The sequence below is a fragment of the Botryllus schlosseri genome, unplaced genomic scaffold (genome assembly GCF_051294905.1).
Source record: "Botryllus schlosseri isolate E-star unplaced genomic scaffold, Bs_hap1 Bs17a, whole genome shotgun sequence".
NCBI classification, from domain to species: domain Eukaryota; kingdom Metazoa; phylum Chordata; class Ascidiacea; order Stolidobranchia; family Styelidae; genus Botryllus; species Botryllus schlosseri.
In genome coordinates, this window is record NW_027648626.1 from 2378933 (window position 1) to 2451021 (window position 72089).

Here is a 72089-nt window from a genome sequence, read left to right on the forward strand (position 1 = left end):
CATTTTCATATCAGTACTATAATTTGCATCCCATGATGCGAAACAATACTTATTATGTTGAAAATTGATACCTCCTGGGATGCATCAATACGAATCAAGCTCCCTGCACGTGCTCAATTCGCAGCTTTTGACAGTCCATGCGAACGAATTAAGGCTGTTTTCAAAACTACTTACTTACTCGAGTAGATGTAAAGTCAGTTAATTCTACTTCTACTTCAAGTAGTTTTAGGTGGCTTATTGAAGAAGTACTTCTACTTGTATTTGAGTAGATTTTTCCGTCGCTACTTCTACTTGAGTAGCTTTCTTGACTACTTTGACCACCTCTGCTGATATCATCCACAAGTCAGTTTTTCTTTTCTTTAGCAATTGTCATACAATTCGGACCCTCTCTGTCTTTCAGCGTTCCCTTTCTTTGAATTCAAATCGACTAGCACTTTTTATACAGTTGCACTGTGTTCCAGAATAGCTATAACCATAAACTCTTGTGACCTCAGAACAGTGTGGAGATCAAACCACTACCTTCGAGTCACGAGTCACCTTGAGACATTACACATTTCGACCCGAGCCCAGCCAAGTACCTTCATCATTCAAGCCAAATTGAATTTTCGAAGTATGCATGATGATGCAAAGTCACTACACTTTGCCAACTGGGTGTAGGACAAATTAATTGGTCATTTATCTTGAATCAAATACTGAATAAACTTAAATATACATACGCTCTGATCTTCGATTACGTAACCTCGGTGCAACAATGCCAGCCTCGTCCGTACGTAGATGCGGCCTTTCTAAGCTTCAATTCCTCCGCTTCGTGTTGGAGTCCGAATTGGACTGGATAGATGGTGATTCGAGGCTGCTTATATGCATTTCTGTTTCAAAAACAAACAAAGACTTCCCTGCCAAGAGCTGGCTATAAGTTTCGGGCCCAGTTCGTGATGAGTTATTTTCTTTTTAATCTTTTTATGAATCACAGTTCGTGCTCCATCCGCGGCCATTAACTAATTGTTTTCGGCTCTACCAGCTACCAAAATGGCACAGCTTCGTGTGCGAGTTAATCTCCCTCATCATTATAAATGACCCATTATAACGACTTCGTGCACGAGCAGAAATGACTAAGTGTCACGATTCGGCCTCGGCTCCTTATTTGGATAGAAACATCGGTCGCCCTTTTTGATTTTGTGCCAAACCAATACATTGCAGTACCTCGCTCGCTGCAATCACCTTTCCCCCACTCAGAGAAATACATTACCTTTGGGTTGTCAGTCCTTTTACAAGCTTACTCAGCAACCCACACACAACAACGTCTAACAACAAGAATTCTTCAATTCGGGTTTTCATGCGAAGCCTAGCTTGAACTCCGGGATCCTAGTATTTTTAGGCGTCAGAGGCATACCCTGTACGACCTTAGCTTGGCTGGCCCATAATTGGTCGAAGCGACGACCTAGCGCATCACAAATAGCCCCCCTTTTTTAATAAAAGGGCGACTTTTGTTCATATATTTCTTTAGGTCGCCAGCGGGCGCTGTTGTTTCATTATGCGCACACGAAATTCATTCGAGGTTCTCCTAAACTGGATTATAGCATAGAGAGTACCGCACGAATAATTTGTATCTTCTTTGTACGGGCGAAACCAGAATACATATATTCTTGCGCGCTGTGTCAAATACATGCGACATCATATGCCAACGATTGTTAACACACGGCGTTGATCACCCGAATTTAGTGCGAGTTTAGAATCCCGGACTATTGTTGATTTTCCTGAGGTGAATTTATTGAAATTCAACGTCGAGTTAACTTTATGTTTTCTTTCACCGAATAGTTGCAAAATTGCGGAGTTTTAAAAGGGTCAAAATACAACTACAGGTCACATTACTTTGGTATAGATACAGTATCACGTCAGATATATCTTCGCTTGTATATTTATATCGGCCGCACGAGATACGTAGCTGGGTGTTTACCTTAGATGGATTGTTCTCGAGTTTCATGATCAAAAAGTGGTAGGTTCACGCGGGTTTTCACTACGCGGCCATCCATATGGTAATCTCGTTATCATGTTGTATCACCAACCAGCAAGCCAGTGTCGAAAACGTCCGTTCAGCAAAACTACTTGAACTAATTCAGAACTCGCACCGCCGCGAATCTCGCGCCTCATCAGCACCTGACAGCACAACCCAACGCCAAGCACCGCATAATGCACTTCTGCACAGTATTAATTACAGAGCAAACGCTTACCATACTGACCAAGCGATCAATTGTACAAAGCAGATGAGAATTAACATCCATCATGCGGTATATACGGGAGAGCACAGATAATAACGCGCGAATGATCAGGCTATTATTGTATCTCCCCTATAAAGGTGAGATCATAATTCACATTTTCCTACGTGCTATGTCAAATACCCGTGACAACGCATCCCCACGATCGCTAACACACGGCGCTTTTCACCCGCGTGAATGGAGATTCAAATTGAGTGTGAATTTAGGATCACATACAATTGTCGTTTTTCTGACGTGAGCTTACCGAACTAATTTCAACAATAATTCCAAAGGTCATGTATTCCCGTATGTATATAAAAAAAACGCAACTACAGGTCGCATTAATTTGGTAAATTAAAAGTCCGCTGCTCGCCGTCATATTAACTTTGCCGCAACGATAGGTCTTCGCATCTCATTCGAGTTATACCATATGGCATCGATTATGAAATTTGACCCTTTATAACTTCCTGAATTCGCATCGCCCATTAAGCGATAACAGTTATTCACTCTACCAAGCTAGACTTAAATATGTGGTTGCCGCGATTCACTGACTATACAGCCGGCGAGTTCACATTTCGCCTCAATTAAAATGGCCGACAGATTATACCTCTGATCGTTAATGTTCGTTCCTTGTATTTATCCTCGGTACACGAATACTACATTAATGCCTTCAAGTTCAGATTACTCTACACTACATTTCTACCCTTTTCTTTACGCTTACACGTCAATTTTTGGTGGGGTTAAGTTCATCTGTTCCATATGAGTTCAAATAAACTTCAATAAAATATATGCTTCGTCATATTACACTTCTTTTACAACCATTCTCTCGAATTTCAAACAGTGTTCTCCGTGTAACAGAGGGTACTAGGTATATGAGAACCTGTGTTTTCATACTACTCACCAAACAAAAACATCACAACTTGTTTTTTTCCGGGGATATCTAGATCTCCTGAGTTTTGAAGGTTTTTGAAAATAGCACGCACATATTCAATGGCCATTTTGCGGCAGTCACTAAGCTTAACCCTGCAATTTCAAAAGTGACTATTTCCAACTGACTCCGAGCGAACAACCAAATCTACTTTTAGAACTTTTTAAAAGTACTATACACATTTATATTTTCGCTACTTCTATTTGAACCTGAGTAAATCATTGTAGCAATACTTCAACTACTTCAGTAGCAACGCTGCATACATCACCCACCTCTGAAAAAAAGTCACCTATCCATGATCATTCCACAAAATCTCGATGCCTTACAATACAGAATTGAATTTTCAGGATTCCATCATGTTATGTAAAGAAATGAGGAAGATACATACACTTCACAGATAGAACATTTACGAATACATAATTTAATCCTCAAATCCCTACTTCATGTGTATATGACCGAAATAATGATGCAGGCATTTGAAAAAAGTAACAGTAATTTGCAACTGTACAGAACTAGACCAATGCAAAAATTACCATGTGGACAACAAAAACAGTTTATGCGTGATTTGTTAAGCAATAACAGTGCTAGATATCAATTTTTGTCATCTTCAACTTGGGAAAAGTATTTGGATGATGTCCTTAATAATGCAGCAGTACACTCGCTTTCGTTGGCTCAAGAATGGCCAAATACGACCCGAACGATGCCGTATCTACTCTTGATGAAATCTGCCTTGTTTAGCTGTTTGTCCATCTTTGCTTGCTCTTGCCCGAATCATTGGTAGGATGGGGAACATTCTTTTTCCGTAATTTTATATGATATCAAGGTGTCACCAAATTCATTAATATCTGTAGTGCAGGATAAGGATTCGGCTATTTGACCGTACCTGTCCATGGTTATGCATAAATGGTTATCGAGACTCAAGAATTTTTTGGTTTTCTAAGTTGCTGTTCCTTCAGCACAAGAATCTATCCATTTTCGCATTTTAGGCAAGAAATCAATTTCCAGCCAGTCTAAGCGTGAATCGTCTGGACTGCAATATGGCTTCAACTCGGCGTTGTAGCTGAACTTGGTTGATGTATTCATAATATCGAACCACTTGTAAATACCTGCAAACCATGCAGAAGCTTCTTTACCGTCACCTCTCCTGCTCGCATAATATGCGCAACACTATTAGACAGAAGCTGAGCTGCAAAAATCTCCCGCATCTTTGCCAAGCTTTGCATACGAAAATGTGCATACGTCAATTTGCCGCATCTCAATTCCGTCAGTTCAAACAACCGTAAAATGCCGCCATCGAATATATTTACCATCCTTGTTGAGAAGTTTCGTACCACCAGTGCGACTGGCGTAGAGGTTGTTGCGTACGCTCTTGGAACATCTTGGGATTTGCACTGAGTCCATCAGCAACAAACGCAGCTACCCGAAATCCACAATCCACCAAGATGCCGACACATTTCCAGAATATAGGCCTACTCGAAAGTCGAAATGAAGCCACCGACTTTGTTGCGCAGTATGCCAAGGGTTTGGAAACAGACGTTACCAGGCCACTGGCATAAACTTGAAGAGCGTGTGTAGCTGGTTCATCATCATCTACATTCTACAGGTCTCGACTCCCCAAGATCAACGAATCCTACCATTCCGTCTTTCGTTGTACTGAATACAATATTCTCTTTCACTGAAAATGCAAAAAATCAGAAGTCGTTAGTAGTTATATAGATCGGTCGCACGCGGCTATGGGGTTCTTATGGGCCCGCTGGTGACTCGCCGCGAAACTCGTGTTGGTGATTCGCCCTTTTCGACCCCCCTATCGCTGGTGAGTCGCCATGTGTTCTTATGGGTGCGGTCGTGATTCGCCCTTTCAGGTATAGGCTGCGTCGGTGACTCGCCGCGAAAACTCGTGTTGGTGACTCGCCTTTTTTACTATAGGCGGTGGCGGTGATTCGCCTGTCATGTATTCTTACGCGGTCTCTGGTGACTCGCCATGTGTTCTTATGGGTGCGGCCGTGAATCGCCCTTTCGGGTATAGTCAACTCTCGCGCTGTGTTGAAGAAGTATCAGGAATAGTAAATAGGCACGTGATTGATTCTTAGTTAATGTGTATATTACAAATTATTAAATATGACCGATTCGAGTTAATCCCAACGTTTGCGGTTAATGCGACTTCGATATATCGTTATTCATATGGGTGCGGCGATGATTCGTACTTTCGTTGATAGAATGCTAGCGGTATGTCGTACTTTCACCAAAAAGGGTGTGAAATAGTTTGCTAAATCTAGGAATCAGTCGCTTGGTAATTAGTTTACCACGGAGCCGGCGTAGACGGCGATTCCAATACCAACAATAGCCGCGTTCACATATTAACACTCCAAATAGGTGTGAAATAGTTTGCAAACCCTGCGATCGCTGACAAGATAATGTCTCAGACATACGCGACTTGATGTTACAGGCATATCGATCACTCACGCGGTGAAATTTTCGTAAGCAGTTTGGGACAGAGCTTGATTTCAGTCGTAAGATTTAATAAGTAACGAATAACAGACCGCCAGTGTCGGTAACTTGAATATCGACAAATTGCCACTTATTTCCGCTCTAACCCCAATCCTTTGTGAAGTGAACGCTTATTCAAAAAGGTGTGAAATATTGGTAAAATCCCGCGACCGCTCACAAGATAATACCTAAGACATAACCATCGCTCGCGACTCGCTGTTACATACATGCCGATCGTTGACAACGTAATATTTCGGTAATTAGTTTACCACAGAGCCGGCGTAGACGGTGATTCGAATATCAGCAATAACCACGCTCACAAACTAACAGTTCGAAAAGGTGTGGAATAGTTTGCTAAATCTGGCACATGGTAATGTTTTGGTAATTAGTTTGTCCCAGAGCCGGCGTAGACGGTGATTCGAATATCAACAATAACCGCGTTCACAAACCAACACTTCAAAAAGGTGTGAAATAGGTTACAAATCCCCCGATCGCTCACAAGATAACACCAAAGACATAGCCATTTCTCGCGTCTTGCCATTACATACATCCCAATCGCTACAGTGTAATATGTCGATGGTTGTTGCTATCAAGTAATAAGTAATGAATACCAGTACCAGCACAGACCGTGATTCGAAAACCAACAATTTGTCACTTGCACGCGATCGCTATATGTTTTGACACTTCGCACCGTTTTCACATCTATAGAATCAATACCAACTATAATTCTACAAGAATCAGGACTCACAAGTATGTGCATTATACAGTTATTGTCTTTATTAACTTGAAATCAACCTCTTAACAAAAACACGCATCTTATCACTCGTCAACTCTATCATGAAAATCCTCGAGTCCTTATCAGCAAAAATGTTATAGCGCGGCGTCGGAATCCATTCGAGGGGTGTTCTAAAGTTAAATCCAGATAATCCAAAATGAAATATTTGGACTTTGACATAGTCTGAATCGAAATATATTGACAAACATGACTACCAACTTTGATCCAGTCACATTTCAAGATCATACTTTGAAACAATCCTTGAAACTTACAACTCTATTCACGACTGAGTTTTCCGTTTACCAAATGGAGTTTCAGTAAATACTATCGCGATATTTTAATGTGTTACTACACACAATAGAATCAATCAATGAAATAGCACCTGTTGTAAATATTTCTAACTTGACAACCACTTGTGCATACCGCGATCGACTTGTAACGCGATGAGTTAAATCGGAATATTTCAATCTATTTGTCGAAACCTTGAACAAGCTATCTGGTTATTTTTTGTTGCAATCGAGTGAACGGAAATAGTATTACATCTCAACATTTTAACATCTTCCCATACACAAAAGAGTAAAATACAAAAAAGCCTTGTCAAGTCAATCCGTTACCCGACCAAAGCAAAAAGTATCATTATGAAAAGTAGACAAGACTATACGCGAGTAATCACCACAATCCAAAATCCTTAACAAGCTTGGTTGTATTCATATCCCTACGACACATCTTTTTTATTCAACTTTAAAAGTCGTTACTATTCTGTAAGATAAAGTAATTACTACTCGGTATATTTTATAAACCAAAGTAAATACTACTCGGTGTGCGGTTTGGGATTAACATAATATGTTTGAGTATGCAAGATTTGAAAGTCTACCCAACATGTTGAGAATTCATTTCTTACAATCGAACACAGGTGTTATATCAAAAATTATCATGATGTAAACATAAGGATTGACACATTGATTTGACATATGAGATTTTGTAATAGTTGATCATGACTTTATTATTAAATTATTTGAGTTAATTAGATCTACACTGTGGTAAATGTTATGGCAGCAACAAACTTTTCAGTACCAATGTTATTAACATATTAAGCTGTAAAACTATGTGTGTCTGAAATGTTCTTGATAGGAAAATTACTCCACCTTGGTAAAAATCACTCTGCGTATCGCAGATATCAGAAAATATTTCCAGTAACCAAGACTAAAGATGAAACGACAATATCGGTATTAACACATTCAACAGCCAGTACAATTATTAAAAACTATCGTTTGCGATAAACAGCACTAAAGATGTAATAATTCCAGTATTCATACATTGAACATCCGATACAAAATGTTTTATTATCCCGATTCCCAACGGGTAATTGAAACGACTAAGTGTATAATCAGTATATCACAATATCGTTACTATTGAATCCAACGATTTATTGTCGGAATTTGTGACAGAGAATTGAAACATATGCACTTTACAGAGTATGAAAATATCACTTTGAGTATCGAGTACCGTTCGAAGCTAGCGATCAATTCTTAATCATTTCAGTAACTCCTCATTGTGCGTGCTAAATGTAAAATATCGCGAGGTTATACACTCTAAGACTTTGATTATTGTGAAAGTAAATTGTGATATGTTTGTTAGATGCATCCAATTCAACTAGAAGTGTCTAGTGCCCAACACTCGTAATATCAAAAAAGTACTTGCTACACTGTTATTTGCTAAACGTGTTTTGTATTGTTGTTCATTTCTAGCATTGATTGAAATCATTCTTGAATCCTCAAATAATAATTCCCGACATGAAACCAAGCCGCTGAAAGTCGTTACCATCACGAAGATACAATGTGTACGATGTTTGTCAAATGTGTCCTACCTGGCCAACAGAAAACAATTTTCACTAGCTTGGTAATGAAACCGAAGTCTCCATTCGATATTTTGTTTGTGTCAAATACTTTACAATGAACACATTTGCGTGGTTGAGCTTTACATCATCAAGCTGTTATTTGTAAATCAAGATTTCGGTAAACTTGTAAATGTATCGTTTAACTACCTGACATTTATTGACTGCTGAACATACCAAACGATGCACATTCACTTACGAAATACTGTGTTGATCGTAATTTCCACCTTCGTGATAATCGAAGTACATTTGTTTCGAGTTCATAACAACCGACTACTTCTCTATGACATGGCGAATTTTTTGAAAAGTTATGCTTAGAAGATTGGTGCATCTCGCGAAAAATAATATACCACTCATATTGATACTGTTACTTCATTGACCGGTATTTTCAAACGAGTCGATTTTCAACCGAGCAAAATTTATTACTTGAGTTGTCCCGCTTACTATATTTAAATGTAAACTCACCCGTCTTTCAACAACAAACAATGATAAAAAAAGTACACAAGCAAACACAACAAGTTTTACACTAATTATTATTCCACGCATCTCATTTCATACTAAGTGTATATGAAAGATATTCATGGTACACGAATATATTCGCTCATGCTACGAACATACGCAATGATTGGTGACGCTTTCACACTATTTCGATTTAGTGTAACAAAAACAACAACAACAATTTTCACTCTCTTGACTTATGAAAACAACAGACGAACCTTCATTCAATATTTTGTTTTTGTCAACTATAGTTACTTTTTCATGAGACCCCCACTACTCTTACAAAAGTACGAAAGATATTTACACAAAGTAATCAACTTTACTCGATATTCTCATATTACGAAACTACGAATGGTTGGTTTGACTCTACAAACTGTTTCGTTACCTCAAGACCTTTATTGTCTGAATGGTTGTTCATGTGTCTTAAGAACCGAATAGTTCAACACAGCACTAGTACCAACAGAAACATCAGAGTTGTTTACACAAAAGTTTGTATGTGTGCAGTATGCGAATACCATGTGTAAGTCCAGCACAATTGCGGTATCCATCCGAGTTTAGTTAACACAAATTTATTACAACGGAGCCACGTAAACTTTCGTGAAAGAAAAGCATACTCACTTCCAGAGGGTTATGTCAACGCCATAGCAGTACTCCAACAACAAAGTACATATGTTTTCTAGTCACAGTCCTTACATCTTTCACATAGATCAATCTACTTTGCTAACGAAACGTGCTGAGTCACCACATGATTACCCTCACAACAAAAACAGCTAGAAGATATTATCATACAAAAATATTCCTAACCCTTTGCGCACCAGTGACAAATCATACAACAAACATTTTTTGTGAGGTGAATTGTTGTTCAGTGTCAAGTCTACCTGTTGAAACGTACATTAAAACAACACAGTCACAACTCAATTAAAACCACGAATCTATTTTCATTTCGTCACATACAGAAAAATAAATTTTAATTTCCCAAAACATACTTGTAGTCAAGAAATATTTTTATTAATCAAAATCATCGACTTCTGTTTACGGTGTTAGTGTGTGCATGTCATACACGTGGGGACCGTATTAAAATGGACACGACACGACTGAATGTAAGGAGATAGAAGTCTATCGCATAGATTTGCATGTGGTCTTCGCTACGGTTTCAAAAAACGAATCATCTCTTTTGCGTTGATCTAGACCGAGCAAGTTAGTTAATGGCCATGATTGTGTTTGTCATATGCGAATGATAGGGTTACTGTCAAATCTACATACAACAACCTTCTGGTACTCAAAATAACAATTTCATTCTCTCCCTTCGTAGTCATATACCGCCAACTCGTCTTTTTTGTTCATCGACAGCCGCGTTTAACAAGACCAACGACACTGAACCCACGACGTTTACCTATGTAAAATTACCACTTTCACTTGTCAGTCAATCGTTTACCTGACTAAACATATTATTTTCCTTTGGAGATCTGACGTTTACCCAGAGTAAGAAACCATTTTCACTTGTAAATATATTTTTTCCTTGGCTAACAAACCTTTTTTCACTTGGAAATATATTTTTTCCTTGGCTAACAAACCTTTTTTCACTTGGAAATATATTTTTTCTCCGGTTAACAAACCTTTTTCACTTGGAAATATATTTTTCCCTTTTCTCCCTGAGCAACAAACCATTCTCACTTGGTGGTCCGTCGTTTAGCCGAGTAAAAATATCATTTTCCTTTGGAGATCCGGCGTTTACCCAGTGTAACAATACATTTTCACTTGGAAAAATACTTTTACCTAGAGTAACTAATCATTTTCTCCTGGGTAACAATCCCTTTTCGTCTGGAAACTATCATTTAACTGAGTACCAATACCGTTTTCACTTGGAAATACATTTTTTCCCTGGGTAACAATACCATTTTCGTTTTGAAAACTGACAACCACACCGGTCAATTTGATATTTTTGTATATTGTTACAACAAACAGTGACGGAAATATACACAGACAACCGGTTTCAGAGTATACCCCATCGGTCTTATCACATCAATATCATCGGTTAACCACATACAATATGCTCTTGTACACCGAAATGCATGTTTTGGAAAATTGGACAATAGGCCTCGATAGTTCTGTGATGTCCGGGTTCGTGCTTTGGATTTTCCAGAGTCAAAATGTCTGAATAAAACACCTCCTCGAAGACGGTTGGTATGTGGATAACGGTGTTCGGAAAACGGTTGGATTTATGTCACTCATCGCGATAACAATTCCTGGTCGAGTTTTCCTCCGGCATGTTTGCTATATTGTGTCTTTATTGGTCAATGTATGTCTCGACATTCAGTTTGAAATCGGCAATGATAAAGTATGTAACCGGATCCGGATATCAACTCTGAATCGATAAACCAATGAACAATATTCAAAGTAAACATGTCACACCCTGTGTTTCCACGAAAAAATACCATCCAGACATACGTCGCGCTTGTTTGCCCACACCAGTATACGCGCAAATGGAGGTGTGTGACATTGCATGCAATGTGTTGGTATACAAACATCGATCCACTGACATTATCATAGCTGGTAGTTTTGATGTAGATCGAATGTCACCCGATAACAATACCAATAAGCCACATTGCAATGACTCTGAGTCAATCTGAAGCATGACATACAGACACACAAACATGGAACCGTAACATGGGTTATTCGCACGGCGGTGAAAGTGAACTGTACAGCAATAGAGCGCTCACAGTCAAATATGCAAACCGTGTACAATCATATAACCAGGTTTTTGTCGGATATGTACAAATCCAATAAATCGATACATTTCTTTTGCCTGGACATCAATAATACAATCACCATTCAAATACATCGCTCGAATGTGAGGTTCGTCTGGTGTAAACCCCATGTCAAATAACACCAAAGTGTGCCTTCCGTGTTTTATTATTTCCACCGACGCTTCTTGTCTGTGTCGTAACACTATGGTGCTGGGACTTGAAAAACGACAGATTGTGAAACGGATTGACATGACCAACTGAATCGATGTCAATAGCCTTGTGGTGATGAAAATTTCAAAATGCTACCGATACAGCTAACTGAGAGCGACGTCAATAGCCTTGTGGTGACGCCGTTTCAAAATATCACCGATATGACCAACTGAATCGACGTCAATAACTTTGCGTGATACCGTTTCAAAATGTTACCGATATGACAAACTGAAACCCCGATCTCTTGTGGTGATGGTCGTTTCGAAATGTCCCCGGACGAACTGGACCCTTACGAAAGTGTGTTTTATGATTGCGTGTGAAATCACGAGGCAGTGTTCTATTGCGGTGTACGATTGCAGTCTTCACAGAAACACACCTTATTGGATCACAGTATCAGTCCCAGATTTGCAGAATCACTGTTCACGATATTTATCTGGAGTCGTTATGTGGGAGTAGCGACATCCATGCATCGTGACTGAAAGACTGATCGCAATCATTTCGAGCACCGTACTTCGATAGTTCACATTGGTCGAACGCTGCAGTCTCAGCAGAAAACTTCGGTGTCGATAACACGCTGGATATTGACCGATGTATCAAATTGGTCTGGGTGGTCTGTCTGGAGATAGGGTCATGACTATCTTGTAATGTTACAACGCAATAAAACCATCGACTAAATCAGTGAACGGTGTCGAAATATCGATGTAATAGCGCGGACTCAGAGTCATTGCAATGTGGCTTATTGGTATTGTTATCGGGTGACATTCGATCTACATCAAAACTACCAGCTATGATAATGTCAGTGGATCGATGTTTGTATACCAACACATTGCATGCAATGTCACACACCTCCATTTGCGCGTATACTGGTGTGGGCAAACAAGCGCGACGTATGTCTGGATGGTATTTTTTCGTGGAAACACAGGGTGTGACATGTTTACTTTGAATATTGTTCATTGGTTTATCGATTCAGAGTTGATATCCGGATCCGGTTACATACTTTATCATTGCCGATTTCAAACTGAATGTCGAGACATACATTGACCAATAAAGACACAATATAGCAAACATGCCGGAGGAAAACTCGACCAGGAATTGTTATCGCGATGAGTGACATAAATCCAACCGTTTTCCGAACACCGTTATCCACATACCAACCGTCTTCGAGGAGGTGTTTTATTCAGACATTTTGACTCTGGAAAATCCAAAGCACGAACCCGGACATCACAGAACTATCGAGGCCTATTGTCCAATTTTCCAAAACATGCATTTCGGTGTACAAGAGCATATTGTATGTGGTTAACCGATGATATTGATGTGATAAGACCGATGGGGTATACTCTGAAACCGGTTGTCTGTGTATATTTCCGTCACTGTTTGTTGTAACAATATACAAAAATATCAAATTGACCGGTGTGGTTGTCAGTTTTCAAAACGAAAATGGTATTGTTACCCAGGGAAAAAATGTATTTCCAAGTGAAAACGGTATTGGTACTCAGTTAAATGATAGTTTCCAGACGAAAAGGGATTGTTACCCAGGAGAAAATGATTAGTTACTCTAGGTAAAAGTATTTTTCCAAGTGAAAATGTATTGTTACACTGGGTAAACGCCGGATCTCCAAAGGAAAATGATATTTTTACTCGGCTAAACGACGGACCACCAAGTGAGAATGGTTTGTTGCTCAGGGAGAAAAGGGAAAAATATATTTCCAAGTGAAAAAGGTTTGTTAACCGGAGAAAAAATATATTTCCAAGTGAAAAAAGGTTTGTTAGCCAAGGAAAAAATATATTTCCAAGTGAAAAAAGGTTTGTTAGCCAAGGAAAAAATATATTTACAAGTGAAAATGGTTTCTTACTCTGGGTAAACGTCAGATCTCCAAAGGAAAATAATATGTTTAGTCAGGTAAACGATTGACTGACAAGTGAAAGTGGTAATTTTACATAGGTAAACGTCGTGGGTTCAGTGTCGTTGGTCTTGTTAAACGCGGCTGTCGATGAACAAAAAAGACGAGTTGGCGGTATATGACTACGAAGGGAGAGAATGAAATTGTTATTTTGAGTACCAGAAGGTTGTTGTATGTAGATTTGACAGTAACCCTATCATTCGCATATGACAAACACAATCATGGCCATTAACTAACTTGCTCGGTCTAGATCAACGCAAAAGAGATGATTCGTTTTTTGAAACCGTAGCGAAGACCACATGCAAATCTATGCGATAGACTTCTATCTCCTTACATTCAGTCGTGTCGTGTCCATTTTAATACGGTCCCCACGTGTATGACATGCACACACTAACACCGTAAACAGAAGTCGATGATTTTGATTAATAAAAATATTTCTTGACTACAAGTATGTTTTGGGAAATTAAAATTTATTTTTCTGTATGTGACGAAATGAAAATAGATTCGTGGTTTTAATTGAGTTGTGACTGTGTTGTTTTAATGTACGTTTCAACAGGTAGACTTGACACTGAACAACAATTCACCTCACAAAAAATGTTTGTTGTATGATTTGTCACTGGTGCGCAAAGGGTTAGGAATATTTTTGTATGATAATATCTTCTAGCTGTTTTTGTTGTGAGGGTAATCATGTGGTGACTCAGCACGTTTCGTTAGCAAAGTAGATTGATCTATGTGAAAGATGTAAGGACTGTGACTAGAAAACATATGTACTTTGTTGTTGGAGTACTGCTATGGCGTTGACATAACCCTCTGGAAGTGAGTATGCTTTTCTTTCACGAAAGTTTACGTGGCTCCGTTGTAATAAATTTGTGTTAACTAAACTCGGATGGATACCGCAATTGTGCTGGACTTACACATGGTATTCGCATACTGCACACATACAAACTTTTGTGTAAACAACTCTGATGTTTCTGTTGGTACTAGTGCTGTGTTGAACTATTCGGTTCTTAAGACACATGAACAACCATTCAGACAATAAAGGTCTTGAGGTAACGAAACAGTTTGTAGAGTCAAACCAACCATTCGTAGTTTCGTAATATGAGAATATCGAGTAAAGTTGATTACTTTGTGTAAATATCTTTCGTACTTTTGTAAGAGTAGTGGGGGTCTCATGAAAAAGTAACTATAGTTGACAAAAACAAAATATTGAATGAAGGTTCGTCTGTTGTTTTCATAAGTCAAGAGAGTGAAAATTGTTGTTGTTGTTTTTGTTACACTAAATCGAAATAGTGTGAAAGCGTCACCAATCATTGCGTATGTTCGTAGCATGAGCGAATATATTCGTGTACCATGAATATCTTTCATATACACTTAGTATGAAATGAGATGCGTGGAATAATAATTAGTGTAAAACTTGTTGTGTTTGCTTGTGTACTTTTTTTATCATTGTTTGTTGTTGAAAGACGGGTGAGTTTACATTTAAATATAGTAAGCGGGACAACTCAAGTAATAAATTTTGCTCGGTTGAAAATCGACTCGTTTGAAAATACCGGTCAATGAAGTAACAGTATCAATATGAGTGGTATATTATTTTTCGCGAGATGCACCAATCTTCTAAGCATAACTTTTCAAAAAATTCGCCATGTCATAGAGAAGTAGTCGGTTGTTATGAACTCGAAACAAATGTACTTCGATTATCACGAAGGTGGAAATTACGATCAACACAGTATTTCGTAAGTGAATGTGCATCGTTTGGTATGTTCAGCAGTCAATAAATGTCAGGTAGTTAAACGATACATTTACAAGTTTACCGAAATCTTGATTTACAAATAACAGCTTGATGATGTAAAGCTCAACCACGCAAATGTGTTCATTGTAAAGTATTTGACACAAACAAAATATCGAATGGAGACTTCGGTTTCATTACCAAGCTAGTGAAAATTGTTTTCTGTTGGCCAGGTAGGACACATTTGACAAACATCGTACACATTGTATCTTCGTGATGGTAACGACTTTCAGCGGCTTGGTTTCATGTCGGGAATTATTATTTGAGGATTCAAGAATGATTTCAATCAATGCTAGAAATGAACAACAATACAAAACACGTTTAGCAAATAACAGTGTAGCAAGTACTTTTTTGATATTACGAGTGTTGGGCACTAGACACTTCTAGTTGAATTGGATGCATCTAACAAACATATCACAATTTACTTTCACAATAATCAAAGTCTTAGAGTGTATAACCTCGCGATATTTTACATTTAGCACGCACAATGAGGAGTTACTGAAATGATTAAGAATTGATCGCTAGCTTCGAACGGTACTCGATACTCAAAGTGATATTTTCATACTCTGTAAAGTGCATATGTTTCAATTCTCTGTCACAAATTCCGACAATAAATCGTTGGATTCAATAGTAACGATATTGTGATATACTGATTATACACTTAGTCGTTTCAATTACCCGTTGGGAATCGGGATAATAAAACATTTTGTATCGGATGTTCAATGTATGAATACTGGAATTATTACATCTTTAGTGCTGTTTATCGCAAACGATAGTTTTTAATAATTGTACTGGCTGTTGAATGTGTTAATACCGATATTGTCGTTTCATCTTTAGTCTTGGTTACTGGAAATATTTTCTGATATCTGCGATACGCAGAGTGATTTTTACCAAGGTGGAGTAATTTTCCTATCAAGAACATTTCAGACACACATAGTTTTACAGCTTAATATGTTAATAACATTGGTACTGAAAAGTTTGTTGCTGCCATAACATTTACCACAGTGTAGATCTAATTAACTCAAATAATTTAATAATAAAGTCATGATCAACTATTACAAAATCTCATATGTCAAATCAATGTGTCAATCCTTATGTTTACATCATGATAATTTTTGATATAACACCTGTGTTCGATTGTAAGAAATGAATTCTCAACATGTTGGGTAGACTTTCAAATCTTGCATACTCAAACATATTATGTTAATCCCAAACCGCACACCGAGTAGTATTTACTTTGGTTTATAAAATATACCGAGTAGTAATTACTTTATCTTACAGAATAGTAACGACTTTTAAAGTTGAATAAAAAAGATGTGTCGTAGGGATATGAATACAACCAAGCTTGTTAAGGATTTTGGATTGTGGTGATTACTCGCGTATAGTCTTGTCTACTTTTCATAATGATACTTTTTGCTTTGGTCGGGTAACGGATTGACTTGACAAGGCTTTTTTGTATTTTACTCTTTTGTGTATGGGAAGATGTTAAAATGTTGAGATGTAATACTATTTCCGTTCACTCGATTGCAACAAAAAATAACCAGATAGCTTGTTCAAGGTTTCGACAAATAGATTGAAATATTCCGATTTAACTCATCGCGTTACAAGTCGATCGCGGTATGCACAAGTGGTTGTCAAGTTAGAAATATTTACAACAGGTGCTATTTCATTGATTGATTCTATTGTGTGTAGTAACACATTAAAATATCGCGATAGTATTTACTGAAACTCCATTTGGTAAACGGAAAACTCAGTCGTGAATAGAGTTGTAAGTTTCAAGGATTGTTTCAAAGTATGATCTTGAAATGTGACTGGATCAAAGTTGGTAGTCATGTTTGTCAATATATTTCGATTCAGACTATGTCAAAGTCCAAATATTTCATTTTGGATTATCTGGATTTAACTTTAGAACACCCCTCGAATGGATTCCGACGCCGCGCTATAACATTTTTGCTGATAAGGACTCGAGGATTTTCATGATAGAGTTGACGAGTGATAAGATGCGTGTTTTTGTTAAGAGGTTGATTTCAAGTTAATAAAGACAATAACTGTATAATGCACATACTTGTGAGTCCTGATTCTTGTAGAATTATAGTTGGTATTGATTCTATAGATGTGAAAACGGTGCGAAGTGTCAAAACATATAGCGATCGCGTGCAAGTGACAAATTGTTGGTTTTCGAATCACGGTCTGTGCTGGTACTGGTATTCATTACTTATTACTTGATAGCAACAACCATCGACATATTACACTGTAGCGATTGGGATGTATGTAATGGCAAGACGCGAGAAATGGCTATGTCTTTGGTGTTATCTTGTGAGCGATCGGGGGATTTGTAACCTATTTCACACCTTTTTGAAGTGTTGGTTTGTGAACGCGGTTATTGTTGATATTCGAATCACCGTCTACGCCGGCTCTGGGACAAACTAATTACCAAAACATTACCATGTGCCAGATTTAGCAAACTATTCCACACCTTTTCGAACTGTTAGTTTGTGAGCGTGGTTATTGCTGATATTCGAATCACCGTCTACGCCGGCTCTGTGGTAAACTAATTACCGAAATATTACGTTGTCAACGATCGGCATGTATGTAACAGCGAGTCGCGAGCGATGGTTATGTCTTAGGTATTATCTTGTGAGCGGTCGCGGGATTTTACCAATATTTCACACCTTTTTGAATAAGCGTTCACTTCACAAAGGATTGGGGTTAGAGCGGAAATAAGTGGCAATTTGTCGATATTCAAGTTACCGACACTGGCGGTCTGTTATTCGTTACTTATTAAATCTTACGACTGAAATCAAGCTCTGTCCCAAACTGCTTACGAAAATTTCACCGCGTGAGTGATCGATATGCCTGTAACATCAAGTCGCGTATGTCTGAGACATTATCTTGTCAGCGATCGCAGGGTTTGCAAACTATTTCACACCTATTTGGAGTGTTAATATGTGAACGCGGCTATTGTTGGTATTGGAATCGCCGTCTACGCCGGCTCCGTGGTAAACTAATTACCAAGCGACTGATTCCTAGATTTAGCAAACTATTTCACACCCTTTTTGGTGAAAGTACGACATACCGCTAGCATTCTATCAACGAAAGTACGAATCATCGCCGCACCCATATGAATAACGATATATCGAAGTCGCATTAACCGCAAACGTTGGGATTAACTCGAATCGGTCATATTTAATAATTTGTAATATACACATTAACTAAGAATCAATCACGTGCCTATTTACTATTCCTGATACTTCTTCAACACAGCGCGAGAGTTGACTATACCCGAAAGGGCGATTCACGGCCGCACCCATAAGAACACATGGCGAGTCACCAGAGACCGCGTAAGAATACATGACAGGCGAATCACCGCCACCGCCTATAGTAAAAAAGGCGAGTCACCAACACGAGTTTTCGCGGCGAGTCACCGACGCAGCCTATACCTGAAAGGGCGAATCACGACCGCACCCATAAGAACACATGGCGACTCACCAGCGATAGGGGGGTCGAAAAGGGCGAATCACCAACACGAGTTTCGCGGCGAGTCACCAGCGGGCCCATAAGAACCCCATAGCCGCGTGCGACCGATCTATATAACTACTGTCGTTAGACACATGAAACATCACCGTGAACAGCATTGCTGAAATATTCGCGATGAAGTTTTCGACACAGCTATAAAGTCATGAGAACACAATCTAGCCAATTTACAGGCAAATTCAAGGTTGGAATTGCTCCAATTTGCAAATTGATCGATTTGTGTCCTATACGCAAGAGCAAATGCATTAGACATTAAAAGGAAACTCGTTTCATCAGCTTACCAGTCAACTACCATGGGAATCAAAATATATAGTCAAGGTAGCCCACCACTCTGTAGTGCTTATGCAATGATGAAGAGTAGGCTACAGTATAGAATCATTTCCTCACCTTTCAACAAATCAGATAACGCGAATGAAGTTCGCAAATCTTTAAATCGTCTTTTTTTGTACAATTGATCCAGCCACGATCTTGACGCATGCTCCTTATAAATTTCTCAAGGCATTCCGCCGATTCATATTTGGCGCCAGTGCAAAAACGTTTTGCTGGAACTTTAAACAAATGCGCATTGGCAGAGGTTTAGCACACCCTGGTATGCGACACTATCTCACATCTGACGCAACCAACTATTCATCAATCACCTATTAGTGAGAAAAAAAGTTATAAATATTATAGTAGCCTTCAATAAAATTGCTTTCTGTTAAATGGGTCTCATTGAACTTTCAGGTTGGCCACCCACCAGCAATAAGATTAATCACAAAAGCATCTTAATCAGTTTCACTTTCAAGATATCAGATGGCGTAATTGATGCTTACAAATGTTCGAATCTCAATCTGTCCTAATTTTCCAAGCTTTTTTACGCTCATCCACAGGTGCAGAAACCTAAGCAGCTAGTCATTACCTGCATATTGCGCATTGGCGGAAGTTTGATTAGACCTCAGTATGCAGTACTGTCTCACTATGCTCGCAAAACCTGTTAACAATCAACCACCAAACGAAAAAACAGTGGAATAACTGCCAGCAAAGGTGATAGCAGTACTCCACCACGGTCAACATTACTCAATGAAGTGTATGCAGTCAACCTTATCCGCGCACACGCTGATTTCGGCGGGAGTAAACCTTACAGCGTAAGGGGGCGTGGCAGTTTCCAATCATTGTATGGGTAAATCTGATTACGTGAGCAGAGAGAGGATCAAAATTGATAGCAATATATATGTAACTCCCCATCATATTGCCCGATTAAAACGTGATTTACTGAAATTTTTCGCACTTCGCGCGTCTAGGCGGGAAAGCTGTCTCACCAAACGAACACCCAATGGAGATGTCAATAGCGTAAAAAAGGCGACAACCAAAGGGGGGGCTGGGGGGCGAAGCCCCCCAGAAGTTAGGTTTGCCACCCTATGGGGGGCCCAAGGCCAACGTTTTGGGGGGGGGCTGACGAAGTGCTGTTACGGCCCTGGCTCGATGTCACAGTCTTCTTCTATATCATTCCTTCGTTGTCGGTTCCTTTTATAAATTATGTATTCGTAAATGTTCTATCTGTGAAGTGTATGTATCTTCCTCATTTCTTTACATAACATGATGGAATCCTGAAAATTCAATTCTGTATTGTAAGGCATCGAGATTTTGTGGAATGATCATGGATAGGTGACTTTTTTTCAGAGGTGGGTGATGTATGCAGCGTTGCTACTGAAGTAGTTGAAGTATTGCTACAATGATTTACTCAGGTTCAAATAGAAGTAGCGAAAATATAAATGTGTATAGTACTTTTAAAAAGTTCTAAAAGTAGATTTGGTTGTTCGCTCGGAGTCAGTTGGAAATAGTCACTTTTGAAATTGCAGGGTTAAGCTTAGTGACTGCCGCAAAATGGCCATTGAATATGTGCGTGCTATTTTCAAAAACCTTCAAAACTCAGGAGATCTAGATATCCCCGGAAAAAAACAAGTTGTGATGTTTTTGTTTGGTGAGTAGTATGAAAACACAATCACCCGCGGAAGTAGGCAAACCTACTCGAGTACTCAAAATAACTAGAATTACTTCTTTAAAAACGACATCTGCTTGATATTTAATTATATATGATGTTATTGATGTAGGAACATGATGGAAAAGCGACACCTCAAGTTGGAATGAAGGTTGTGTCACTTGCAACAAAGGTTGAACGTCCGCGACTGTGTGAACATAAGCCTCGTTGGTCGTCACAAGGCTACATCACGGGGATTGCGTATAATTGCGAGTCGTCAATGTGTGAATTGGATTTAAGATACGCGCATGACGCGCGAAATTTATCTTGTGAACTAGGTGTAAGAATGTACGAAGTACGTGTACGTGAATCAACGTTTATATGGCAGCGGTCCGCTAGCATAATCAGAAGAAAAATGCCAGACGCGAGAAAGAAATGTGATTTTAAAGCTATTCAACAAGTCAACGCTTATTGCCACTGATAAATATACCCAACGAATTATATATCATCGCTAGTTCCTTAAAGAAGTATTGCTGAGGAAGCCTTTGTTTACAGCACAACTGTGTATGTGATGAAGCGTGACCAGGAACACGCTGAAACGCAGAGCTCACGGTAGTTTCCAATCATTGTATATATATATCATTGGTGGCCCGCGACTACATTCACTAGCGAGCCAACCAACGTTTTCGACCATGAACATTAGCCTAACAAGACCAAGCCTTGTTCCAATTAACCTTATGTTTACGTGCAGTCTTAACCGAGGGTTTGTACGTCCAACATGCAGCCAGAGAGTTCAAATAACTTCTGTCGACCACGGATTGACCTTAACTATTGAAGTAGGTTACATAACGTTACTAAATTGATTACCTACTGTTTTTGGTCTCTATGATTCACGCTCAAAGCTAATATTAAATGCGATTGATGTATCGATTCAGCAATTCGGTCTGCCGAACGGAGAAGTTGCCCGCCCCGGTTCTGAATGTTCACGCACAATAATCAGCTCGACAACTCGCTAGATTCTCAATTTCATGCTTTCAATACAGTTTACTTTTAAAAACAGTAGACAAGTAACAAACCCATTTGTGTCCGATTCATTTCGCAGAACTCTTACGCAGTTGTTAGCAACAGATAGGACAAAGGCAGAGGGACATTGAATTCCAAACCTAACCTGAACACAGTCCTGTCTTAAATTTAGTATCGATATATTTATAGAAACCTGTTTTTCCAAAGCCTCAGGTCCAGAAAACAACAACCCAATATTATTCAAAATACTGAGGCAAAGTGAAAATGTCAAACTAGCTGTAGTAACTAGAAAAAAATAATCAAAACTTCTGTACAATCATTTGTACATACTAAGTGTTAGAATGTGGAATCAAAATTGCTGTTATTCCTAAGTCAAGAAAGTGATCGTATTTTGGCTTTGGGAATAGTCAGGATTAACATATCTGCGAAAAGCAATGCTTTTTGTGATTTTCATAGCCGTGGCCTAATTTCCATTTTGCATATATGCCATGACCACCACTCGGCCTCAGTCTCCTTTTGAGCCACTGCCATACGGCAGGTTTAGGCCTAGCAGTTCATAACGAATCATCGTGTACGTTTTCACGAGCACGAGAATGGCAAATGTATGTATCCCAAGCTTGACTTGTTTCCAACTACACAGTTATTATGTAGCCTTTACAGAAAAACCGGAAATTAGATTATAATCAGATTAATGGCATTTCGCTCTAAGTAGGCAATACAGACAACTGAAATTATCCAATTGCCCAAGTCTGTCTGGATCGTCTCCGTCTTTTTGGTTCAACTGTTTGATTTTTGAGTCCGACTTGGATTATAAATTGGGGCCCGCAGTGTGCTTCGCCCTGTCGCTAGATGTCGGCATGATGAAGGAAGCGCTTTTCGTAATGAGTTCTCCCTCGACAAATTTGAATTTTTGTCGGCGTCTGATTCAGTCGCTGTGACAACCTGTGACCCAGGGAGGGGGTCCGGGGTTTGAATTCTACGACTTCTTCGTTCGAATGAGCCGCCACATTCTTACTCGCTTTGGAACGTCGCACAGGACTGGGTTGGTTACCGTCCTCTTTGACCTGTAATAATAGTAGGGGGTCAGTCAATACTAGCATTGGAATCACAGGATTTCAAGGTATATTCCGGTCCCGATTCCAGAATTAACTTGATTGAAATCCCGGGATTTCGCAAAAAGATCTACCAGACCTGAAACTACTTCCACTTACAACTAGGCCCACAATACTTTACGTTTTTACTTATTTGGAAATTTCTACTATTTGTAAGCCTACCTGAAAAAAAATTTACGGCACTACTTATCCTTCTCTTTGAGTACCAATGATAAATAATTTGACCATATCTGCTCCGGAAACAGCAACGTCGAATCACCATAACCTCGACCTCCAGACACATTCGTCACCCACCTTTTTACATTGGTATCAACTGACTTTTCCTGTAGACACTCAATCCAACCAGTTTCATGACAGTAAACAGGCCTAAGTTCAGCAAAACGTTTGGAATGATACGACCTGCCGTATTTTAGTTTCCTACCTAATAGCGCAAAACACCAATGCAGTGTCCGAGTGGAGCTTATCCGCATCGGTCATTGTATTGTTAACTACAGGCATTGCAAAATGACCGAGGGCACCATACCATCACATTTTCTGAAAGGGGGCACTGGGGATGTCAAGAGCCACTGTTCTTATGCAATGGTGTCGTTTGTAGGCAATCACATGATACGTTTCAACCCTCATGCTGTTAAAATAGATCTCCTGGTATGTAGCAATACAAATCCAGCTCTCCGCACCGTCCAGTCAGTTTCTAGGTTTCGAGAGCGTATTTATGACAGATTTTATAAATAATTACACATTTCAAGAGTTTCCAAAACAGCAAATTCTACTCCTACCTGAAGTAGGCTACTTCTGCGTTGCTTAAAACAGCACTACTCCTGCTCGTACTTGAGTGAATTTTTCAAAGTTACTTCTACTTGAGTATCCTTCTTGTCTACTTTCACAACTTCTGATCAATCATGCGGAATAATTCCGAGGAATCTGTGATTACATTGTTACGTTGCTTAAAAATGCTGCACACCAATCAGCTTGTTTCCAACCAGTAAAAACCGACGTGGAGCCAAATGCAATTTCAGACTTTATTACAAAAAATGAAATTTTCTGTCAACTTTTCTCTCAACGCCAAAAAGTTGTTAAGTTGCTTACAAGAACGTCTGTGAAGTCATTATCGACCAACAGCATGGTCACATAGTGCAATGAAATAGGTATGGTCGAAAAATACACAAGTATCTTTAATGTGATCTAGAACTGGCATTATCTTCTTTGTAATCGCATTAAAGGTACATATTTGAGCTCCCCACATCATTCATGCTGTTGTGGCGTCATAACGCTGATACTAGAAACTGAAGGCGTAATACTCGATTCAGAATCCATTTTGCCAAGTTCTGCTTGTAGCTAATAACTCACGGTAACATCCACGGTTTCTTGGCTTTCCGAAAACTCGTAATGATTGTCAGAGAAGAACACAGTCGGTGCGTCGTTGGGCCCTGCGATCGTGACTTTGACCTGGCCATAGAAGCGGGTTTTATATGAAACTACGTTTAAAATCAAACTGCAAGTTTATATACCTGAGAAAGTTCGCCGACTTGCGAGCCTGTTGAAGGGTTGCTCAGTTTCACACGGAACGTTTCATCTTCCTCGTACCGGCTGTCGTCGACAAGTGTGATGTCACAACTGGCCGTTCTAACCCCTGTCGGATAAAATTATAATGATAGCTGCACAGTTTCAAATTAGATTACAGATCAGCCTCATTAGAATGATAATGACAAATGTTTGTACGGCGAGTTCGGCTGGTTTCGAAGGGTACAGTTCTCCTGCTGCATTTTCAGGTAAACCATTTATGAGATTAGAATTAGATTACCCGCAATTCCTTTTATCACTCAGCTTACACAACTAGAATTATTATTAACAATCCATAGTCACGGTTTGACTAAGTAAGAAACGCACCGGGTTCAAACACGACAACACTCCGTTTGCTGTTTCTGTCTCGGCTCCGGAAATCGGATCCAGACCGGAGTCTTCCGGATTGCGTCGATCCGGTCGCCATTTCTGATTCCGTATAACACACGGCCGACACTTTCTCCTTGATGTCACCTGCAAGCAAGTAATCACTTTGAGAGACTTATTCATTCATAATGAGACAGTCTTGTACAGACTATCGACTACTTAGTTCAGTGCTCTTCAACCGGGGTGGTCGTACACCCTAGGGTGTACCAGAATTTGTAAAGGGTGTACCACTCTGATGGGGTGTACAGGGGTGTACCAGATCCGAATTACAATGAGCCGATGGCTAGCTATCACAAAGGCAGGTTTATGGGTCAGGACAGGTTGACGCACAGGTTAATGAGCATGCACCCCAAACCCACCAATTGGGGGGTACTCCCCTTACGCAGACCGAAAACTTCGTTATATATACCAAATAATAGGTTTAATTGTCCATAGGCGCCTAAATGACTGGCGCCATATGTTCCTGTCTTGGCAATCTGAACCTCAGAAGACAAATACCATCCAGCAAGAAAAAAAAATATATGCCAGTGAAGAAATACCAATTTGCAATCGTGTGCGTCTTTTAGTTTAGTACGTTAGGGCAATTCTATATTTTTGATATAGCAGACAGGAGGTCACGAAATAAAATCATGTAACGAAGTCATACCAACGGGTCCGCCCACCCGAAAATGTGTAATTGTTATTTATGGGCCCTACAGTTTCCGGTAAATCTGATAACATGAGCAGAGAGGACAAGATATTGATAGTAATATATATGCAATGCAATCTTATTGGCCGATTGTACCATGAATTATCGAAAATTTTCGCGCTTCGAGCTGGCACACTAAACAGTCCAGCAAATTTCTCGGCAAAAGCGAACACTGTGATGAGGGGTCGGTTTATCGCCCTATGAGAACCCAAAACCCAAGTTTTTGTGGGGGGGGGCGGGGCTGACGAAGTGCTGTTTCGTTCCTGCCAACGGGTATACGCCCGAAGATGTCTAATTATTATTGGGATGTCCTACATTTTTAAAACATACTTCGCTCAGTTCTACCGGTAAATCTGATTACGTGAGCAGAGAGAGGATCAAAATTGACAGCAATATATATGTAATTCCCGATCATATTGCCCGATTACATTCTTGAATTACTGAAATTATTCGCGCTTCGCGCGTCTAGGCGGGAAAAGCGGTCTCACATAACGTACACCCAGTGGAGAGGTGAAATAGCGTCAAAAAGCGGATAGCCGAGGGGGGATCTGGGGGGCGAAGCCCCCCATAAGTTAGGTTTAGCACCCCATGGGTGCCCTAGGCCAACGATTTGGGGGGGGCTGACGAAGTGTTGTTACGGCCCTGTGAGCATGGTACGATGTTATCTCAAGTGTAATACTGTACATCGTTTGATTGTGATGTCATAAGCACAAATCTCCCGTAATCATTTAGCCGTCGGCAATAGACCAATGGCTCCGTTTGGTGTTGGAAAGTATGCAGTTAACAAACATGTTTTCAGCTAGTCATTTGTCTTTTAAACAGCTTCTTTGAGGTACAGAACTTCAATATACAATTGAATAGCATATTCATATTAAAATGAACCCGAATATTTTCGGCTGACACTCGTCAGGGGTAATCGTCAGCAACTAGTAGAGAATTCGAAAGAACAGCGTATACGCTGTTCTTTCGAATTCTCTACTAGTTGCTGACGATTACCCCTGACGAGTGTCAGCCGAAAATATTCGGGTTCATTTTAATATGAATATGCTATTCAATTTGTCTTTTAGTGATTTTTGATTAACCCGACGTTAATAAATACCGCAATGAAAATAAAAAAGTGACGTAGCCAGCCAGGGTCGAAACAGCATCCATGATGAAATCGAAACCCTTTTGTTTTAATATGCCGATGTTATGTCCAATATTTCGCCATACATTTGTAATTTAATATTTTGTTACTAGTGATGCAAATTAGCGACAATAGACTGTGTATAGCGACATAGGATCTGAGGTTACTGATATCTCATGCAGCCCATGTGCTTCTGTCGACTGTGTGTGGTGTGGGGCAGGCCTGATACGCAGTAGGCTGGTGCGCCTGCTATCATCGCTGATCTGAATTACCGCTTCTGCAGCAGTAGCTTTACCTATTCTCTCCCCAATACTGTTACATTTAGGTTGATTATCGTTCGTAATGTCATGCTGTTTTGGGGCTGACACGAAATAAATTCCAATTTGCGTGACAGGCGGCCTAACTGGCGGCGAATAGACTCTGTGACCAAATACTATTTTATTCAAATCCAAATTTTTGACGGCAATAACTCCGCTTCTACTGGTTGGAATTGAACCAAATTTGAAGAACATCGTTTTTATAGACAACCTAATACTTTCATCGGGTGAACAGAAAAATTTCAATTTTTTCGTTATTTATTTTTCCCGTAGCAATGCGGCTAATGGTTGGAATCGAATCAAATTTGGTGTGTAGGCTTAAATTAGGTAACCTAACAATTTCAGCAAGTAGCCAGTACGATTTGAGAAAAAAAGTCATTTTTGAAGACCCCTAATGAACAGGGGTGTACGAGTTTTGAGCAAACGTTAAAAGGGTGTACCACTCCGAAAAAGGTTGAAGAGCACTGACTTAGTTCATAGTCAACTAACTACTGCTTTTTGAGTAGTTCTGGTCCCCGTCGCGGATTTCGAATAGGGTTTGGTTGTAGTTCTGATTCTATGGTTGCGAGTTTTGAAAAGTGAGTTGCTCTAGTTTTCAAATTCTATAGTTTTGAGTTTCGACAATTGCTTAGTTCTAGTTCTAGTTCTCAAGTTGCGAGTTTTGAAAAGTGAGCAGATCTAATTTTGTAGTTGAAAATTTTGTAAAAAGACTGGTTCTAGTTGTACTAGTATGTGTTTTTGAAAAGTACGTAGATGTGGTTCCAGTTATGCTTTTAAAAATCCAGCAGTTCTACGTAATTGTGAGTTTAGAAAGCCCAGAAGTTCTAGTGCTAGTTGGAGATCCAGTAATTTAGTTGAAGTGTGGAACAAAAATCAACGATATCCAACCTGATCGTCGAATGGTGAGGAAAAAAGAGGCGTCGTTTTCCTGGACGGTTCTCTCGGTTTGGTCAAACTGCAAGGTCGGTTCGTCCTCGGAATCGTCAATGGTGACCGATGTCTCGGTGATGGAGCCTTCGGAAAATAGAATTATCGTTATGGCGGGTATCTTTTTTACACATAAGTCCAAAATTTTAACGCAATAATTGAAATTTTTGACAACTCTTGAGATTGAAATGTTGACGTATGATTTTATTTTCAATTTCACCTCATAAATAATGTTGCCAGTTTTTGACCTAACGCAATGATTTTAACTATTTTTGACTTTCTTTGAAAAGTCGAAAAAATAATCGCCCCAATGATGACTTGTCACTACGGACCGAATGCTCACCGAGAAGTGCGTAGTTTGGCATCGCGAGTTGCACGGTAAACGTTTCCTGATCTTCGCAAACCTCCTCGTCCTCAATCTCGATCGAGCATACTTTCTCTTCTTCGTGCTCGTCAAATTGAACCTGAAAAGGAGGTATGTTATCTCATTTTGCTTCCTCACCATAGCAATCATTAGCTGGGCAGCTGGAAAAGTAGCACAAGCCGGAAGAACCATCTTGCTTACTCCAAAAATTAGTTCGTCAATGCTTCCAAGTTCTCTCACCTACCCCGCTTGCGTGACATAATCATGTAGTCCTGGCTTCGTGGAAACGAAATCAGTAGCCGTTCCTGCTTCAGTCCTACACAGCACAATCGCGTAATTCAGGTTGCCGTGACGTCTCACGAGTACAACGATTTTCCCTGCACCCTCTTTCACCTAAATTGGAATCTCACTTCGTTAAACACTATCGCTTCAATATACTTTTTCGGGCAAAAGTAAAACAAAACCCTACCGTATAGTTGCTTCGATCGAATGAGAAAACGATCTATCTGATTCGGAACAGATTTCCGGTGACGACGTTGAACATAAACGAATCCATCGTCTCACCGACTGATGCGTCAGCAAGAACGTACCTGATCATATATCGCCTGAAATATGGAATCAGTCGTTCAATTACAATTCTAGATTTGAGCCCAACATGCATCACATTTTTGACCCAATACCGATGAAACCGAGAGGAATATATCGCAGCTTTTTTGACTTATATACTGTACATAGTAATCAGTCTCGCTCTTATCAAGATATCATTAATGGTTTGTCAAATAGATTTCAAAACAAGTCTTACTTTGCGTGGTGAATGACTTCAGAGCCACTCCAGGCTGAGCATTGGATTCAATATGACCGTGTCTAGGGTCAGACGTGATTGTATACGGGATTTGTTTTGCGCCAGTGTCAGGGTCCGCGGTCAATAAATTTTCTCTTAGCAATAATTTCCTTCCCCTGACATGAACGACAAATGTCCGAGTCAATTTCACTCTATGTAGCACTAGCATGACATGATATACCGGTAACAACAGTTGTTAAGTAAATGAGCCCTTCTTACAGCTGTGTGATCACGGCAGAAGCACTTGAATAAAGATCTTATCATCGGAGCTGGTCAAAACAGACGGCCAGAGTGAGTCGGTAACGAACCTACTGTCAAGCTTTGAGGCGAATATTCTAGTTTCAATCATGATGACATCTCCAAGAGATGAATGATGAGGAAAGCCCAATTATCCCACAAAAAATACGATGCCAATGATTTCGTAGCTATATCATTTCCACTAAGTAGCTTTGTACTATTAATATTCAGTATGCTGCGAGGTGACCAATCAAGGTTTACAGCCCTACACCATGGAAAATAGTATCATAACTATAATTCCTGTTGGTAAATTAACTCTTAGCGTCAAGGATTGTATTATCTCAGTTCTTGAAATAATAGTCTCTCATTATTTGACTCGAATCACGAGATTAAATTCCAAGCTTCGAGTATACACCACAAATATATTAACATGAAACGGTAAATCGCTAATCAAACATACCAGCACGAGTTGATCGCGAACTATCAGCACCACTTGCACCTAGTAAGCTTTCGACAGAGCATTAATCAAAAGCCAAGTGACAGCTATTGATAGAAACTTATGAAGAATTAACATATATTTTTATGTCGATATTTGCGGATCCACGCGTTGCTGCGTTTCTATTGAATGATATTTTCGTATGGAAATAAACCCGAATATTTTCGCCTGACACTCGTCAGCAACTAGTAGAGAATTGGAAAGAACGTTGTATATCAACAATAGTATCATCGAATATATCTGTGTTTCAATAATTGCGGACGCGGGTTTACGATAACAAAGCAATTTTAATAACAATGCGGTGCGCGCGGTTTCGGAAAACGTAATATATTAGGAATCAAGACCGACGCTATCGCTAGTGAGGTTGAATGCGTAATTTCGGGACGCAATGCAATGCATTATGTCACTTTTTTCGACTTGGTTTATGTAAGGGGCCCGCGTAATCGAGGATGCCGCTACGCTGCAATGCGGAGATGAATTATTTATTGAAATCGGTCGCACGCGATTGTTACGTAGACGGATCCGTCCACCGTATTACAGATCACGCGTGCTCTTGATCGAATTAATTCCGCGTTCAAGGTTCCCCGCTGTGAGCGGCGCGCGCTGAACGGGGAAAATCGCTCTCGTCGTGTTGCTTTGTGAGTTTGATCGCCCGAGGGTTAAACGCGCTTTGAAAATTCCTACACGGCGTACGAAGTAAGAGCTGTGAAGGCGAGCTGGTAATGAGGCGAATTGAAATATACCTCCAGGCGTGCGAGCTATACGAAGGCCAAGATTTCAATACGATTTTGAACATTCAATACGAATATTTGATATTATCTTTTCACATCACTGAAGTATCAATACTTAGCGTGACGCATATTGAGGAAGTGAGTAATATATGTTTATATTATGATATGAGATTTAGATACCTAACCAATTTCAGAATCACGAGTATAAGTCAAGTTCATGTAGTTGCTTGATCTCGTTATAGGTGACCGAACTTCATTATATTCAAGAGCTTCTTAGAGATACAGAACTTCTAGATTAGATTATATTGATTATATTGGTAGAAAGTTATACAAAACTTCAGTATACAATTGTATGATACGTCCAGTCATATTGATATAAATGTGAATATTTTCGGCTGACACTCCTCAGGGGTCATCCTCAGTAACTAGTAGATAATTGAAAAGAACATTCGATTGTTGACGTTTAATTCTCTACTAGTTCGTTTATATCAAAAATATTCAAGTTCACCTAAATTTGAATTCATATATTATAGAATTATTTGCTTTTGGTATTTGATTAGCGACGTATGTAACATTGAACTGATTTAATGTAGGATTGCTCTCTTAGTGATATATTCATACCAGGAGAATAGTAGTTAATCCGGACTACTTCGCGAGAGGATACTAATTCCTGGATTTGAATTTTTGAAACGGCGTCTCCTTCTTTCCCGATGGTTGTAAGACGTCAAGCATGCACGCCTGAGCATTCGAATGCTAATCGCTCGTCCGCTTCTGGTTATATGGATTCTCTGGATATTAAGCAAATGAGCAACAGCGACATGTGGCAGAGGCAGTATCACCCGAGTCAGTCAAAACCAAACTACCCTAATTCCGAACAGCAACGGATCTCTTGGAATGCTCTGTCTTCTTGCCGAATCGAATGGTTCAACGACAGAAATTCGGCACATCCTCCTTCCCCAGGCGGCAAAGCCACTAAGAAAAAAGGCAGCGTGTCTGGAGAGGGGGGATTCTATCATCGGCACCCAATTAAACGAACGTGGGATGAGGGTACGCAACGTAATTGGACCCCTATTCAGAAAAATGGTGTTGATGATAGTGATTCCTCTTCTGGTTTACTCACGTTGAGTAACGGTGTTGGTGAGATTTTCATATCTTGATGGAAATGCGACTTACAACATGGAGTATTGAAGATAGTTTGCTACCCTTACATACAATAAGATGGATATACCAGATTTTACTCAAGTTGGTTCTTAACAGATAAAATATCATTAATGACTCAAAAAGTATAAGTTGATGCAGACTTTTGTATAATTATTAAATTGCAAATGAGCAGAGAAGTTATTGGATAGAGAATCTGCATTTTGAAATGTCTCGATTCAAATTTGAAATGAGAGGGTTTTCGACCCCCAGAACCCAACCTACTGGCTACTACTTAGTAGTAATGACTATGAGCTAGCAAGGGATGCGAGAACATCACACAACAGAACATCATTATCATGATTCACGCGAAACGATGACACATGTTTTTTAGGACTAACCTTTATTTTTGTACTCAAAAACGACGAGCTAGTTACCCATCAAATAACTAGATAGGGTGGTTTGTACAAGTCTATCTGATGCCCATAAATTTCTTTGTTGATGATATACTAAATATTTTATGTTAGCGTCGATAATAGATAGTCCACAGAGCAGTTAGTCAAAACGCAATGTGTCAATTTGTATTAGCTCGATCCAGAAAGTCGATACTTTCCGAGCACACCGACACTATATTGATGAAATTTACACTTTGCAGCCAGCTGCCATCTGACCTCCTTTGTTTGTTGACTGATATTGATTTTGTACTTATGTGAAATGAGGCCGAAGAAATTAATTAAAATGTTTGTTAACCGGGTCATTGCATTGTCATACTGGTTAACATGCAAACTGTAGGACTGTTACAGCGTTAAATTGGGAAGTTGTTTGGAATATTCGAATTCTTGTGTTTCAAGCATTTCCCTCAACTTGTGGCGCTTTGCAGACTCATTAAATCTCGGGGTCGGAGATCACGAAGGCGTTCATTCACGTAGATCATCCTCATCTTCACATTTACCTAACGGAAAGAACCCTTTTGCGGAAGTATTGGAAGGAAGGAGGAGAGAAGGTATGTGGCCTTGTTCGAGCTGGTCAATAAAGTTGAGGAATGTATGACTTTAGTAAACACTAGTCTTGGTTTGCTCAGTTATAATTGAGAAACAAGTATCAAAATTTCGGTTCCTGAGATTTTTAATAAGCAAATGAGATGTATCCTACCAACAAATTCATTAGGCAATTAACTAAAGGGCCAACCGATCTATTACTATTGACTCTTGCACTGTTGGTCTGCTGCTGGAGAGTGTGTTAGGTAAACCTTGAGTGACCTCTAAATCCACTCAGCTGATCTTTTGTTCCTTGACTGAATTATGGGGTTAGGCTATCATTGTCTGTCATAATATACAGACTAATGTCATTGTGAGTCAGGAGTTTTATTAACTTTGTACTGCACTTGCACATCATTTGTATGTTGTTAAACTTGTGACTAGCTTTGTACTCGGTGAAGATTTTTTGTATGAGAGACAGGATTTGTGAATTGGTATTATGTATAATACTGTAAAAAGTTCAATCTGAAATTAGCACACTGAGCTTAAGCCATCTATTCGCCCCGGTTATTTGACGACATTTGATGTTACGATTGTTGATGTACAATGTTCTTTGCCATTCTCTATTTGCTGACGATTAGTAATGAATGACAATTGTCAGCCGATTATATTTGGGTGCATTTCAATAAGAATATACAATACATACTGCTCAGTAGTATATTGAAGTTACTGATGAATGAGACTTCACTAGTTCATTGATTTATTACCAATTCAAATGTAAGCATCTTACTTTTCAAGTCTTTTTAGATGTGTTGCAAGCCAGAATTTAATTGATGCATATTCGTGTCATTTCTTTGGTGACTAAAAGTCTGAAGTACATCCGTAACAGTCACAACTAGCTTCTAATAGTCTATATCAGATTCGTGATATGCATCTTATCTGTCATGGATGGAAATGATTGTGAGTGTAATATCATGGTTATGTGAAGTGTGGCCAGTAAGAGATTTGTTTGTCGTGAAATTGATCTTTGAATCTTGCCGTATTCTTGCAGAGGACGGGTGTCGGGAGTGTCATAGGCTTCAAAATTCATCCTATCACCACCCTCACCACCACCATAGATCATCGCATCCAACGGCGCAGGGTGGATCATCACAAGACGTGCTAGTCAACATGTTTGAACAGCAGCAGCAACAAGTAGGCTTCGATTTGCTTATATTTGGTAACTCTGTGGTTATTTATCGACTCCTTGTTGTCTGACGTAGGAGCAGATGTCTAGTATTCCTGTGACATTCCGAGAGTCATCCAACGCTCCCATGAGGAAATTCTCTGTGGACTTGATCAAAACGTATAAACATATAAATGAGGTAAGTATCGTTATTGTTTCCTAATTATCTACAGAGACTTGTTGTGTTAATGGTCTTTGTGTTTAGTTGGGGTTGTTACAACTGTTATGAGGTTGTTTTTGAAATCACATGTTTTAGATTAGTCGTAAACCGGACTGATGTATATTGTACTTTGTTTGTTAATGTGTTTTTGTTGTGTACTGTCGATAAGAATCAACATATGTCATGCTACTGTTACTCTCTCTGACAAATCCGAATATGATCCGGTTCTAACTAGGATAAGTCTGGAATTTTCAAACTTTTCCAAGGTCGAAACTTGATTTCATTTGGAAAACTGTATTGTGTAACTGAGTTCAGGCTTGATTATCCCTTTCTACATGTGAATTAACGTATTATCACTTTGATTTTCTATATGGCTTGGATACCTGTGAATGCATTAGGACTGTGCAAGTGTGCAATAACAAATCTCAAAGTCAGATAATTACGAAAGTTTTCTGACAATCTGAATTTGAGGTAGACCCTACTATGTCAAGTATGATATGAGATTTGCGAATGTGGGGTGGTCTGTCATTTGTTATGAGGAATAATTTCAAGCCAACTGTGACGGTTTACGATCTATTTTGAATTAGAGGGCCGTATTTATGTGAAGGCTTGTAATCTATCACAGATGCGAGGCTTTTATAATTTCAATCAAGAATTCCTTTCATTTTATGACGTCAAATCTAATTCCCTGGTTTCATTCTTGTTATGCTCATTTCCAAGCTCATGACTGAATCCAACCAGTCCGAATTTTGCATGAAAACATGGCATTATACATAATTATTACTTCAATGCCAAAATAAGAATATATGCTCATCTGGAGCATCCATAGCAGACTTTTCTGGTTGGGGATATGAGTATCTAATTCCGAAGAACAGATTTACATCAGACTTATACAAACCTCCAATGTAGTTAGTTGACGGTCGACTAAGCACTGGTTTTTGAGCAGTTTTAGTTGCTGATTTTAAAAAGTGAGCCGTTTGTAGTTACGTCTTTAAAAAATTTATTTGTAAAATAACGAAAAACTGTCATCGTTTATCGTGAATCATGATGCTGGTGTTCTTACAGCCAGTGAGTGAGTTATTTTTTTGAGGGGGGAGGATGAGGGGTTGAAACCCATCCAATTTCAAACTCTAAATTCATTCCGTCCATTTGAAATTCCTATTCTATCTCTGATATATATTAGCTCGTTTGCAATTTAGTGATTTAATATCAGTTTTTATATAGTTTTGTTTTATTTTGTTGCGGATTTAAGATGTCGTTAGTTCTAGTTGCACAGTTTGAAAATCTGTTGACAATAGTACTTCCAATGCAGGTTTACTATGCAAAAAAGAAGAAGGGATCCCAACAACAGGCGGCCGCGGCCGCCGCTGCTTTGGATCGCCGAACTCGTGAACAGCGTATTTATTACGATGGTTACGATGACGACAATTACGATTATATCATCAAAAACGGTGAAAAGTGGAACGATAGATATGAAATTGATTGCCTCATCGGAAAGGGTTCCTTCGGACAAGTATGCTCTTTTCTTCTCTAGTATTAGCTTTAATGTTAATATCTTGTTCCGCTCAGGTTGCAAAGGCGTTCGATCACGAGGAACAGGAATACGTCGCGATCAAAATTATAAAAAATAAAAAAACATTTTATAAGCAAGCGTTAACCGAAGTTCGGTTGTTAGAACTTATGGGCCGATACGATGCCGATAACAAATATTATATAGGTGAGTACGGTTTATGCTGGCGCGTTTTGATGTCGGCGTTAATTTCGTTTGCGTTTTAGTACGGCTGAAACGGCATTTTCCATTTCGCAATCATCTCTGTCTCGTGTTCGAACTGTTGTCTTACAACCTGTACGATCTCCTGCGTAACAACAATTTTCAGGGCGTGTCTTTGAATTTAACGAGAAAATTTGCACAGCAAGTAAGAATGACACGTTTTTGTGGGTTGGAATTAAAATTGGAAGCAAATTGCGCAGTTGAAGAGCTAGAAAATTTTCAGATTTTTCAAATTAGATTATAACTAATTATGGCTGCATAGCCCACTTTGCCGAATTAGGTTAGAATTAGATATAGCATGAATTTGCAAAAACTTGGAGTTTGATTTAAATTCTAGAACTTTCAATTTGTTTGAAACAAAGAACTTTACTTTGTAAGAATAATCAAATAGGTTTTAGCAGTCTTTTAGGCAATAAAACTATTTACTTCCTACTTCGTAGCGTAACTTGAACATACCAAAATCAATTTAATACTAAAACTGCGTTCTTTATCATTAGCACTAAAATGCCTAATGTTAACACTTCAAAATTGGCCCGTTTCGTTTGTTATAGTTTTCCTATGACACTTTCAGTAAAACAAAAACGATTAGTTTAAAAAATAAGTAATGGAATTATTACAAAAATTAAATTGGAATTGGGTGACTATCGTCTCGCTCTAATTGGAATAATTAGACAACTATAACTATCTAGTTATCAAAGTCTTAAATTGGTAGCTGACAACAGTATCGCTTGTCCCGTGAAAATTGGAAAGTACCTAAGTTGTCAACTCATTTGGTATGAACTGGAGATTATTAAATATTCGATCTGGCGGCCGCCTTGCTATTGATCGATGAAGTTTAAAGAAATAGAGATATCGCCGTGCAGTAGGCCTACTTGAGTTGCGGTATTTTTTGGTTTTGACTTGGCTGCGACACGTGATGGACTTTATAACTTCCATTCTTGATAAAGCATTGCTTGTTTTCGTTTAGAACAGGGGTTCTCAACCCGCGGCCCGCGGGCCGCATGCGGCCCGCAGACGATTATTTTGCGGCCCGCGACATATTTCATTATAAACACAATTATTGCTGACACGGTATTGTAACAAATTAATTTAGATACTTGGATCTTTTGTCGCACCGTCCCTGTTTCGTTTGATTAGTAATTTTGGAATGCAGTGGTTGTCAAACTGGGAGGCGCGGCCCTTAGGAGCGTGAAAGCATCTGAAAGAGGTGCGACGCTGCGCGCAATTTGTCTTCAGTTCATAGTTATTTCTCTGTGTGTAATCGTAATTTCATATTTAAGAATTCTCTCATCAACAGTCATAACCTTCCATGCCATCAAACTAGCGCATTTTGTTATATGACGATAAGGGGGCACGAAATTATTCTCTATCAAAAAAGGGTGTGTGTCTGAAAAAGTTTTAGAACCACTGCTTTAATGTGCTCTCATTTCTTGATATATGCTCGACTTCAGATTGTTATTGTTTTGAATCGGTATTCTGCTGGACTCTGGTTCAAGAGAATCCCGCTACGTATAGTTGGCCTGCAATTTTAAAGAGTGTTTGACTTACTTCGAACGGTTGTTGAGACTGCCGACATCGTTACAGACGCATCGTTCAAAATTACTCGGGATATCGCTAAATCCTAGAAATCTGCTACAGCAGATGCGATTTCAATAAGACCTTAACATACTGTGTGAATATTTGCTGTTTCCGGAACTTAGCAGCAAAGACAATATCACCTGACAAATTTCGAAGATACTGTCGTCTTATTCAATCGTGTCCAGACGAGTTACGTCAATGTCAGTCGGTCGCATGTTTTGAAACACGTTGCCGCGTAGACTGCTTTAACCCAATCTCGGACAAATCCACCGACATTGCATAACTAATTATCTGGTTGAATTTTATCAGAGTGGACATATATGCAGAGGAAATGCTGGATGGGCAAACGTGGTGAGGGGGCCAGCGAGAAATATCAACTCGACAAAGCTAGCTATGTAACTGTTAATGTAGGGCCCCAGGCATGGAAGGAATGGAGAATGGTTGTTTGAACTGGCCCACCGCCACCTCCAGTTGACGACCTCTTGGAAAAGGTTTTCGGTAGGTAACTTGACTGGCAATTCTTGAAAATTCGCATTAGCTGATTTATTGTTTCCATCTGTGTTTATCGTGACTCGCAGCGTGCTTCATACATATATTGACGCTCGTTTTGAGCCGAATATATGAATTTTGATGAGCATGAAAATATACTATTGTCTTTTTGTATTCCCAAAAAACTAACCATATCCAGAGTCTGCTGCACATCAGCTATACGAAAATGGCACATGGGGAACACTGCTCAGCGAATCTCGAATGTGAACCGCTTCTTGATTAATCTGCAATTGTTTTCATAAAACTGGTATATTTATTATCACTTTTCAGACCTTATCCCATCTCAAATTGAAAGTCTGAAACATCCGTATGACGACGATAGTGTATTGGATAGCTACCCAAACAATGGTGAGCACATTATTTTTTTGAATATGTAGGCTAACTATTACAACCAACGGCTGAGGAACTTGCATCAAATTTTAATTTGTAACAATCTGGCATGTTGAAGCGGTGAACCGAGTCAACTCAACTCATCCCATTCCAAACTGATAATTCTAACTCGACTCAATTCATGATTTTGGTCTTCCGTCCTTCCGATGTTTCGCGACGATAAGATAAACCATGAAAGAATAATTTGAAAGTAACTTTTCTAATATATTTCTAACTAAAATTTTCAAGATATTTGAGAAAGATTCATACTGAAGCATGTATTAGCAGTAACAAGTTTTGTAGGCCTTCATAGATTTTACTGTTCTTCTCAAGCATTGCATTTTTATTCAGATGGATATTCCCAGGATTCAGTCTGCACCTTCATCATTAACGATGATGTGAACACAGAGGCTGGCTCGTCATGTCACAACAGCGATGGTAAGTATAGGTAGTAATTTCAATTCATGTTGGTACCAACGTAGCCGAATACTGTGCAAGCATATTTTCTGTGCCACCATCACTGACGTGTGTTATGTATTTTGGTTGGATGAAAATAAAGACTCTCTCTCTCACACGAATACTTCAAATAGAAGATTGGAGGTTGTTTTGACTGACAACAACATGCTCTATCAGGATACAACTGTTGTTATCCATACTTTTCTTGCAGCAAATGAAACCGCTGCTCTTTTCGTTGATGGCGATGTGACACTACCTTCAGTTCCCTTGAAAGACTTTGCGATGCAACACCAGACCGGTAAGTGTTAGCATTAGCATACAATATTGCAGCCCACAGTTTATTCATTGCTGCATGCAGATATACAAGAGGAAACGGAGAAAACAAACAGATCGACACCGATTGTCTCAAAAAAGAGGGCCAGAATTCAAAGTCTGGAAAAGCCAGGTGTGTTGAGAGAAAAAATTATATTTTAATCATATGTTGCTGATCAAAATGTGGTGTTCAGAAATGAGTGTCCTGGAAATGGCAAAGGAGCAACACAATATCAGAATGAAGTATTTCGAATTGAAGATGCATGTCAAACACCAGAAGCTGGAAATTAAAAAGCAAAAACTGGAAATGGCAAAAGAACTGCACGCAGCAAAATTGAAAAAATACAGCGACGAAACGAAATAGAACAACAAAAACCAGACTTGGACAACTAGTAAAGCATACTGGATCTGGTAATAAAAGTAATTGACCAGTAATTGAATGTGTGATTATTGATGTACAAACAATAGATGAATTGATATAGACACTCAAGAAAAGTGATTTTGCACAATCTCTCTCCGCTTCATGTTGCCTGAAGTCGTGGCCGGTTGTGCTGTCACGTTACCGGTGTCGCTAACATCCGCGGTGTATTCGCTCAGATCAATTTCCCTCCGCCTCATACAAAAATTATGCAGGCAAACAGTCGCAACAATAATTGTAAAGGAATTTTGCAGCTTGGTACGAAGAGGTATTGCTAGACATCGGTACCTTTGTTTCCATACCCCGAAAGTCCTTTCTATTTTAATACGGGTGGCAATGTGGGACTTATTATATCTTGATTCCGACAGAGTGGATGGATTTAAAATAGGGGTCATGAGGTATGGCAAGCACGGATAGCCACTGTCTCCAAGTAGAACACCATCAGTTTTTTGAATTGCCATGGGAAGAGTACTGTTTTCAAGGACCCTGCTATCATGTGTACTTCCTGCCCATCTTAATACCACTTGAATGAATTCCATATTGGAATCACAGGCAAGTTGTACATTAATTGAGAAATAGCCTTTTCGATTACGATACAATTCAGCGTTGTCACCGCCAGGACTGCAAATTCGGACATGGGTACCATCAACCAAACCAACTACTCCTGGGAATTGATGTTCCTCATAAAACGCGTTCATTTGGGCACGCACTTCCTGTGTTGTTGAAGGGAATTTCATAAAAGCTTGTCTTTTGCCAGCTATTGCCCTCGACACTTGATGTACAATCCTGCAAACACTGCTCTTATCCATTGGTATCAAATCACCATCAGTCCTTTGGAAATGACCCGCAGCAAAAAAGCGAAGGGTGACAAGCAGCCGGAAGTGGGGCGGGATAGCATGACATCGACTACTTTCATACGTCAAATCATCTTTGATAATGGACAGTAAATCCACAGTGGATTGTCTTGACAGCCGATACCTATCGACAAATTTCTGATCAGTCAGATATTCCAGTGGATTGGCTCTGTCTTTGACCAATCTTCTTGGCACTCTTTCTTCTACAAGACTCTCTAACCACCGGAGCGTAGCAAGAACATCGAGGTATGGATCCATTGTTCTTCTCGGTCGTTATTTGACTATATTAGTGTAGCTTTCTATTAAAACAAGTTGTATTGAATTTTATGGTCACTGTCAAAACTCTTGATAAACTGAAGAGAGGTTTGGTTGTCAGCTAACAAGATTACTCAACTGGGTAACAGCAGTTAACTTTGCATTGCAAAATTGTATCATAAATGCATACCTATTTTCACAGCACTTGAGCAAATATGCATATGCTTATTGTAGGATAACATCTCCACATTGCACAACAGTTAAATCCTTGCAATGGCTAAAATATACTTCTACACTCCTTCAGAACTAATTGATATGGAGAAATCTGATGCTAATGTATGTTCTGCAGAATCTACACACGTTTTGTATGAACTCAATTTATAAATATTCACATTGGTGTTGTGGCTATCACGACGACTGCATCAATAAACGTGTAAACGGAAAATGAAATTCCTTATTAAACGTAGTTAGATAAATGCCCTGGAATATACGAAATTTGCAGTAGGATATGTACAGTTTCTGGCATAGCTACACCGGTATAAGACGATGATTTTGGTAGTCTAGTCCTACAATACATTTTATCATAACCTCGAAACGTTTTAATTCTGACTTCCTTCGCATTTTGTACAGTAGAAGGGGAAGCTTGGCGTTCATAACCTCGCACTATGCAGTGGCAACAGTTTAGTTAGATCTGCAACGAATAAACCTCATACAACAACTTCACTGACATCAACTAAACATATACATATCTATGAAAATCGCATCTCTCCCTTATGACGACACAGTTCATACCGCCACCGACCGAAAACAGCTGATTGCTAACGTACGTCATTTACGTCGATTTGCGTCAGTAATCCGCGATAAGATAACTCGCAGACGTATCCGCATCTGTACCACAGAGTCACCAGGTGACCTTGCTCGCCGATTAAATTATCGCCGATTAAGGCAATCGGTGATTACTTTTCAATCAGCATCTGTGCAATCCACCCTAAAACTGTAAAACAAACAGTAATTATTTAACCGTCAACAAGCTGAATTGGTAGTTTGTACAAGTCTGCCAGTCACAAATATATATTCTTGAGAATATATAGGCCTATATATGTTATGAATGTAAAGTATATGTGGTAAAAAGTGTATTTCAATAGTATGTGTAACAATATATTATGTGTGTGTTAGCGTGTAGGCTACTATGTATTTGCTGTTGTTGTCTGACAAACCGTTCGAACTAGTATTTATACAAGGCAAAAATATAATAAATATCGGAAAAACAAACAATACCGTAATTTCATGAAGGCACAGGAAGTAAATTTCTCAATCCTTGAAGGATCAATTCTTATTGTTTATCTCGCGTTGTGTTTACGATTGTAATGCAGTAATTGGTGGTAAACATGCTCGTGAAAGGCGTTTGTACGATAATCTCGGTTTCCTTATTGATTTTGTGCTGTTGAACCCGAGCGTACCGATCCGTATTTAGAAGGATTATTTTGCGAAGCTGAGTTCGAGCGAGTTCGTTTTGTTTACTAAACTGCGCGTTTCTTCAGATTCACCAATATATTCAATCACGCTTTTACCGTTCGCCCGAGGTGCTGCTTGGTATTCCCTACGACATGGCAATCGACATGTGGTCGCTAGGTTGTATATTGGTCGAGATGCACACGGGAGAGCCGCTCTTTGCCGGATCCAACGAGGTTTGTGAGATTTTTTTGCATTGTGATGATGATCGAAAAATTCCGTTTTTTTTTCTAAATTTGATTAGGATCATAACTCTAGCTATACAGTATTTTCCTGACTAGGTTTGAATTAACATGACTGAACTCAAAAACATCTGGGAGTTGAAGAAAATTCCTATTTTTCATCTTTTCAAAATAGATTAAAATTATTTCTAAACAGTTTTTCTAATTAGCCTAAGCTAGTCAGGATGACGGAATTCCCAAAAACTTGGATCATTTGAATTGAAATATGAATTTGAGTTGAAAACTTATAGCTTTTCCATATTAGATTATAATTGGAATTATAGCTGCACAGTTTTTCTGAATTGGATTGGAGTTACTGAATTGGCTACTTTATTGCTTGTCCCGTGAACTAGATTTGCTAATGTAATCGTAATCGTAATCGACTACTTCCTGATTTTGCTGTAATCGTAATCGTAATCGCGGTATTCAGAAGTAATCGTAATCGCAATCGATTACATTCATGAAGTAATCACCCCATATCTGGTGTGAATACAAACTACTTAGCCTACTTTCTATATACTTCATTCAATTTAATTATGTAGTTGTACAGATTCACATTACTTTCTAGGATAAAATTGCCATTACAATTGAGTGACAGCAACCATGACGGTAGGACACAACACATCCTACTTCATTTTCAACGTTTGCCTTTTTATTTTATTTACCCGCCGTCCCCGTCCCGTAAGGTTTGCTGTCCATTCAGGATTCAGTGTATCGGCTACATTGCTCTTCTTTAGGTCGCATGTAGGCCAAGATGGGTGTCTGATTTCAATGACTACTTCAAGTCGCTTTGACACCTACACCTTCCTATTTACCTTCGCATCGCAATCTTGTGGTGTTTACTGAAATGCCAAGCGAATTCGGTATGTTATGTAGTTTTACTGCAGGTATGATCTTTTGTGTAATTATCTGCTGGACCAGTTCTGTCACCATTGTAGACTCCTTAAAGCATGTATGATGCAAACTATATATCGAAACACTGGAGCTGGCGTATAGCCGCCATGCTCCTTTGCCATTGCGACGAGAGTAGTATACGTCCTTTACCTTTTTCTGCGAATGGCCTTGATCATGAATTCGTAGCTGCTCGAGCGAACAATACATTATGGCGTCATACATATTCCAGACGTAGCGGCGTCAGACGTCAGACATATGAATGTTCCGAGATAGATATTATATCGACGCGATGTTTTCGTATTGGATAATAACGAGATGCGTTGCTGTAAGATATTGAGGGTTTCGAAGCCACAGCTTAACTTTAGCTTTAGAATATTGCAGGTGTTGATAGTAGATATGGTAGGTATAGCAGTATCCGAGCTCAAACCTGGCAAGTTGCTGGGCATCCCTAAAAGACGGAGAAGCGGAGGCAGCGGAGACAGCGGAGGCAGCGGAGAACGAACCCTAAAACGCGGAAACAGCGGAGACAGCGGAGAGAGCCAAAAATGCCGATTCCTAAAAGACGGAGTTAGCGGAGGAAGCGGAGAGCGGAGCTTTCGGTCATTAACCTTTATAGACACGCGCGACATAGCGGACGGATACTGAAAGCGGAGTTCGGAACCCAGCGAAATGGACATAGCGGACGGTTATATAATATAGAAAGCGCAGATCAGGGCGTATCGGAAGATGTTTCGAAGCAGTGGAGAATAACGGAGTAGTCAGCCATGCAAGTTAAAGGCCAATTGGGCGACTGATTGCCCGTCGATGAGATGACATAACGGACGGATACTGAAAGCGGAGTTCGGGGCGTATCGGAAGATGTTTCGAAGCAGTGGAGAATAACGGAGAAGTCAGATATGCGAGTTCAAGGCCAATTTGGCGACTGATTGCCCGTCGATGAGATGACATAGCGGGCGGGTATATAATACAAGGAAAGCGGAGTTCGGGGCGTATCAGAAGATGTTTCGAAGCAGTGGAGAATAACGGAGAAGTCAGCCATGCGAGTTCGATACCAATTTGGCGACTGATTGCCCGTCAATGAGATGACATAACGGACGGATACTGAAAGCGGAGTTCGGGGCGTATCGGAAGATGTTTCGAAGCAGTGGAGAATAACGGAGAAGTCAGCCATGCTATTTCAAGGCCAATTTGGCGACTGATTGCCCGTCGATGAGATGACATAGCGGGCGGTTATATAATACAAGGAAAGCGGAGATCGGGGCGTATCGGAAAATGTTTTGAAGCAGTGGAAAATAACGGAGAAGTCAGCAATGCGAGTTCAAGGCCAATTGGGCGACTGATTGCCCGTCGATGAGATGACATAACGGACGGATACTGAAAGCGGAGTTCGGGGCGTATCGGAAGCAGAGATGGCCACAGTCCGGTTCAGGAGCCGGAGCCGGAGCAGGATTTCATTGATTTTTGACCTGGCCGGACTGGATCCGGATTTTGAATTTGCGGTTATGGTCGGATTTTAGCCGGATTTTTTTTTGCAATATGATTAATTAGCATTGTTCTGGCAGGATTTTTTCGGATTCCAAACTGGACATTCACCAGCCGGATTTTTTCGGACTCTGAATTTCCAATTGCCAGCCGGATCCGGATAGATTCGGATCCCGAAATTTGGGAATCCGCCCATCTCTGATCGGAAGATGTTTCGAAGCAGTGGAGAATAACGGAGAAGTCAGCCATGCGAGTTCAAGGCCTATTTGGCGACTGATTGCCCGTCGATGAGATGACATAGCGGGCGGTTATATAATAGAAAGGAAAGCGGAGATCGGGACGTATCGGAAAATGTTTCGAAGCAGTGGAGAATAACGGAGAAGTCAGCCATGCGTTTTCAAGGCCTATTTGGCGACTGATTGCCCGTCGATGAGATGACATAGCGGGCGGTTATATAATAGAAAGGAAAGCGGAGATCGGGACGTATCGGAAAATGTTTCGAAGCAGTGGAGAATAACGGAGAAGTCAGCCATGCGAGTTCAAGGCCTATTTGGCGACTGATTGCCCGTCGATGAGATGACATAGCGGGCGGTTATATAATAGAAAGGAAAGCGGAGATCGGGACGTATCGGAAAATGTTTCGAAGCAGTGGAGAATAACGGAGAAGTCAGCCATGCGTTTTCAAGGCCTATTTGGCGACTGATTGCCCGTCGATGAGATGACATAGCGGGCGGTTATATAATAGAAAGGAAAGCGGAGATCGGGACGTATCGGAAAATGTTTCGAAGCAGTGGAGAATAACGGAGAAGTCAGCCATGCGAGTTCAAGGCCTATTTGGCGACTGATTGCCCGTCGATGAGATGACATAGCGGACGGATACTGAAAGCGGAGTTCGGAGCCCCGCGAAATAGACATAGCGGACGGATACTGAAAGCGGAGATCAGGGCGTATCGGAAGATGTTTCGAAGCAGTGGAGAATAACGGAGAAGTCAGCCATGCGAGTTCAAGGCCAATTTGGGGACTGATTGCCCGTCGATGAGATGACATAGCGGACGGATACTGAAAGCGGCGTTCGGGGCCCCGCGAAATAGACATAGCGGACGGTTATATAATATAGAAAGCGGAGATCAGGACGTATCGGAAGATGTTTCGAAGCATTGGAGAATAACGGAGAAGTCAGCCATGCAAGTTCAAGGCCAATTGGGCGACTGATTGCCCGTCGATGAGATGACATATAGCGGGCGGTTATATAATACAAGGAAAGCGGAGATCGGGACGTATCGGAAGATGTTTCGAAGCAGTGGAGAATAACGGAGAAGTCATCCATGCAAGTTCAATGCCAATTTGGCGACTGATTGCCCGTCGATGAGATGACATAGCGGACGGATACTGAAAGCGGAGTTCGGGGCGTAGCGAAATATATTTTGAAACAGCAGAGAATAACGGAGAAGTCAGCCATGCGAGTTTCAGGCCAATTTGGTGACATATTGCCCGTCGATGAGATGACATAGCGGACGGTTATATCGTTATAATATACTGAAAGCGGAGTTCGGGGCGTAGCGAAATAGACATAGCGGACGGTTATATAATATTGAAAGCGGAGATCAGGGCGTATCGGAAGATGTTTCGAAGCAGTGGACAATAACGGAGAAGTCAGCCATGCGAGTTTCAGGCCAATTTGGCGACTGATTGCCCGTCGATAAGATGACATAGCGGACGGATACTGAAAGCGGAGTTCAGGGCGTAGCGAAATATATTTCGAAACAGCAGAGAATAACGGAGAAGTCAGCCATATGCGAGTTTCAGGCCAATTCGGTGATTGCTTGCCCATCGATGAGATGACAGCGGACGCGTTTCGTATGACAATTTAACTGATGATAGTTGTGGAATATTATACTGAACTACTTTCTACTTTACAAAAACCGAATTACAAATGTAATTAGTTCATCCAGAATACTGTTCAGGTAGATGTTGAAGTAATTGCGAAACATTACCACTTCAGTAAGTACGGGAAATAGCCCAAATCTATACTTGATTACCCCGAAAAAGTAGAAATATTCAACATATATAATGTCTGAACAACGTGATGTGATAAAGCAAAAATAACGTCAGATTCGTATTCAGCGCCCCCAAATTAGGTATAATTGACCCGAAGAAGTCCTGGCGCAAAAATCCTGTAGATCAGCGTAATTGGTGCTGCGGCGTGCGACGCCATCAAACCAGGAAATTGGCCCGTGAGCACATTATAGTTTGAGACCTCTGCACTAGTGACTATGATGCGAACTCCGTAACAACTTGCTATGAACCCAATATCGGGGCATTTTGCCTGGCCTTAACAATGCACCTTTGCTCGACTCGATCTTCTCCTTTTGCTAACACGTGTCACTTCATTAACGAAATATCTTTTACAAATTATATACAGATGTTACCAAAGTAAAACGATGAATGAAACGAAGAAAATATATACAGTCATGATTAAAGGTTAAATAAAAGTTCGCGGCTGAATTTTAGCAGCTAAGCATTTTTGCGGTAGCAAATGAAGTATGTCATCTCATCAGCCTTTTCATCGACTAGGCAGGACTTGTGGAACCATATTCGACATTTCACACACATTATCTGCTGATCTTGGTCTTTACTACCTTTACATAAGCTGCTGTCGCAATTATCCCATTTCGATTTATTCATGACACCAATGGCAGATGAGGAATCGGCTAGCTCTGCATATGTAATATCACTTTCTGATATTGCATTCCAATCATCCAAAATACAACCGGATTCTGATTGCGTTTCGTCAGTCGGTCGACGGCCGGTTGGCAGTTGGTTCTCAGTTGACCGTTCTCGAATCCCTGCCAAGTAATCTACCCAGACTCGGCACTTTCCCGACGGAAAATCACGCGCTAAAGGACAAATTATTTGTCACGCAATAAGCAATTGCCATCACATGTATGCCGCAGATAATGTGTTCTCCTGTTGTTTAACGTCCCCCTGCACAGAAAAAACAGCCAGTCGTCAATTGTGCATCTCACATTCGCAACCCTGAAGCAAGCACTGACAATTTTGAATGAGTTGCGAAAAATACCCTCATATCTCGTCCGATTATGAGATATAAAAGAGTCCATCACCAGTATAGTTTTGGTACTCAAGTTAACTACTGTCAGTACCAGTGATTTGGAGCATGCACTAGAAAAATGAAGAAGTCTTTGTTCGCTGCTTGGTGCTTACGCGCAAATCGGCATAGCGACGGCACATTGTGATCTTGTTCAGTCCATTGATACCTGTACGAGGTGAAAAACAAAACCAAAGGTTTTTCGGTACAAAATGCTTCTATCGCTCGCGCTATTGTTTCATCATCTAGCCATTGCTCAGGTTTCAAGCATTGGCGTATCACATGCTGCGGATCTTTATCTTCCTTTGACGACGAAAGCCAAGGGTAATCATTGAGGGCGGGCAGCTTCACAGAGTCGGTCGTCAAGTCCAATGGCGCTGTTTCTTCATTGATTTCAGACATCTGCTCGTCGGATATCATTGACAGATCAGAATGCAATAGCGGTTGTTTGGGTTGCTGTTTTCTTGGTGTTGAATGGTGAGCTGGTGTACTATTTACGGCAGGGGTGGGCAAACTACGGCCCGCGGGCCGCATGCGGCCCTCAACACCGTTCTGTGCGACCCGCGAGAGTCTAGAGAAACTTATCAAAAATATTGATAAAATGCATACTAAAAATCGAATTAATGCAGGGACTTGATTGACCTTTTTCTTAGTATATTTCACCATAATAATTCTAAGACAGTGGTTGTCAAACGGAGGGGCGCACCCTCCTTGGGTGTCGTGAAAGCATCTGAAGAGGGCGCGAAGCTGAGCTCGACTGAAATTTTTTTCGCGCTTCGCGCGATTTACATACAATTCTAGGGTAAATACTTCCTATATTACTTTTATGTTCAATTTCTGGCGCGACAGCCCGATCTCAAGGCCCACGCAGTTTAAAAGGTTTCAACGGGTAAACATCACAGAAATCCTAAACGACATTGTCATAATTCGGATCACGAGTGTGATTTCAGATTGGCCAGTCCAGTTTTAATTATTTCAGTGGACTGCTTATAAAAAACGATTCGCGCTTGTCTTAGGTAGATTCGTTCTCTGTATGCGTACAATTATGGGATTTATATTCTATCTATATTTTATCTACACATAGTAAAAGCGTGTTTGAAGCTAACATGGTTATGATGCTGTCAGCATTGTGTGTCCTGGAACTGTACCAATAGTGGAATTGGTAAATCTAATAACAGATCGCTGCTCACAGATTTAAATTTCAATCATGTTCTAAGAATCGGGACAACCGACAAATTGGTTATTGCAGTCGACCAGCCTATGAAATCTCGCCACTGTTTCTCACGCTTCTCCGATAGCATCAAACTAATGTTTGGTTTGCATTGAATAAGCATATATATTATCTCCATGTCATCACTATATGATATAATCAAACACCATTACTGCGTTTTGGTGTATAGTCACAATTTTATATAATGCGGCCCGCGAATGGATTCAGATGCAGAGTTGGTCAGTAACGAAGTACTTCTACTTTTTTAAAGTACTTGAGTAGTTTTCCTCTACTTCTGGTACTTACTCAAGTATAAATTTTTTCCGCTACTTCTACTTCTACTTCGTAATATTTTGTGAACTACTTACTTACTTTTCGCTATTTTCAGTTTGTCAAGTAGAAGTAGTTTTTCCACCTAGCAGGAAGATAGCCTGAGGAATTTCGTGGCTGTTTTCACGGATTATCAGCATTTAACTTTCATAAAAGTTGAGAGTAAAACCCAGAATATTCGTCGCGCTTCGCGCTCAGTGGATATGAAGTGACCAATATGATTTCACAAAGTATCGATGAATACAATTTAGGTCATCATTGGTTTATTAGCAATTTTATCAGTTCAATACACCACAAAAAATGCGATACAATGAATAGACAGGAAGATGTCGAAGCGACTTGGATTTGTCAATGGAATCTGGACACCCACCTTGGCCTAGGCGTAGTAAAGAGGAGGCATGCACACTGAATGAAAGTAAAGAATACAGTATAGAAAAAGGTGAGGGGATTCCTGGTTCCGTTCACACCACATTGTCGCCCATATGAAATATTTCATCACAGTATATATGGCCCAACATAACGTTTGAAACTGATGTTTCGCATTCTAGCATTTACTTATCATATCGTAATCTAGCAGTCCATGGCGTGTCCTAATCTGGAAAAGTGGACTGTGACTTTTTTTTAACTTTAGACCTGTTTTAGCATACCGCCTTTGAAACTTGTCTGGACTAAAGACATGAAATAAATTTTTCGCTTTTAGAAGTAGTATTTATATTTCTCTTTCAATTCCCAGTATCATACTTTGAGTTCTAATTAGTTTCAGTTTTTTTATCTGGAGAACATACATGTTGAAGTAGAGAAGCAAGTGTAGTGATGCATGTAATTTCCGGAAATAAAGCTACACAATATGACATTTTGCGATCCTCCATATTTTTTATCAACGTTTACTGATCGCTCAAAGTGTTTTCACCGTATTCGATACTGTAACTTCTCCGTATAGCTCCTCAAGTACACTCTACGGGCCTTATAATATGGGGGAGGGCCCCATACCACGATATTTTCTAAAATGGGCGGTTCGAGTGAACAGAGGATTAGTATCGCATTATCATATCAATATTAGCATTTTCCTCCCATGATGTTAACGAATGCTCATGTTGTCTAAAATTGGATACCTGCTGGTATGCATCAATATGAATCAAGCTCTTCACATTTTGCATAGCCCAATTTGCAGCTTTTTGACAATCCTCGCGAGCGAATTACGATCGTTTTCCCAACTACTTACTTACTTGAGTAGATTTAAAATCAGAAAATTCTACTTCTACTTCAAGTAGTTTTAGGTTGCTTATGGAAGAAGTACTTCTACTCGTACTTGAGTAGATTTTTTCTTCGCTACTTCTACTTCTACTTGAGTAGCCTTCTTGACTACTTTGGCCACCTCTGTTCAGATGTCGAATGCGGCCCGCGAGCTCAAAAGTTTGCCCACCCCTGATTTACGGTATAGTCAAAATCTACCTGGCGAGGCCTTTTCCGACCGGACTTCCTGGTCCTACCCTTGCGATTTTTCAGGAGCTGACTCAAATTGCAGGGGACCGCTTTCTGTGTGCTGTTGTCTTTTAATGACATCGCTACAGCTAGAATATGATAGCATATTGTTGTGCTTGGGCAAGTACATGAGGAAGGCTTTGGGAAATACCTGACGCAATGAACTTGACGTTGAGTCATTGAAGCACCGGTGAACACACCATTGGTCGACGAGAATCCAATCATATTATTTATCCCGCACCACCTCGCCATAGCGCGCTGGGAGAATCTTTGATTCAACTTATTGTTTGACCTGAAGAATTTTGTCACATTTTGGTCATTGTTGATTTCACTTATGATATCGTCAAGCGTCAACATTTTAGGAAATTTGATATGTTCGAGTTTTTTTCTCATGTAACTAAATTCCGTTTTAAGTTGATATTCCCCATGTCCGCACGACGAAAATCATGTAAGTAGTTCGTCTGCAGATTATGCATCCATAATATGATGGCATCCAATGTCTTTTCTTTACGCCCGCTCGCAGCCTTCAAAACGTTGTTCATTGACTCGCTAATATTGTTAGTGGGTGGGCTCTCACTAAAAGCGGAAAAATATTTCGTTCTGAATCTGCAGGTATTTCTGGAAATGTCCGTCCGCTATGTCATCTCATCGACGGGCAATCAGTCGCCGAATTGGCCTTGAACTCGCATGGCTGACTTCTCCGTTATTCTCCACTGCTTCGAAACATCTTCCGATACGTCCCGATCTCCGCTTTCCTTGTATTATATAACCGCCCGCTATGTCATCTCATCGACGGGCAATCAGTGGCCAAATTGGCCTTGAACTCGCATGGCTGACTTCTCCGTTATTCTCCACTGCTTCGAAACATCTTCCGATACGCCCCGATCTCCGCTTTCCTTGTATTATATAACCGCCCGCTATGTCATCTCATCGACGGGCAATCAGTGGCCAAATTGGCCTTGAACTCGCATGGCTGACTTCTCCGTTATTCTCCACTGCTTCAAAACATCTTCCGATACGCCCTGATGTCCGCTTTCTATATTATATAACCGTCCGCTATGTCTATTTCGCGGGACCCCGAACTCCGCTTTCAGTATCCGTCCGGTATGTCACCTCATCGACGGGCAATCAGTCGCCAAATTGGACTTGAACTCGCGTGGCTGACTTCTCCGTTATTCTCCACTGCTTCGAAACATCTTCCGATACGCCCCGATCTCCGCTTTCTATATTATATAACAGTCCGCTATGTCTATTTCGCGGGGCTCCGAACTCCACTTTCATTATCCGTCCGCTATGTCATCTCATCGACGGGCAATCAGTCGCCAAATTGGCCTTGAACTCGCAAGGCTGACTTCTCCGTTATTCTCCACTGCTTCGAAACATCTTCCGATACGCCCCGATCTCCGCTTTCCTTGTATTATATAACCGCCCGCTATGTCATCTCATCGACGGGCAATCAGTCGCCAAATTGGCCTTGAACTCGCATGGCTGACTTCTCCGTTATTCTCCACTGCTTCGAAACATCTTCCGGTACGCCCCGAACTCCGCTTTCTATATTATATAACCGTCCGCTATGTCTATTTCGCGGGGCCCCGAACTCCGCTTTCAGTATCCGTCCGCTATGTCACCTCATCGACGGGCAATCAGTCGCCAAATTGGACTTGAACTCGCGTGGCTGACTTCTCCGTTATTCTCCACTGCTTCGAAACATCTTCCGATACGCCCCGAACTCCGCTTTCCTTGTATTATATAACCGCCCGCTATGTCATCTCATCGACGGGCAATCAGTCGCCCAAATCGCCTTGAACTTGCATGGCTGACTTCTCCGTTATTCTCCACTGCTTCGAAACATCTTCCGATACGCCCTGATCTCCGCTTTCTATATTATATAACCGTCCGCTATATCCATTTCGCGGGGTCCCGAACTCCGCTTTCAGTATCCATCCGCTATGTCGCGCGTATCTATAAGGTTAATGATCGAAAGCTCCGCTCTCCGCTAGTTCCGCTGTCTCCGTCTTTTAGGAATCGGCATTTTTGGCTCTCTCCGCCGTCTCCGTTGCTTCCGCGTTTTAGGGTCCGTTCTCCGCTGCCTCCGCTGTCTCCGCTGCCTCCGCTTCTCCGTCTTTTAGGGATGCCCCAAGTTGCTCTCAGTCCTGTTTCTGAAGGCGTATCTATTTTCGTTACAGTTTAATGGTGACAGAAGCTATGGCTTATAAGAATGTATTATATTTTCTGTCATTGAACTACACGAAAATGGAAGCGTTATGGCATTATGAATCATGACGTCGAATGCTTGTGTGATAGAAAGGGATCATTTCGCCTCTCGCTTAGTAGCACGGTGCCGTGCGAAATACGTTGGACGTGCGATGCAAAGGAATATTGCCGGAAAAGTTTGCAATCACGCTGGAAAAGATGATTCAGGTACGAAGTCCTAGGCCAGGGGTATCAAACTCAATTTGCGTTGCTGGCCGGATTCAAACCGCTCGCGGGCCGGATCAGCAGTCAAATCATTCCAAAATGTTACGGTACCTCAAAAGGCCCACCCTTACTTTTCGCTTGAATAGTTTATTATCGATGCTGTATACATTTTGGTATATTACATAACATTCACGATCATATCATATGGATATATTCTAGCAGCACCTTTACTCGCAAACAACGGAATTTTGGAAAAAATTCAATGAATGATCTTTTGAATTCAACCGCTAAGACATTGACTCTAACGACGGAATAAGCTGACATATTTGTATGCTCCCTTTGTTTTATTCGTAATCGGCCGTTTACTCGGCGCATGCGTTTTAAGGAACACAAGTGGTTTAATTGTAAACGCAGACGTTGGAATTTGGCTCATTATTAATCGTCATTCGGGTTTCTCTGTCTGTCTGGGGCCTTTGAGTAGAAGTGATACAGCAGTGCGACCAAATATATTACTTTTTCTTTTTCACTATTATATTCTCCATGCGACCTGCATATAACAGTTTCTTTTTCACTTTACGAAGAACTACTTTATGTCTCATTTTTTCATAAAAATCTGAACTCAGTGTTCACTTTTTGGAGTCTTGGGAATTGGATGTCAGTATCACCAGCTTGTTCCTGATGATGACTAGAGTAAAACCATAACACCAGCGCCGGATAATTATATTACGGCCTATGATATTGACATTTGTGGCCTTGCGAGAACTCCGGGAAGTATTTCTTACAATAATATCTCAACAAATGTGCTGGGAAATACAGGGTTTTTTCAAACTACTCAGAATTGCTTTGCAAGCTACATGTGGCCTGCGGGCCCTATGTTCAACACCCCTATCCTAGGCCATCATTATTCGAGAAATTGACAAGAATATGAAGAGTCGCAGTATGTCATACTATACCGTCTCAAAGTTTCAAAGTGTTGATGACTGCATAATTTTTGTTCAGATTATAGAAGAACCTACAAAAGAGCATGGCCCAAAGTACAGTCCTTCAACTGCTGCTGAAGTTTTGATGAAGCCCTCTTCATTCAGGCGACTGCTGACTGATGATCTCCACAAGAAAGACTGGATTTTTGTCACATTCACTTTTTTTTTACGTGTTCCCGCATTAAATAAACCTGATTCGAATTTACTGGTCTCAGGAACGTAAAACTGCTGCAAGGGACCAGACGAGTATATTGATATTACAGCAGATTTCTGTTACGTTTAGTTACGGAAATTTTCCGTAAAATTTTCTACGGTCAGCATATGTAAAATCATATTACGAGGAGAGTTATTTCGAATTTACTGGTCTCATCAGCGTAAAACTGCTGCACTGGACCAGACCAGTAACTTGGTATTACAGCCGTTTTCCGTTACTTCAAGTAACGGGAATTTTCCGTAGAAGTTATAACTGTCAGTCTTAGTAAAAATAAATTACGGTCAATATTATTTACGGGAAAATATTTATCATATTTACTGGTCTCAGAGTCGTAAAACTGCTGCCAGGACCAGACCAGTAATTTGGCATAGAATATTTTTAACAGTGTATGTTGAAAATTTTCTGATCCGTCCGATTGGAACCTGTCGTGTTTCTATTTAACAGGAACGACAACAGCTGTCTTGGTTTTTCTGCTTTTGCTCGCTCTGGCGGCTTTCAAATTACGCCGTGAAAAATGCAGGTAGCCTACTTGTTGATCACACCGTCCGTTCACTCAATTGTTCACAAGTCACAATGTACTATTGTCAGATGACACACTAACTTCTCTCGGCAGAGGCCGTGTGTCACCTCAAATGGTATACGCTGACCGCAAGCTATTTGTTGATACGATTGTTGATGTACAATGTTCTTTTATATACGTATATAATTACTGTCATTTGACTTCCCAATAAGAATATCGTGTACTGAAATTGTCATGTAGCTTGTGTTATTGGTGGAATTTATTGTCGTGTGGTGCAAAAGACCACGTTGATATATGCATCAAAACAACAATGTTCTTTTCAACTCTCTATTAATTGCTGACGATTGCCCCTGAGTGTCGGGTGTCAACCGATCCGGAAATATTCGTTTTTCTTGTTAAAAATACGAACATACTATTAAGTTTTCTATCTCAAAGTCTTATAACAATATGTGTATTGCGTTGCGTCACAGCAAACGCTCCACAAGGACCAACCAAAGCCAACCATCGTTTCTCCCCTGCGTCACCGCGCCAGCCTCAACGCAATACTTCGACATAAGAAGGGCGTACACGTCTCTGCCGATAAACCGGGGCTCGGCAAAACAAACCGACCGTCTGTCGTCAACGTTGCGGGGTCACCAAATAGATATCGTTTGTATCGGGGATCAATTCGAAGTTGGACCGCGAGAGCACATGTTATATCTGACATCGGATGACCTGCGCGGCGAAAGGTCGGCGAGAATTTCCGTGTGACCTGCTGTCTTTTGGGACCTCGCTCTGTTGGGATGGCAACGCTGACGAGGTTGAAAAGCTATCGAGAACACCAGATGAGGATGAAATAACTGGAATCTGGTCTGGACTGGCTGAAATGACTACATTGCTTTCAGTTTCTCGCAATGGCGCGAACTTCAGTAACCTGCCACTATAGGGCTGGGCAGAATTCGATATTGAATCGAACGATAGGTTTCGAATCGAGTATTATGACTCATTATGACCGTACGAAGATGCGGAAAGTAATATAAGGGCAGTGCTACTGCGCATTACAAATGATTCGGTGTTATGTCAACAATGCGTATTTCATTGGACTTCGTGACAATGCTTCATACAGCTGTCATGTCCATTTAACGCGAGTAGCTTCGTACTGCATGTTGTACATTGTGATACATCCAATCAGGGTTTCAAGGCTTCCTCAGTGTCGGATGTCATCGAAAGAAACTATAATTGTCGTTCCTAAAATAACTGCCAGACTCGAATCATTAGATTTAATACCGGATTCGGATTCGAGTGCTCGATTCGTTGTGCCCAGCACTACTTACTAACAATGAACTCTATGTTCCATCACAATGCTGCAAATTGCGAAATTTTTGAAGTGCTTTGTCAGTTTCAAGTTTTATGTTCCATTTCTTTGAGCAATACACAAGCTTTCAACACCTTGGATTTTGCAATCGAGAATTAAACCCTTAAATATATTCAGCGGGTTGCAGCAGGAAGATTGAGGCGAACCGTTCTTTGAAAACTACTGATATAGGTCGGTGGTTCGCAACCGTCCATAGGGCGAAAAACCGAACTTCTGGGGGGATTCGCTTCGCCCCCCAGACTCCCCCCTTTCACTGTGCGCTCTTTGCCGCTACTTGTCGTCTGTATTGGGTGTCCGTTTAGTGAGTCAGCTATTCTCGCCTAGACACGCGAAGCGCGAAAAATTTCAATAATTCATGATTTAATCGGTTTATATCAGTGTTTCCCAACCTTTTTCCACCCACGTACCATTGCGAGGTTTTATGCAGTGCTCGCGTACCACCTACAAGTTACGCGCGCCGAAGACAATCAAAAATGTTTTCACCATTTATTACGTCATAAGCACGTATTTGACCTATGCGAGATGCAACAACAAATTCTAATAAACTAGGCATTATCAGTCAGGGCTAATGAGATGTATGGATTTGTTTTTTCACCACGAGTCACAAGAAGAACAGCCTAATGAATTAACAACAAACAACAAAAGTCGATTTATTCAATGCGATGGCTGCATTTGTTTATTTTCCAATATCAAGGGGCGGATAACCTTATCGACCAAAGGGCACATGAGATTTGCGAACAATTGCGCGGGCCACTTGAATGTTGATGACCTTTTTTTTAGCCACCAAATAGAAGCGAACCGGATTAGGTAATGATGAAAACAAGACATATATTACTACGCATCCAAATCGATAACAATTATGTCATGAAAAGTAAGTGTGCATAGTGCACTCATGAAGTAGCCTAACCGCGCGAAGCGCGAAAGCTTTTCATAGTTAGTGAATGAGTTAGGCCAATACTAATGTCACTTGCATATACTGTGGGCCACGTCTGTATACCACTGCTGGGCTCACTTGGCAAACACAGGATTATTCGAACATATTAATATTGACGATTTCGGTGTGAACATGCGCCTATCATTTTGTGCAAAAGTTTTATCGCCGATCATCTTCATCTCTGCGGGTCCAGACGCGAAGTCGGATGTTATACGGCACGTTTTCTCATAATTGCCAGTATAGTCAATTAAGTAGATTGGGAGTAGTTTTATATTCAGGAAGGGCTACAAAAAGCAACAAATTGAGTGACAATAAATCGCGCGAAGTGCTAAGAATAATATCAAGTCAAATAAATCTACCACGAAATATTCTATTTTATGGTCATATAGGGAGATCTACGAAATATCTTGCTGGCCCCTTGCTACCCCAATGCGTCGGAACTGGTATATAAGTCATCAACCTCCCAAATTTCGGGGTCAGACTAATCAAAGTTTTAGGTTGGCCTTGGAAATTCACAGTAAATTACCTTAATATTTTTTACTTTTAATATTTGATAATATAACTAATTTCGAGAATTATCTCGTGGGCCACATTTGGCCCGCGGGTCACGGGTTGGCCGTCCCTGCGCTAGCTGGTCGATGCGTGGCATACGTTTACTCAAAGCGCATCGAAAGTCATGCATGGGCGCAACAAGTTGGTTTCGTTTCTTCGACTTGATGGTCGTATTGGGATGTAAATCCTTGCTCGCACTCCCACGTAGAAGGGAAAATTTACAGCTGGGGAATAGCGTGACAAGCTAGCGTTGAATACGAGGAGGCGATGCTACAAAACACCCCCAAATCAACCCCCCTACACTAATAACTCCCTTCGGTCGAAAAAAAAAACAGAATCTACTCGCGTACCACCCGGAAGACCTTCGCGTACCACTAGTGGTACGCGTACCACAGGTTGGGAACCACTGGTTTATATGATTGGGAATTGCATATATATTGCTATCAATTTCTTGTCATCTCTGCTCACGTTATCAAAATTACCGGTTTGATGAGGTGTCTTGGTAACTGTGGGGCCCGTAAATAATAATTAAACATCTTCGGGTGGGCGGACCCGTTGGTATATGTCCATATCTATAAATCCTGCGTGTTTTTTCTTGAGGGAGGAGTACCAAATAATCAAGATATTCAGCAAGTTGAAATCGCGCCTGACGCAAAAACAATTTGAGAAAGTTGCATAAATATTCAAAAAATACTCTATAATTTATGCTAATTCACAAAATAATTTTGGGCTCAATTCGAGCTCGCCCCTTCAATTGGGGGGTTGGGGCTGCGGCAGTTACGGTCCTGAATGGCTCGCATTACCGGGGTAAGTTATTGTCAACTTGCAAGGTTAACCTAAAATTTGATAAGCCTGACCGCGACATTTGGAATATTGATGACTAAATTATCAGTTCCGACGCTATCTCGAATCGACAATTTTTGTAGATCTGTGTATGACGATAAAGTGGGATATTTCGTGGCAGATTTATATAACTAACTCGATATTTTTCTTTAGCACTTCGCGCGGTTTATGGTCACTCGAGTTCTTGCTTTTAGCATTGGTACCCCTTTCTGAAAAAACAAAAATACGCCCAATTTAATAGAATCGAGTTTCACTATATTCGCAACTCTGAGAGAACGTGTCGTCCAACAATGGTTCGTAAATCTCGTGCGGCCCTTTTGCCGAAACGGTGAGCCGCCCCTGAGGTAGACAGACGGATTGCTTATTCGTTCAATGAAAGCTGGCACCAATGCCCGAAACAGACGATCACAGCGATACGACCACATCCTAGAGCAGTGGTTCCCAACCTTTTTCGACCCGTCGCCCCCTTTTCAAGCTCAACACCGATCATCGCCCCCAAATTTTGTGTACCGAAAATTGGGCATACAATCTGTAGTGTAATCAACGGCGGCTTGACTAAAAAAAGGTCAACTTTACGGCTGTTTTGACGCGTCAGCGCCCCCTATCGCCACCCTCGCTATTTTCGCCCCCCCTCTCCCCCCCCCCCCCCGTCGCCCCCTTTGTCCATTTTCGCCCACCTATCGCCTACTTCGTCATTTTCGCCCCCCCCCCTAGAACGTCAAATCGCCCACGTTGGGAACCACTGTCCTAGAGTCATGCTCGTCAAGTCATCTGTGGTCATAGCATAGCGACGATGATTAGATAGAAGTGTGTCAACTTCATTCAGATAGCGTCGTTAAATATTTTCACGATAGCATGATCAATGACATTGAACACTATAGGCTTGTTAAAAAATGCCCTTTCCAAAGTATCCCTCCTAGATGTTAGGCTGCCTAACTGACTCAGCACGCCAGATTTGGCTCCTTCCCAAACGGTAGAAACCGGGCAATCCTAAATCGAAATTTGAAACTTTTACGGTCGCGACCCGAAATTTCCGTCTGAAAATGTTGTGCGACACCACCTCTCAATTGGACGAGCTGGTAACTAAAGCAATGGTCAGTATACCTTCGCCGAAATCTACTCACGTATGTGTGAATCTCGCGATTATGTGCGCACTGCGCAGTAATAGCAATTATGAACTCGTCAACCTCCGTCCTTAGATTAGGAAACTCAGGCAAGACTATATATAGTGTACTGTATAGGTCTTTTCGAACGATTTCTGACGGACTTTGAATCTAGTCCAGTAAGTAAGTAGTTTTGAAAACGATCTAGTTTGTTCGCATGGATTGTAAGCTGTGAATCGTGCTATTCGAAAGGTGCAGAGCTTGATTCATATTGATGTATCCAAGAAGGAATCAATTTTCGACAGCATAAGCGTTCGTCCGCATCACGGGATGAAGGTGGTAGTATTGATATGGAAATGCGATACTAATCCGCTGTTAACTTGAGCGGCCTGTTTTAGAAAATATCGTGGCATGCAGGGCTTTGGAGCCGGAGCCGGAGCCCGGAGCCGGAGCCCCGGAGCCGTGTATTTTCGCCGGAGCTGGAGCTGGAGCCGGAGCTCTACATAAAATTCAGGGATATATAGAACTCCGGGATGGCTGACTGCGTCATCGCGGTATTACCTAAGTGGGTCCAGATTCGCGCATTCAGCTTTGATGCACGTTACGGTCAGCCGCTTCATCTGTGTGTAATTTTAAGTTTTTGAGAGCGGTAGAGGCATATAGTATCCATGTTTATGTTATTATATAAAGCTAGAGGTTAACTAGGTTAGGAGATGTTCACGTAGTCTGAAACTTTGCGGTATTAGCCCTATTCCTTCAGCAGCAATTTACCGGTATACCGCCATACCGGTACGGTCATTTACTCGCCTTCGGAATATCTCTGCTTCTGTAGTATCTTATGTAACATGTTTCGCTGCGCTGATAATAGTGAGAAGATAACAAAATGTACAATAATTTCCAACGTTAACATTGATATCCGCAGTATGATTTTGATTACGCCTTGCGGTATGTTTTTCATTTACCGGTGTTATGTGAATGTATGTCACCATCCAAGGCTGTACATTGTACAACTACAAGTGTACATTTACACTGTGCCGTGTCAACTATGAAGGCGAACGTTAGGAGGGACTTCGTCAGTTAAGATCTTGTACTATAGATTAATATGTTAATATGCAGGTAGTGCTGGTATTGCAGGCTTACCGGTATTCCAGATCATTGCTGGATTATTTCTAGTAAGAATTGGAGCCACTGAGTAGCCTACACCCACCGGTGTGCAAGATTCAAGAGGCATTTCAATTAAGGATAACCAAATATTTGAATCTAATACAAACACAACACGTCAAGGTCGTTGCAGTTGTAAGTGTCCATAACAACTGTTGAATCCAATCTCTTGTTACAGATACTATTCATCAGTTATATGTCTGGTAAAACAAGGCAGGCATATGTTTGTTAATGAACGGCACCTCAATGCTACAGTGCTGGAATTATACTTCAACAGAAGTGCACTGTGGTGAACTGCCAATGGCTGACTCCCAGTATATGGCCACAGCATTTGTTGACCATTTGCTCTTACTGAAGCCATGAAGATGCCCACTCCCTTGAATGGATAAGCCAACACAATCGTCAGGACACGATACGACCCTGAGATACGGCCTGTCTTTACCATATAAACACTTATAGCCTGTAGGCTATAGGCCTGTACGATGGAGGAAGAGAAAACTCTGCAGATTTCTTTCAATTTGCAAGGTCTAGTCAAAGTGTCACAATAACACGTGGACCTCTCCTCAGTCGGCCCAAGGTAAGTTTGGCTGATTCTAGTGATGAATTATTAAATGAGCGATTTACATTAATCCTGATGTGGTTAAAGTAGTCTGCATTGCTACTCAAGTAACAGTCGTATTCCCGGGCGTACTGGTATTTAAACTTTCTCAAGTAGCTGTAGAAAGTGAAATGCCTGCAAGGTACTTGAGTTTGGAGATGGCTGCTTCAAAATTACAAGATGTATCTTCGAAAATAGGCGACACCTACTTGAGTACTGCAATGAAGTAGAAGTTCTTCACTACTGACCAACTCTGCATACATCTATATATATTCTTAAGGTTGATTTGTGTCTCTAAATACATCATTTGTTCATTTTTGTTGCAGATTCCGGAAAAACAAACGCGATGTTCCAGCATTTGCATCACGTCAAAAGTGGATATCCTGATATATTATACTGGGCACATTCCATTGAAATCTTGGCAAAGATGGCCACGATCTGAATATTTGGAACTCGTGCCTCCTCACCGAGATGATTTTTTGACATGGAATCATCTATCGCTCTATCGCAAAATCTGCAAGACAATGATACTGAATATTTCTTAACTGATAATTGGCATGAAATGCTTCAGGAGGCCCATTCGTGATGTACCGTTAAGCCATGGTGGTAATTTCTTCACTGCGGTCATGAAACTATTTCTCGGTGAACAAAATATCAGCTGAATACAACAACTGGGTCTACCGAATGCTTCTTAAATCGATAATGATATGTACCAAACTTCTAACCCCCGAGGCTACATTTGAACCTCAAAAGAAGTATCAATGGTGTGTTGATTTCTTGATCAACTTTCATTGAGTGACATAGAAGCTGACAATGCTGCTATCACAATTTCGAGTCCTTACAGGCCATGCTATCTTTTCGGTATTGGAAATGCTCCATGGTAGGGGTGCATTTAAAACAACTGTGTTCGAAACACTATGTTTAAAACATGCTTTAAACAGTGTTTTGTACAAAGGCCTTTTGAAAAAAATTCTTTTTAAGTTGTAAAATTATGCCATAATTGTGTAAATCCTTTCCAAAGTACGTGTTTTATGAGCCTACGGACGATTACCACCCGATATAGCCGACTAATATCGATATGGGATGGCTGGAACCCTCAAACTAGTCGGTTCAACAGCAATAGCACATATATTTCGTCGAAGGAGCTATATTTACACTATATTTTCAATTGTCAATGTCAATCCAATATGACGTCACTATTGAATATTCTTGACGTCATGGCTTAAAAAAGTATGTTTTATACAAGGGCCTGGTTTTAAACATGTTTGTTTTAAATGCAACCCTACTCCGTGGTAATTGTCGATTAACGCGAATTGAAACGGTTGATTTAATCAATCCTATTACCCCCCCCCCCCTTCCCAGCTGCAAGCTTTCCGACAATGCCTTGTAAATAGGTAGAAGACGCTTATATTATTCGTTATCCACTCTGTTATTTATGGCCTGATGAAGATTATATGATGTGTAGAAATTGAACACATTCATGATTTACTGAAATTCAGAGTTGTCAAAGTTTACTTGGTTGGCTATACAGCAGTGTCATAATTTACTAGGTTGGCTATACAGCAGTAAGGTTGTGATAAGGGAAGAATGTCTAGCTTACTAACTATTCCGCAAAAGGTTGAGGATCGTTATTCTAGAAACAGCTGTATCGCTAGCTTGCAGAAAAGTGGATATTTCGAGGCAGATTGCAGGTAACTTTCTGGACCTACTTAGGTAAAGGCCTAAATGAAGTCAGCCATCCCGGAGTTCTATATATCCCTGATAAAATTCAGCCGGAGCCGGAGCTGGAGCCCGTTATTTGAGGAGTAGCTCCGACTCCGACGTATTTCATAAGATGCTATCATATATGCAACAACCACCTCATCTGATTCATCATATTTGAACAGCAGGGCTGTGCACAGAAAGTGCGTTCTAGTGCAACTATGATGTTATCGACAATTGGCAAGTATCCATTATGACGTCACAAGCCGGCATGGCGGCACCTATGTCTTCGTTGCTACAACGGATGTTACTGACGACTAACAGACTTTAGATTACTATAGATAACTAACCTATGGGTATATTAGTAATCTATATAGACCAGAAATGGCCAACCTTTTCGGCTAAAGGGGCACACGCAATTGAAGAACGAGTGTGCGGTCCACTAGCCGCGCCAAGCGGGTAAAATTTTCAAAGTTTATAAATAAACTAGGTCAATAATATTATTACTTGAGTATATTACCATTACGGGTCTACTGTATACCGCCCGCTAAGCTCAGTTTCAAGGACACGACTATTCGGCGTCAGGCCAAATCGATATCGAAGGTCTCCTATAATATGCGACAATCACTTTGTGCCTACATTTCGCAGTCAACGATTATTATGCGAGCGCAAACGCGAAAAGACTTTATCCCTTTAGACCAGTGGTTCTCAACCGCCGGTCCGCGGACCGGTGCCGGTCCGCGACGACATTCCTGCCGGTCCGCGAGGTATATTACAATTTTATACTTCAATTTCAAGATATAATGTTGAAGCCTTGTCCATTGATAGAATAAATAAAACATCAAATAAATAAAACATCAAATTCTAAAATAATTCAGAAGTACGTGAGGTAACATTAGGGCTTGAAACATGTTCGATTTAACTTGAAGTTCAAGACGTGTTATTTGACGAGCGACAAGTACAGAACAGATACGAGCTGACTCATCGCTAAACAGCGCGGTTTGCGCGATCATTCGTTTTCGATTCATTCATTTTGTGTAGGACCGTATCTGGGGCACCCAAAACCGCCCAATTGGAGATGGGTCGAGCTTGAAAAGTGCCCAAAATTATTTTGCAAATGAACATAAATCATAGCGTATTTTTCTGAAACCTTTTCCAACATTTTTCGATTTTTTTTTCGCGCCTTGCGCGATTTACTGTCACTGAATGTCTTGCTTATTAGGTGCCCTTCTCCGAGATGTACGCATGATTTATAGAAATAGGCATTTCGGCGTCAGCCATTACCGCGCCACGACGTACCAACCCCTAATAAAGTATAGGCTAACAGGGAACTCCGAAGGATGTGCCAAAAATTCGGCAGCGAGAAAACCGATTCAGTCATGAATGATCGATAATATTCGGTATTGCTGCGATTAGGCTACATAAACTCTCTGCTTACGCCGAGTAGAATGAATGTGCTAACAATTACAGGTGAAAACATCCACCGAACTGTAGGGTCTGGGGGTGAATCACCCGGAAGTTTGGCTTATCTCCATGTGGGGGACCAAGACCAACGTTTTTGGGGGTGGGCTAACGAAGTGCTTTTGCGGTCCGGATTTCCGGATGGCCGGTATAGTTGCTGCAAGGTGTTTTCCTGTGGCACACATTGTATTCGTAGTTGCCAGAGTACGCCAAATACACATGTCCCTTTCCGGTGAACTCCGGACTTATCCATTTAATCACATAGGCATACTATACGCACCGACTTCACGAGTGGTCACTGGTGACTGGTCATGGTTATGTTATGGACCGTACATAATCGCGCGAAGCGCGAAAATATTTTCCGAATCACCTGAATTTCGTCACAAATAATAGTATTTTTCATATTATTTCTCATCCGATGTCATTAGATTCAACCGTAGATTTGATGGAGGGTGTGTTTTTCGAAAATTTAGGACAAGATATCAATGGTGATGCATCTTCGGGTGGGCCAATTATAATTAGTCACTTGGTTGCATGCTATTATTTCTTGACCTACCATCAAGATTGTCCGTATAGCGAGGAGTACAAGACTCCGAGTTGGTATTTCTATATGAGGCGCATCATTTTCCTCTGCTGTTCACGTCTGTACTGTGGGGCTATGATTGCAAAGGGCGCCACTATATTAAAATCGATAAACGAAGTCACGTTGAATCGCGCCCCGCGCGAAGAAAATTTCAAGATTTATTAGGATCTCTCAAAAAATCGAGACTCAATCTGTTAATTCAAATTGCATGTCGACGGCCGCCCGCACATACGGTACTAATTGAATTACTTGTCCACAAATTTTCCTTCTACGGCCGCAAGTTGGCCACCCTGGTTTAGTAGGTGACGAGATATAGCGTGGTTGTTCAACTGTGTGGTCTATTTTATCTCGATATTGAATTCATGCGGCCCGTGGCCTCTAAAAAATTTGAAAGTGCCCCGCGACCCGTTTCGAGTTGGCGACCCCTGGCATAAGCGATGTCTTACAAAAGCCTAGAAGTGTGTCGTGCTACAAGTCGACGGTTACGGAATCAAAAATATGAAATATCGGCCTGGTGTAAATGACCATTGTAGTCGACAAACACCATCATCACCACAAATGACATTAGGGTCGAGTACATCGTAAATGCCGATAATGCAAGTCTTCTCGCTTCGACTAACTTACGAGTCATCACCACCCTCGCTCACTGCGCAGTGCGCATACATGTGCATAATAACATACAGTCACTAAAATTTGACGTTTACGCAAGTAGCAGGGAATCTCTGAATACTGGGGCCGCGGGCCACATTATCATGTAAGACAGAAAACTGTCCGCGGGCCGGACAAAATCCCTTCGCGGGCCGTATGTTGCCCACCCCTGTTATAAGCTGTATTATAAACTTGGGTTGGAATTTAGAGTTACTTGTATTCCGGCTGAAAACTATTTCGCTCTTATAGACCTATGTGTGGTGTGAAAATTGATTTCGAGTTAATCTCTCGACTATACATTTTGCCGTAAGGAGTTCTGGTGACTGAATGGGTAGCCTATGGAATATTTAATTTTTTAATGTCGTAATTATGTTAACTCTAGGATGAAGCCAGTAAATTTGCATATAGCCTCGATTGTGAAATAATTATAATTACATTGGTATATTGCTAAGTTCCGGTGTGGCCTGTTTAGTGGAATCGTGATCTTGTAATTTGTACTTTGGTCCATTTCGAGAATATGATCAATTGTTTTCCAATGCTCCACCTATAGCCTTGTTGCTTATGGGTGTGGTGTTGCTCTATCGTTGTTTTGTGATTGTGAGATAATCCTAACTTGACTAACAGGTCGGAAAAATATTCCTTGGTTTGTTTGAAGAAGGCAGTAATGCTGCGGCGTGCTGCAGGACATTTGTCGAAGAAAACGAGGAGGACATTGATATGTTGAGGTGAATCCCCTTCCGTGAATTGCTATCGTGGTTTTCTAGGATGTAGCCTAGTAGGCTTATCTTTTTAATTCATCACATTAGCGATTCTTTCATTCATTTGCCTTGGAGCCGGCCTTTAGCAAAATCCGTAAACCTAGTTTGTGTCTAATCTAAAGACAGCGCTTTGGGCTTGAGCCGTCTGCTGGCATTGTCAATTTGAATTTTCATGCCTGTGATATCATAGTTGGTGATACCATAGTGTCCTGCATGGTGTGGACACCAGCAAATCCTCACGGCTCACTTAAATTGTTCTAAGTGACGACACTTTCCATTTGGCTAAAGGCAATTTGACGATAATTTTCGAAGGGCTTGCCGAGCATTAAATTTGATAAAACAGGTATCAATCGAAAGCTACCGCAGTACTGATTGAGAAAATAAATATTTTACTCTGCTAGTAGCCCTGGAAGCCCCCAAAATCCGTCTCAAATGTTGCATTGTAACGGAGTTTAGTATAGTGACACGACCATGCCGTCTGAGCAGCTCAGGAGCAAGTGTGCATGAGAGAGAGGGTGTGAATGCTCAATCGGTTGCGCAACAATGCGCGGTAGCTTTGGATTGATATCTGTTTTATCAAATTTGCTCTCGGAAATCCGGTCAAAAATTACCGTCAAATTGCCTTTAGTCAAATGGAATGTGTGACGTAGACCAATTTCACTGAGCTGTGAGATTCGCTTGTGTCCACACCATATAGGACACTGTGGTGATACGACTGATGATATACAAACTTCTGCCGTAAATTCAGCCACTGGCAAATATTTACTGGATGATTCTGTAGTCCTAAAAATTATGGAGATGACAGATTTCGTGTCGTAAAGAGAGGCGGGTGATACTTTCATTTGTTTGCCTTGGAGTTGACTTTTATCAAAATATGCCAACCTAGGTTGTGCCAACAAAAGTAGTTCGTGTATAATCTAAAATAGTACATTGAGCTAAATCGATTTCTTTGCCTCGATTCTTTGAAATTTCATGCAGGTGACGTCATATTTCACGTTAGCTCATATTTTGGGCTGAAAAGGTAAACAATTTCACCAGCGGCCTTGTGCTGTAGACAGCTCGACTTTTTCCCGAGTAGTAGCAATTTGATCGAGAGGCTGTCGCGGGCCCAACAAAATCGTCTATCGAGCCTCACTTCATCACGGGGTGTAATATCTACGGAAGGCAATTAAGCACACACCTAGCTTAAAATCCACCAAAGAAACAAACAATTGTAAAGAACTAGTTTCTACTTAACACGTCTATTGGATGCCGTGAACCAGTGGTTCTCAAACTGTGGTACGTGTATCAATAGTGGTACGAGAGACCTTTTCAAGTGGTACGCGAAAAGTTCGGCGATTTTTAAGTCTAATTACTATACAACTTGCTGTGCTTTGAAACCTCTGTAAATATACGATGCAAAAATTGCTTCAGTTGTGCAACAGTTTCTCCTCGATATTATTGCGGCCCAGTAGATTTCCATCAAAGAATACCAGGCAACTTGTTAGATTGGCTAGCTAGGCTAATCGGACTAAAAGACTAATGCATCGTTTTAGTATGAAGAGTAAGTATTAACCAAGTCTCCACGGTATTATAATCCAGAAAAACATAAGGTATGGACTCATCAAGACCGAATACAGATGAGAGTATTTGCCAGTGTGTGGTATGTATGAAAACCCTCTTTAACGTGGCCATGAAGTCCAGGCTATTAAAATGGCCCCTTGATTAGAAACGTGCTGAAAAGTAGGCTTGAGATTTCGGACATATTCTTCGATGTAGTGTGAGTAGTGTTATATCACGGAAAGTCAAGCCTGTGTATAGGAGGGCACAGTTGTGTCTACCAAATTAAGTTGTGTTTCTTTGCTATTCACTAGTGTAACAGTGTATTTGTAACGCCAAGACTAATAAATTACAGTCATCGAGCATGTCCACGTTCGAAGTCGAAATACAATCAATTTCTACTGAATTAATATCTATAGTCTGCCCGCAAGTTTACGGGACCACGGCATGACCTGATCTCCCCTTCCGTCATATGCCAGCTCATTTTGGGGCTTGTCCTTTTGTATTATCTTCTTTTACTTTTCATTCTGTGTGTATGCCTCTTCTTTACATTGCCTAGGCCCTGGTGGGTGTCTGATTTCGAAGGCTACTACAAATCGTTTCGACACGTTCCTATCTTTTCATTGTATCGCAGTCTTGTGGTGTTTTGAATTGTTGAAATTCTTTACGAACTCATGCTGACACTGATACTGAATAAGTCGGAGAAATGCTACGAATGAGTCTAAATAAATCTGATTTTTTGATATTTTTATGATGAAGTCACCCATGTTATAATAATCGATAATATGTACGATTAGACTATCATTTTTATGCTCCCAAAACACACAGTTCGAAGTAATGAACAGATAGGACGTTTTACGATGTTCCAATCGGTGTTCTCGATCCTGTGCAAATTTCGTTGTCGTTGCAGGATTGTGACGCTCCAGTATGAAAAGCTTGTGATTGGAGAGGAAACATGCTTACCGACGAACCGATGGTGCAACTGTGCCGATTTTTGCTTTGTAAGCAAAGTGCTGGAAGTCTGGTACCCCTTTCACGAGGATGGATCGGGAAACGAACATGTATGTATCGGTGATAGGGAGCGAGGGTATTTTTGAGTGCGTTCAGTTGTAGAAGCAGGATTGGTTGTGCCCAACATCACCAGTCGTCGCTATAGCTGTTACGGCTTGAGCGATTGTAATAGCATTCACTGGAGGAAAAATTAGCTGATTGGAATGGGCATTGGGCAAGACCGAAACACTTAGAAAACAAAACGACTTGACGTTTCCCACAAGATCGACGTTTATGAGGAGATAGTTTTCCAGCGAGTGCCGTGTCTTGCTAACCCCAATATTGATGCTTTAGGCGCTGAAAAGTGCTGTCAGGTATTGTGCGCAGCTCATAGTTCCAAATAGAATGGAAGTGATAATCGTGATATTTTTCGTTCTATTTTTATTTTTTGATGAAATAGTATTTCTTCCTGTGGTAACTGAGCCCATGTTAGAGCACAGCGTTGTACTGACGTAAAGTATTTAAAACGTGGTGGCATACTTCATCTTGTTATTGAATTCTCCCGACTACTACGAAATTTGAAAAGTGGCCCGCGACCCATTTTGAGTTGGCGACCCCAGGTTTAAAGCCACTTTATAGTGTGAATGTGATGAAATATTGACATGTTTGGGTATTATCTTTCAGTGTCGTGACCGGAATTTTACTGTGTAATTTGTTTTCAGAAATGCAAGTGGAACGTAGCACACGTGAAGCCCGACGACCTCGCGTCATTCACAATCGAAGGTGAGTTTATTATTACCGTTTTTGCATTTGTGCGTCAATGTGCATAATTCTATATTGATGAATAAACTTTTAGCGGCAGGGAACGTATATTTTAGTATAATCTCATCTCTCATACCCAACCCTAGCTATTAGGATTAATACTCTATTAAGATTTTTGAGTAATCTGATCATTGTGCCCTGCTCCACTCTTGAGCATCCTACGCTAAAAAAAACCGTAAGCATTTTACCGACCACCTCTAACTGTGAATGACTGCTACAAACCGCAGCATGCAATTTTTCACGTTGACTCGAACCTGACCCCGTCCGACTCGGACCACTAGAAAATTTTCAGCCTTTCTAAATTGGATTAGTAAGCAAGTCACAAAGCTCCGAGTCAAAAGTCAATCTCACATCTATAGCTTTGACTCCTGTCAAATCGAGTCATTTTCAATTCACCACCGATTCAGGTCCGAGTCCAAGTCAGGCTGAGGGTCGAGTTCGAGTCATGGTATTTTGACGCGAATCCAAGTTATTGTGTTGACTGCTCAGTTCCCAGTTAAAGTCTTGTTAAACCCACTTTTTATAACTCTATGCGGTGATGTCGAATGGTTCGCATTTATAATATACGAGTTTTCCTCACTTTTAGCAGTTTCTGGTCGCATTTTCAAGTACCAGTGCCAATAGACGAAATCCCAATAGCGTGGTTACTTTACTATCCTTCAAAATTGCAATGAAATGTTGGTATTGACCGTCTGAGTCTGAGTTCGAGTCACCGCAACGACCCGAGTCCAAGTCGAGTCAACGCACAGATTGACTCGAGTCGAGTCATTTCTCTATTTTGAGAAAATGACTCGAGTCAAGTCGAACATCAAGTATGACCCACGGTAACGATACGTTCTTTCAGACAACAAAAGATCCGGAACTTACGACCTGCATCTGAACTTCCACTTGCCTGCCTATAGCGTACTGCAGGATTTCGTGCTCGAGGACAAGGTCTCAAGAAAAATGATTGTGATGATCTGCATGCAGGAGAAATTAACTTTGGCGAAACTTGTGAATATCGCCAATACGCTGTTCGGAATAACCAGAAAATTGGTGAGTTTGACGACTGCTTAGGTACGGTCGATGTTGTACTGCCAATCATGCTGGCAATCATGCTGTTTGTTTTGTGGATAATAGAAATTCTGTCATACAAGTTACAATTTAGGCTAGGGTACATTTTCTAAGCGATATTCCATTTCTCTTTCAGGGCCATGTGAGTAAGTCGTCGATGTCAAAGGTCAACATCCTCGGAAATCACGGCGCATGGGTGAGTTGGTAGCCTAAAACTCGTTGAGACCAGTAATATGTGAAAGTTGAGTAAAATTTTAGAGTACAACTTGGATTTTGAGTCATTGAACATTATAATGGAATATAGCCACTAGCGAAGATTCTCCACGAGTAAAATTTGAGTCGGAGGTTTTACCAAGGACTTTGTCTTTAAGAAACTTTAGAAACAAAACCAGTAGCGGAAAATTTCTCGATGAATTAAAGTTGCTATTCTTTGTTTTGAGTCTGTGGTTTTCAACATCTCGGTCCGGCAAACCTTCAAAAGCTAATATGCGCCCTAAATTAAATTACGACAACCTAAAATAGAATCTTCATTTATTGCTGAATTTTCACATGAAATATGTATATGTGGTTCCAACGACCTTCCTGCAAAGTTCCCCAAAGTCATTTTAAAGACCACTACATTGATTGCTATTTTTCAGTCATCCTTTGAAAGAAAAGTGACTCGCCTGCAAGATCTAGCGTCGACTATACGGTCAGATTTTGCCAAGGTTGGTTTTAAGTCTCACTCACAATCATAGGCGCTGAACTCAGGTATGCTAGGTATGCCGCGCATACCTAGGAA

General features: G+C 40.6%; 2 protein-coding genes and 2 long non-coding RNA genes across 4 annotated transcripts; 3 read left to right on the plus strand and 1 right to left on the minus strand.

Annotated features, from left to right (window-relative positions):
• Positions 1-24439: 24439 nt before the first annotated feature.
• Positions 24440-29000, minus strand: LOC145459754 (extracellular matrix organizing protein FRAS1-like). Its single transcript, XM_080338304.1, has 7 exons — positions 28943-29000; positions 28714-28866; positions 28453-28573; positions 28071-28196; positions 24992-25138; positions 24613-24734; positions 24440-24550 (listed from the first exon to the last, which is right to left on the minus strand). Exons 3-7 carry the CDS (start codon positions 28472-28474, stop codon positions 24440-24442), a joined length of 528 nt encoding a protein of 175 aa, XP_080194430.1. The 5' UTR covers positions 28475-28573; positions 28714-28866; positions 28943-29000.
• Positions 29001-31249: 2249 nt separating this feature from the next.
• On the plus strand, positions 31250-36292 carry LOC145459755 (uncharacterized). The gene is made up of 7 exons (XM_080338305.1): positions 31250-31915; positions 32796-32918; positions 33944-34086; positions 34155-34256; positions 35590-35790; positions 35847-35994; positions 36054-36292. The coding sequence occupies exons 1-7, from the start codon at positions 31489-31491 to the stop codon at positions 36290-36292; spliced, it is 1383 nt and encodes a 460-aa protein (XP_080194431.1). The 5' UTR covers positions 31250-31488.
• Positions 36293-38083: 1791 nt separating this feature from the next.
• LOC145459590 (uncharacterized) lies at positions 38084-39794 on the plus strand. The gene is made up of 5 exons (XR_013921468.1): positions 38084-38523; positions 38896-38982; positions 39212-39298; positions 39359-39445; positions 39507-39794. It is a non-coding gene; the product is annotated as an uncharacterized LOC145459590 (long non-coding RNA).
• Positions 39795-49532: 9738 nt separating this feature from the next.
• LOC145459749 (uncharacterized) lies at positions 49533-50988 on the plus strand. The gene is made up of 2 exons (XR_013921552.1): positions 49533-49845; positions 50034-50988. It is a non-coding gene; the product is annotated as an uncharacterized LOC145459749 (long non-coding RNA).
• Positions 50989-72089: the final 21101 nt, after the last annotated feature.

Coding starts and splice junctions, on each gene's coding strand:
- LOC145459754 (XM_080338304.1), bottom strand. CDS start 28,474: ATGCCAAACTACGCACTTCTCG. Junction 25,139..28,070: donor CCTCACCATTCGACGATCAG/GTTGGATATCGT, acceptor ACTTGCTTGCAG/GTGACATCAAGGAGAAAGTG. Junction 24,735..24,991: donor TGTTGTCGTGTTTGAACCCG/GTGCGTTTCTTA, acceptor TTTATCCGACAG/GGGTTAGAACGGCCAGTTGT.
- LOC145459755 (XM_080338305.1), top strand. CDS start 31,489: ATGGTTGTAAGACGTCAAGCATGCACGCCTGAGCATTCGAATGCTAAT. Junction 34,257..35,589: donor CGTATAAACATATAAATGAG/GTAAGTATCGTT, acceptor CTTCCAATGCAG/GTTTACTATGCAAAAAAGAA. Junction 35,791..35,846: donor GAAAGGGTTCCTTCGGACAA/GTATGCTCTTTT, acceptor TGTTCCGCTCAG/GTTGCAAAGGCGTTCGATCA.